General features: G+C 27.6%; 5 protein-coding genes across 10 annotated transcripts in view; 3 read left to right on the top strand and 2 right to left on the bottom strand.

Annotated features, from left to right (window-relative positions):
- Positions 1 to 1,297, bottom strand: part of LOC119681879 (BRCA1-associated protein) — a gene marked incomplete at its 3' end in the record, with an annotated part of 2,518 nt that extends 1,221 nt beyond the window's left edge. Inside the window, 4 exon segments of the mRNA XM_038095178.1 lie at positions 237 to 403; positions 463 to 633; positions 694 to 997; positions 1,063 to 1,297. Coding sequence (XP_037951106.1) covers positions 237 to 403; positions 463 to 633; positions 694 to 997; positions 1,063 to 1,129 — 709 coding nt within the window.
- Positions 1,298 to 8,219: 6,922 nt separating this feature from the next.
- LOC119683031 (45 kDa calcium-binding protein) lies at positions 8,220 to 12,661 on the top strand. Its single transcript, XM_038096628.1, has 4 exons — positions 8,220 to 9,333; positions 11,532 to 11,944; positions 12,005 to 12,276; positions 12,350 to 12,661. The coding sequence occupies exons 1-4, from the start codon at positions 8,888 to 8,890 to the stop codon at positions 12,422 to 12,424; spliced, it is 1,206 nt and encodes a 401-aa protein (XP_037952556.1). The 5' UTR covers positions 8,220 to 8,887; the 3' UTR covers positions 12,425 to 12,661.
- A 5,977-nt stretch (positions 12,662 to 18,638) lies between these two features.
- LOC119685663 lies at positions 18,639 to 21,945 on the top strand. 2 transcript variants are annotated; one of them, XR_005252814.1, is made up of 5 exons: positions 18,639 to 18,830; positions 18,910 to 19,125; positions 19,326 to 19,724; positions 19,774 to 20,157; positions 21,632 to 21,945. XR_005252814.1 is itself a non-coding variant. In XM_038100014.1 (4 exons), exons 1-3 carry the CDS (start codon positions 18,797 to 18,799, stop codon positions 19,721 to 19,723), a joined length of 648 nt encoding a protein of 215 aa, XP_037955942.1. In that variant the 5' UTR covers positions 18,639 to 18,796; the 3' UTR covers position 19,724; positions 19,774 to 20,210. The 2 variants fall into 2 exon arrangements, 1 of the variants encoding a protein (XP_037955942.1); XM_038100014.1 differs by lacking the exon at positions 21,632 to 21,945 and having other exon boundaries at positions 19,774 to 20,210.
- Positions 21,946 to 26,778: 4,833 nt separating this feature from the next.
- On the top strand, positions 26,779 to 31,400 carry LOC119679310 (cryptochrome-1). Its single transcript, XM_038091584.1, has 6 exons — positions 26,779 to 27,098; positions 27,203 to 27,546; positions 27,615 to 27,731; positions 30,123 to 30,174; positions 30,273 to 31,023; positions 31,090 to 31,400. Exons 1-6 carry the CDS (start codon positions 26,963 to 26,965, stop codon positions 31,319 to 31,321), a joined length of 1,632 nt encoding a protein of 543 aa, XP_037947512.1. The 5' UTR covers positions 26,779 to 26,962; the 3' UTR covers positions 31,322 to 31,400.
- Positions 31,401 to 37,177: 5,777 nt separating this feature from the next.
- On the bottom strand, positions 37,178 to 70,918 carry LOC119680600 (phosphatidylinositol transfer protein alpha isoform). 5 transcript variants are annotated; one of them, XM_038093506.1, is made up of 9 exons: positions 70,336 to 70,917; positions 42,152 to 42,182; positions 41,976 to 42,087; positions 41,750 to 41,901; positions 40,439 to 40,516; positions 39,674 to 39,783; positions 39,504 to 39,611; positions 39,270 to 39,341; positions 37,187 to 37,493 (listed from the first exon to the last, which is right to left on the bottom strand). In XM_038093506.1, the coding sequence occupies exons 1-9, from the start codon at positions 70,350 to 70,352 to the stop codon at positions 37,355 to 37,357; spliced, it is 819 nt and encodes a 272-aa protein (XP_037949434.1). In that variant the 5' UTR covers positions 70,353 to 70,917; the 3' UTR covers positions 37,187 to 37,354. The 5 variants fall into 5 exon arrangements, with proteins under 5 accessions (XP_037949436.1, XP_037949434.1, XP_037949435.1 ...); XM_038093507.1 differs by lacking the exon at positions 40,439 to 40,516 and adding an exon at positions 40,111 to 40,188; XM_038093508.1 differs by lacking the exon at positions 39,270 to 39,341 and having other exon boundaries at positions 37,178 to 37,493; positions 39,432 to 39,611; positions 70,336 to 70,918.
- Positions 70,919 to 72,089: the final 1,171 nt, after the last annotated feature.

Genomic DNA, 72,089 nt, shown 5'->3' with positions numbered 1-72,089 from the left:
TTGAAGTTCTATTGTTGTTACATCGGACAATAGATCTTCTGAGTTGTGCTACATGTTTGTAGAATAAAACTATATACATATGATATATAACAATAAGGCATTCTCTAGTTGGACCTACTACTCGCTAAGTTGCTGTAAACTACATAACGTTAAAATAATTAAAAAAAAGAAAAAAAAGATGACAATGTTATCATAACACAAAAAACTTAACTTGCTTATTTCATGCAATTTCTCACCTGGACACGTTGGAAGTTCTGTGTGCCCTAACGGTGGTAAGCCATCATCACCACGTTCAACCGATGATACCCAAACAGCATGACAAACTGAATCTGGTTCCAAAGAATTATAAGGTGCACCATTGAAAGTTTGATAAAAGTCTAAAGCAGATTCATTGGAACGAAATCTGTTAAGAGCAATAAATAAATTTTATATTAATTTTTATTTGTATATGATTAAACTTACTCTAGTAAAACCATAAATTGATTTGGACTGGCATCACGTATAATACGCACGTGTTGAATTTTACTGTGACACGGTGCAATAAAACTTAACAAATCATGGCAAGTTAAAATTGTGGGAACAGCCAAAAGACAAAGTTGATTGGAAGGCGCCTCTTTGATTTCTTTACGCTCACTAATTGAATAAAGTTAATACATTAGTATTTACATAAAAATTAAAAAAATTAGCACGTACTTTTTCTTATAGAGATGTATAATACCATTTGTTACTTCCACACTGGGATTACCAGAAAAATATGCGATCTCTTTCGGAAATTCTGTTGGATTTTGTCCTTCCTCCAATGGTGTGGTTTCACGCGAAGTAGATGTAGGAACTTCATGTCTACGTCGCATAGCACTTATATCTTTTTCTGACTCCAATATAATAAACTGATTTGTAAAGGTTTCAATTATTATTTCACTTGGCTTCCGTAAGCCGTGATCACGTTCACGTTCTTTTAATAGTCTTGGATTAGTTGGATGCTCTGCAGATACTGCTCCTAAAATCGATATGAACAATATTAATTATTCAATAGCAAAAAAAAACACTTTTCCTTTGTTTTACCGTAATCAGAATTTACAGTTGAATCGATTTCGATTTTAATAATACAAATTGAAATTTTGTTTGGCATTTGTTTATTTTATAGTGTGCATCAAATTTTTATTTTAATATATATTTCATAACTAAACTTCACAAATTTCAAAAATAATTTACTCAATGCTGCGAAAATAGTATCGCTTTGTGTCGCAGTTAAAAAAATGAATGCAATTCTTTCTACCAAACAAATGTCAACTCAAGTCAATGCACTGTCATCCATATTTTATTTATGTGCATAACTTGCCAACTAATTTTTTTAGTACAACAAAATTTGTACTAAAAATAATCATTTTAAAATTACAAAATTAATAAAGGATATTAAATTTTCCAGAATAATCTTTAAACAACGTGTTACAATAATTTTATTTAAAATATGAATAAAACTTTTACAATAAAAATATTATGATCAAACTTGTTTAATTGCAGCAAAATGTGTTTTCTTAACCTATGTACAGTACGCATACAAAGAGCGAATTATTGTATTATGACAGTACGAATTGTTTTCAGTTAAAATTTAGTAAAAATAAAAATTTACAAAGCACAAAAACACTTTCAAAAACGAAGTAATAATAAAGTAATAATTAATATTAAAGTATAAGTAGGAAAATAATATCTTTTCTTTTGTGTAACTCTTGGAAGTTATATATTAATTTATATAACTTAATTTTATAATTTAATTTATGTATATTTATTTATATGAAAAAAGTAGTTCTCTTTATTATATTATATTATTAATTCTCTTTATTATATTAAACTCAATTGTTTACTGCGTTTTATTTGTAGAGTACATACATATATGCAGAGTATATGTACAGAACAAATATATACTATAAATATAAACTATAATTATACACTATAAATCTGTCGAATACTAGTAAATTGAATTCTTCAAATATCTAAATAATTTCAACCTTCCTTTATCTTGACTTATTGTAGAACTTGTGGCTTTTTATTGGGTTCTTAGACGATATGAATATAAATCATAGATATAGATTGTAACACGTAGTCTTATATAAAAATCAATATTAGTAATTTTTTACTTACCCTTTTTGCTTAGAAAATCTCGCCCAAATTCATGGAAAGCTGAATCAGGAAACTTATAAAAACGTTTCTATGTCATATAAGAAAACAATTTGGGTATAATATATGAGATATTTAAAAGTGCTTTATATAAAAATGTGGGATATAGTATTAAGCATGAAAGCATAGGACACTAAAAAAAGATTGATCAAACAATCAAATATGTTTCGGCAGACATAATTGCCAATATTCACCGTTAAGTCTTCTGATACTTCTTGTATAACTTACAACTATTTTTTTGTTAATTTCTTTCACTTTAATTCTTTTAAAAATAAATCAATTAAAAAATACATAGTAAACCTAAATATTGGAATGTTTGGTAATAAAATTTGCATACTAATAACGCTATCTTTTCTAAATCCAACGAGAAGTAAATATTTTATTGTAGTTTTTCTGCTGTAATAAACTAAAGATGCTACGTCTTCCTAAACCCTAATTAATTTATAACAACTTCCTTTTAAATTCGACTAACACCGCGTAAATATGCTTTTAACGACTTATAAATAGCACTTTTCGCCGATATACATATGTAATACGTATTAGAAGAACTTAAATATGTACAAATTCTTTTCATCTGTTACCTTACCAATCTTCTATAATTTTTTTTGAAGTACTAGGTTTCGCTGTGTCACTTGAATATATGCCTACACGTTGTCGAAATCTAAAGAGTGAATATCTTGATACCTAATATATCAGACATATTAAACATATTAAAAAATTATATTAAAAAATTGAAAAAGGATATCAGCATTCCTTAACTAATACGAAATCTGTTATCTATTAAGAAATACTTCTTAACAATATTTTTTCGCTACAAGCAAAAGCCAGTACTCTGGTTTTTTTTTCTATCAGTTTGTCGTGTCTGAAAACGTTACTGCACCACTCTATGAAAAAAACTAACATAAACCGTAAATTATTGGCAGGGACTCATTCTAAACATTCTTTTGTCAAGTATTTGAAAAATTCAACTCTTACTATATATTGACAATACTAGAACGCGTTACTTGTTCACTAGAACTTACCCTTGATTGATTGATCATTGAATGTTGACATGAAGCCAAAGTTATGATTACATTGAAGGTCCGAGTAAATTCAAATAAAGTAAATGGATTTTTTGTACTGCACTTATGTAAATATTTATTTATTTATTTATTGCACTTATTTATTATTTTTCTGTTAAAAGTTTACAAATTTATTTATTTATTTTTTAAACATCTTGTAAAATTTTCATAATAATTTTCATAGTAATTCCTAATTTTACTTATTTTTATCTAATTTACCCTACTTGAAATTCTGGTTAATGCCAATATTAGCTGTCATACCGACATAATTTACGTACACAGCCTTAGTTCTACATTGAATGCTATCTCTTTAATAAAATTTGCGAGCCGTTACATGATAATGGAGATCTAAAATGAGCTTAGCTTCTAGCTTGTTTAAAATTAACTAAGCATTTATTATATTTTTTGCTTCTTATTTCTTGGACTAAACCGTATATTATTAACTCATTTTATGAAGTATATTCGTATATATTATTTCGTTTATTATTACATCATGTAATTACTATTGTATCTAATTTCATAATCTACATAAAAATACAAATACAATTCTTTTCATTTTAAATTCCAACGCTAAACCAAAATTAAACAATTCATTCAACTTGCATTTTAAAAATGCTTTCAAAAGAATAACAAAAACAGTAAGAGCAACTTTTTCACCACTACCATTCAGCTTTTCACCATGCTCCTTTTCGCTTATGAGAGCCAAAAGTTGTTACCACAATAACAACAAAACACGTCCGTAGCATTCGCATAACGGGAGCAAAACCATCTTTTGTTTTTTAGTCAATGGCTGATGTTATTACTGTACGCTTAAAGACGGTGCTGTGCGCGGCTTTTGATTCAATGTGTAATAAAATTCACTAATTAATACGTATAATATAGTAATTTAATTATTATATAAATAATAAACAAATATCGAAATTCATAAAACGTGGTGATTAATAAAAAGTATGTTAATTAAAATTAAATCAATTTCGAAAGTAAGTTAACATATCGAGCAACACACATTATTGTGATTGTAAAACAACGTAATAATTTGTTGTTGTTGTTGTTATTATTATACTTGGCCTAAGGCAAGGTGTATTTAATATGTACGTTGACTGAAATAGGTTACATACATAGTGCGAAAAATCAATTTACAGCTTTAAATTTTTATTTAAACATATTACTAAAAATAACATATGATATTTGAATAAAAATCAAATAACTGGAATAACATTTCAAACTCATATATGATCTACGAGTATAACTAAATTTGGTTTAGGGTATGTAACCGCTTGTGTATATTTGTTCGTGTTAAGCCAAAATAACATAATAACATTGGTGTGATAATCACTCTTAGCCGCCCTTTTGACAAAATCAACCCCAATCGCATGTACGCAGTGCCGTTGGGGCAATCCTTATGTTTGTTTATGCACATATACCCGTACGCGTGTACGTGTATGAGTGAATGGCGCGTACACTAAACAACATGTAAGTTAAACCCCAACAAGTTAACACATACAAAGGCTCACCAGTAAACAAATAAACAACAAGCAAGTTAACAAAATAACTGTTATGACGTTTATTTTCATTTTGTGCCTTTTTTGGCGTCTGCTTGTGGTTTGAGCAACGACAATGCCGCTCATTTACACTAACGTTTATTCATTTGTCTTTTGTTGGCGTTGTGTGTAGTTACTTTACGTACACTAAGTGTGTGTGTGTTTGCTCGCTTTTTGACTTTTTGCTCTTTTCATAGTAAATTTGCATCACCTCAATATAACAACAATGCAACAGTACACTACGTAGCATAGAAGCTCAAACAGCAGCAGCAGTAGCAGCAGCAATAACAACAACAAGAAAAAGAACACCAACAACAGTGACAAAAATAAACTCAAAGTTGTCTCTCTTTATTTTTCTATCCGCCCACTACCCACTACTTCCTTTCCGTTTACCTATTATCATGCGTGAGTATGCACTTTCACTTTCTATTAAAACCTGTTAACAGCGCATATGAAGACTACAACAAAAGTGCTGCAGGCAAAAGTGCATTGCAAATAAAATTTCCAACAACAATAACAAAAGCAACAACGACAATAATAACAACAACAACACAGTCTTGCGCCACTTAACTTGGGCAAGTGGTAAAGTTGCTTTGCTTGCTTGCTGCTGACTTGCTGTATATGCAAATGCACTTCACTATTTACTGTTGCTATCATTGTTGGTACTGTTGCTATATGGTATGTGTTTGCATAGTGCGGTGAAGGGTTGGCATATCTTAGCTGGCGTAGGCTTTTTATTATTCTATTTTGCTTTATTCTATTCTCTGTTTAGTTTTGCTGAATTTAGTTTGATTTGGTTCACGTTTGGTGTTTGTTTATTGCACATTAACTGGTTGAGTTGCTTTCGCTTTTTTCTTGCTTTTGTGTGAGTGTTTTTGTTTATATTACTACAAATGCCGTTTATTTTGCTGCCATTACTTGATTAGGATTTGCACAGCGTAATAACAAAACAAGTTTACACAGCAGTAATAATAAATAAATGTTAAATAATCAGTGCACCGTGGAATAAAATTGTAATTCATGTGCTTTAAATTTCCGAAAATTATGTCATTCAATTAAAATCGTTTAAAATCGAAGTTTTTATGTTGATTAATTATTTCTAATGAACTGTTTGTTATACACTTAATTGAACTAACAGCTTGAAGTTAATAGGTGTAGTCATCTAAGTATATAAATTTATCAAATGTATAATTTCATGCGTTTACGTACACAGGAATATGAACGCACTTTTACTAAGTTCAGACAGTCAAATTTTCTTAATTTCGTAAAAATAAAATTAAGTCAATTTCAAAAATATTCATAAAGCCTCAAATTAAGGAAATTATATGTGTTTTGTTAACAAATCGATTGTTAAAAATTACACGCTCCAAACACCATTTGTATCTGGGAAACTTTGAAAGTTGTTATTATAACTGTAAAGGATGACATTTAGTAGTTTTATTAGTTTTAGTGGATTTCAGGTATGTGAATTATTATTTTTCACACTATTTTAAATTGATAACAGTTACAGTACTTTCTCTCTATTCAAATTTAAAAATATTCACTACTTTCAAAATATTTCCCAGTTTTATTAAAATGAACTGTCATTGACATTTACGATTATATGAACGCACTAAGTGAAATATTTGTGTAAATTTATTAATGTGCTGTATAATAACACTATTAATATCAACAATAATTAAGACAGCACAAAATGCAATGCGCAGCAGCGCAATTTTTCAGCCAACATCGATGCAATTTTAAATATTTGTGAAAACTTTATTGATCAGCTGTGTCGCTATCAATAAATTATAAAATAAAATACCTAAATTGAGGGAAAAATTTAAACTAAACAGTATTTACAAGAATACTTTTGTGTAAACTATTTTTCATATAAAATTTGACACTTCATTTTTGTGTTCTAGTTTATATTCTGAGCTTTACAAAATGATTCTAAAAATTCCAAATTTATTAATGAAGAAATATGAAATATGCATAATATATTCCTAAGTTTTTATAGATGTTTGCATTTGTTAAATATCAAGGTACATCCATGATTCATTTAAATTTTTAATTAGGATTAAACTGATGTGATATGATATGGTGAGATAATTTAGTAAATGACGAACAGTGACATCGAAAAGACTTTGGGTCATCTATACCCTGTAACTCGCATAGCTTTTAAAAGGATATGTTTTACATTTGACAACAAATCTTATTAAAAACAGAAACTTAAATTTCTATACTTTTGAGTGAAATCTTCGCAAAATTTCAATGCTTGATAAGCTCACCTTACCAACAAATTAAAGTAAATAGGTTTAAAATTTGTTTAAATAGGACTTACAGATGATTAAACAATTCTGATTTATAGTACTTTAAACTGAATTTGAACTTTTTTCACTTACCTGCGTGATTTCTTATGGACGCCAATTAGATTTATGTGTTATTATGATCAATGATACAGATTTCACGAGAGTTAAAAAACCTTTATAAAAGTTATAGATATATGAAAGTAGAATCTTGTCATGTTTTATAAGTCAGGGATTTTTTCTACTCGATTGATTAACTATCAAATCTAACAATGGTGTTGTAGAGTATTACTAAAAGTAAGGTTTAAGTACGTTTGGATACAGTCTCCTTCTTGGGAGTGAGTGAGGCCTATTTAATATCTTAGCTGTTCTTCACGTTACAACTAATGTATGGACAATACAGCTCCACATCAAATAACCTCTACTGATAATAGTATATTAATAGTATGGTATACCTCTACATTACCTCGATTGGTCAGGACATACGAAACAGTGGGCTTTGACCCTTACGGTACCAGATGTACACCTCCGGTCGAGTCCACAAGTGGCTCACTACCATTTATACTACAAACAGTAACGGGTAAAACCTGCTACTTTAAGAAACTGCCCAATATAAGGTTTTTATTATCAGTTTGAAATTTAACAGCCCAAAATACTTTTTCTTTGTTAACTACTGCTTCATGAGCTGGGGTATGTCTAACCTTTTAGCTTAATTATCTATAACAGAATACTCTGCCATATGAAGACTATAAGACAAGTACGATTATACTAACCAGAGAAATAATTATCTGCAACACAGTGACTTGTTAGTAAAGGCACAACAAGATCAATTTGAAGATAACCTGACTAATTTTAGGAAAATCACTTTTTGTAAAAGACGTATAAATTATTGATTTCTGTAATTAAAGCATTAAAAATGAAAAAATCTGGCAAATAGAATGCATATAACCAAAAAATTATTTATTTTCCAAAAAAATTAATTTGCAGAAAATTAATTTACTTAATACTCTCTAAGAATATTAGAGTGAATCTTAACCTCTACTCGTAATAAAGTTTTTTCTCAAATCTATTAATTTTAGCTTAAAAAAAAATTTTATTGTTCTACTGTAATATCTAATTAAAAGTCACAATCATATTTTTTCTTTTAGCCAAATTAAAAATAAAATATTTTTTACAAATTAAAATATCACAAATAAAAAAATAAAAATTTTATCTGTGCTGTAAATGACGCCACGCTATCGTCTTTGTTGTTAACATTCCACCACTGCAATTGTTTGAGTGACGAAGATGACATCCAACTGGTTTTCGAACAGCATAAAAGTGGCAACAGCTTCAGCAGAACCCAATCGGAATTCATTAAGCAAAGGCAAAAAGCCACAAATCCACTGCCAACAATGAAAAAATTACAATAAAAAATCCACAAAAACAGTCGAAGCTGAAGCAGATACTTTTTTAAAAGCACAAACTAAAGATACAATAAAAGTCAGTCAGTAAGTCAACGAGCGTACAAAATAGAAAAGGGGCCAATATTGTACGTGGTCAAGAGCATGGAAGTTAAATAACGGTAGCAATAATTGCAAAATATATAACAAGAGGTAAAAGGGAAGGAGAAACCAAAACATAAAAGCCAATAATTACATACAAAACATCAATAACCACAAAAAAAGCGAACAATCGAACAAATCTCCAAATACTGCAGCACTAACAACAATAATAATATCTATAACAACAACAACAACATCAACAACATTGGAAAAAGTATAAGTTTTAGTACCCATTACGGTTCCACTTCTACAACACCACTTAAACCTTAAACCTTACAATGTCAGTGGTTAAAAAACTCTCAAAAACGTTTCGCTGGTTACGTTGGTCTACAGTGTGTGCAATATTATTTTATATGTTTTTCATCGGCTTAATACTGCATAGCACCACCTACAAACTACAAAGCACGCTCAGGTCGCAACGTCAGACCGACCAACTTAAACAACAAGACCATAACCACCATCAGCAACTGCAACAACTGCATCAGGAAGCAGAAAAATCCAGTTCAGTTTTAAATGGTAACAATGTATTGCATGCGCCACCAGAAACATCGCATGCCGGAACTCTGCGCTACAAGAACAACAAAAGTCCCCAGGACACGAGAAGGGTGGCAGCTGTATTACATGGTGGTCGACGCCAACAGAGCAAGTCAAGCGAACCGGAAACTGTTATTTTAGCTGCGAGTTCAGGGGATGAGAAGCACATTTTACGTAAAGCTTTCAAGAGGTGAGTAAGAGTTTAGTTGGTTCTTCATAGGTTGTGTGTATGAAAATAGATTTTTATAATTTTGGTGGGAAAGCAAGACGACATAAAATTTTTAGAAATTTTTTTTCTATTTTTAGAAATTATTTTCTATAATATTTTCTAAATATTTTTTAAAATATATATATATCTATATAAAACTGACTTATTGGTCAATAAATATAAAATATATATATTTATATCTATATAAAACAGACTTATTGATCAAAGTTGAAAAACAAACAACTTTTTAAATTAATTTTAAAAAATATATTTTATTTGCTTCGATATTTTGATTATAGTCTATAGTCTTCTTCGGGGATATAGAATAAATTTAAATTTGAAAAGTGTTAAAAAATAACTTTCATCAATGATACCAAATAGGCTTTTTTGATACCAGACGCTTTTTATTTTATTTTCTTATAGATTAAAAATATTTGTCTAAAATTCTTAGTCTGTATATATTTTATAAAGTCAGAAGAGAACACCCCAGTTTTCATTGTTTAATGCTCCTAATAGTTCTTTTTTAATAAGAGTGAATATTCTGTAGTTTATATCACATTTATTTTATAAGTTGATGAAACCTAATAAAGTGAATTATGTCTTCAGGCTGTTTATAATTATAGATGCATATAACATGCTTGTAAGTCTATGTTTAATTGACTTATAAATTAAAAGTCTATAATTTAATCCAAGCAATTTATACTGAATGTTAAAACAAATATCTTTTTATGTGTTTATGAATGAGGGGAAGTTTAAATGACTTTAAATAATCAAAACACATTCGATTTTTTTCATCACTAAGATAATTATTATAACTTGTATCCTATATTTGAAAAGATCCAAGACAAGTTGAGAATTTTGTTGTGTTTTTTAATATTTTTAACCAATTTTCAGTATTGACTTTTTAGACTAAAAATTAGTTAAAAGTCAAAAAAAAAACATTTTGTGAATCCAATATAAAAATAAAATATTCAATGTATATGTAAATCAAATAATGGTGACTACCTCTAAATATTACATATATATATTTCTAACTATTAGTCAAATAATAACTCACAAGCTAAGTCAAGCTCGACATGGCCCACATACTTTAGATCTAGCAATACAAACTTGATCTACAAAATAATATCTTAAAATAATGTCGTTTCTTACAAGATACTGATATATACTGCGCTATGGAGTTAGACTGACCCTACCACTTTGTACCTACTTTCGGTCATGTACGCTGATGTCCGGAAAAAAACACTTGTTCACCTATTATGACACTGATCAGACTTATCTAGATATAAATTCTAGCATATGAGTACGTTATTCTTTAATTCAGTGTACATCATCTAGATCCTAAAAATAAGTTAAATAAGCAAACAAAATTTAAATAAATTTGAATAAAGTTATTTCTTAATTTAAATTTGCCTATCTGAGTTCTTGGATTAGATCGAAAAAACTGTATCTTTAATACTATTTATTTACATATGTACTTAAAAAATTAATATTTATTATTTTTGTTATTATTATAATATTTTTTGTTTTGTAAACTTGATTTCTGATTAATTCTAATTTCACTAATTAAAAGGGTGAAATTAATTAGATTATTATTAAAATCATTAGAAAAAAAATTCAGTAGTCTTTACATAATTCTAGAAAATTATCTATCGAACTTTTATATCTTAAAACTTACACTAAGTTTATGAGAAACCATATTTTAATTATAAATACTTATATATTTTCAAAGTTCCTATTTATATTTAATTATTTCTGAATTTAGAAAGTTCAGCGAACTATTCTGCTCGATATAGAATATTACACAATTTAAACGTATAATAAACTGAATTATTTAGTAATAATTCATTTTTAAAAATCCTTAATTTTCCCTGCTTTTGGTTCAAAGTTTTCATTACAGTCAAATTTTCCTGAAATTTTCTAATTCTAAAGATTAGTATAAGTAGTCATTAATAATATTTTCTCATAAATGATAATACAATACTTGAAAGCCAAAGAAGTATTCTAAATTGCTCTTCGACTTCATCATCAATAAAATTAACTTCAGAAGGCCACAATAGCTACATAGTATAATTTTTTTCAGCAATTAATTTTCTAAAAATTAATTTATCATTAAATCTAATATAATGAAATATATAAATACACTATAATTTACATTCACATATATGATTGTCTTGTAGAGCTGACTTAAATCACAATTCTGAATTAACAATACAAGAATTGGCTTTGCACATAAACAAAAAAATTATTGAACATATTGAAGAGGCCATACAATTGAATCCAAGAGAGTTTCAACGTGTCGATATTTCACCACCTGACGGTGTAGTCACTTGGGATGAATATCATCGGTTCTTTTTAAAAGAACATGGTATGACCGATGCTGACATAGATGAACACAATGAAATTAGACATACAACTTTAAATCGCAAGGCAAGGGAGGATATGATGCGTGATAAAGCACGTTGGTCTGAAGCGGCACGTACAGATCTTTTTAGTTTAACCATAGATGAATATTTATCATTTCGGCATCCAGAATCGAGTATATCAAATTTATTAGAATTAGTTGATGATCTGTTGAGACAATTTGATCAAGGTAAAATATTCGGTAAATATTATCTATATTAACAATAATAATTATTAATTATGTTTTCAGACGGTGATGACCAGTTATCAATTGAAGAATTTTCTGAAGTCAATATGGATGATGATGACGACCTGATACGTAAATCATTAATATCGAAGACAGTTGTAGAAAGACGTGAGGAATTTAAACGTATAATAGATAAAAATAATGATGGTAAGGCAGATCGTGGTGAACTACTAAATTACGTTAATCCAAAAACCCCGAGATATGCATTACAAGAAGCTGCTACACTCTTTGCATTGTGCGATGAAAATAAGGATGGTAAATTAACATTGGATGAGGTGAACATACTATTTTAAAGGACATATAAATATTTATATAAATATTATATTGATATAATATTTTTTATTACAGATCACTGCAAATGCGGAAATATTTCTTACATCAAAAATGATTGACACTGCCAATAGTTTTCATACGGAATTTTAAAGACTTGTACGCCACTGGGACAAATATAAAGAATTTAAATACTCGTGACTACTAGGAATACTTTAGAAAACGCACTATATTCGTAATGGGTTTGATTTAGAATTTCTTTCACCGATCTATTTTGAATGAAATTACTATATACATTAAGCATTTAAACTATCACACATTTCAAGCATCTTGGCGTAACTTTTCACTTAAAGATGAAAAGGAATTGTTTAGTATCACAAAATTAAATGAAAAAAAAATTGAAATTAGTGAATAAATTATTTAGTTACGCTAGTGATATTAATTACTAATTAGTGATATTTATAATATATAAAAATTCGAAATTGTTATTGTTGTTTTAATAGTTTTGAAAAATTATTAAACTTATAATCGTTTAAATTGTACTTAATTAGTTTATAAGCGAAATATGTAAAAATTAATGTAAAAAGTTTAAATTATTCATAGGAATTTTTTATTCAATAATTAAAGAATTTAATTAATATAATTATTTATTGAAATTATTTTTCTAAGGGTATGTTTAATGTATATGTTTACTATTTGTAAATGTTTTAAATTATATATTTGAGGTAGGTTAGTATTATATTATTTATTACTAATTCTTTCATACATTCTTAGTATTATTGTTAAAATAATATAATTTTTTAGTAGTATATTTTACATTTCTATAAATAATTATTTTTCCGTATTCATCTTGAACAGACATAAGTTTTTATATACAAAAACTGCAAAACTGACAATTTTCCGAGACTTTTTTATATTTGTCACTGATTTTAAATCCTATGTCATAATTTTAAATTTTATTTATGTATACAAAACAAAATCTGTGTCACATAATTTTTATTCCGGACACCAAGGCCCACTATCAAATATCTACTACTAGTACGTGTTAGTATTCATGATTACATTGTCGCGTGCCATGTTCTTTACATAATCCATAACTGTCACACGGCACTCTAAGTAATGAAGCCTTTAAAGTTTTCTTATTAAAATGCAAAGTAAATATGTTTATTGTAAAAAGTATGCAATATTGTAAAATATAAGCTCCAATTCTTGCAATTGAGGCATTATATTCCTTTTACTACTGCTTTCGGGTACGATAGCATTATTTAGTGCCAGATATTTTAAAAATAAACGTTCCTTACTCCGCTCTTCTGCCTTTTATGGCGCTAAAGTTTTGTTGAATTTTAATATGGATTTGCCGAATTGCAGTTAATTAAATTTATTTTATATAGTATCGTAGCACAACAGCAATGAAAAACATTTATAGTATCAATTTCGAAACTAGATAGACTTTGTTAGTGATTCCAACAATTCAAATCAACTTTCATTCAGAGAAAGTTTTAATTGAAAAAATATTAACAAAACCCTTTATACCATGTGTTCTTCAAATTCTTGAATAACTTTTAAAGTATAGTTCCAACCAACAGTTAATGCATTATTCAGAAAACTCTATATTTTGATGCATAAGCTGTAAACATAATCTTAATTTAACAAGAACAGCAGCAGTAGATGCATTAATCGGAAAACTTTATTTTTTAATTCATAAGATGTACCCATATTCTTAATTTAACAAGAATATTTGCTAACGATAATAGGAATATTTTTAAATCAAATTTTTTTATATTTTTTTTTTAATTTTATTTTGATTTTTTATTGAATCTTCTAAAAATCAACTTAAAATTAACAATAAGTTTTCGCTGCTAATTGCTGTATTAAAATATTTGAAAAAAGAAAAATAGATAATTAATTGTCCTTATCCAAAGCTTCGTCCAATTTCGTTACCATGTCGGGCGTTTTTTTTTTCTTTCAAATCAAATGAAATCAATATATTTTCTTTTTAAAAATTAGTTTTATTATGGTTTCATTAACATTTCAATTATCATTGATCATTGATGATACAGCTTGGGTGTTCTCACAATGGTTGTCCATTTTTTAAATTATATTTAAACTGTCTTTTTACGGAATTTTCATATGAAAGTCTAAATTTATATTGAACTTCTATAACACATGTATGTATAATTCTGACTCGATGAGTTCAAATTTGGTAAAAATGTTTATCATTCGAAAACCCTGATATATTGTATCAGTAAAGCTTTCCTAATATTTGTTTTAGAAGATGTTACATCTACAGCATTGTTACAGCCACAGCATTGTTTTTAGCCAACAAGAATATATATATATATATATATATATATATATATATATCTTATATATATAATTCTTCTGTACGTGTGTTGACAGTGAACTTCTCCTAAACGGCTGAACCGATTTTGATAAAATTTTTTGTGTGTGTTCAAGTGGATTCAAGGAAGGTTTAGATTCACAATTTGGCCCACTGGATAATGTCTTTTTAATTAATTTTTTATTTTTTGGTATCCATATACATTTATATTAGAAATTTAAAATTTATCCATGCTTACTTTGATTTGTTTAAAAAGTTTAAAATCTCTAAAATGAATCGTAAAATTGCCGTTGCATAGCTTAAGTGCACTTAAATTCCGCAGTATAATTATAGGATAGCCAATTTTTAATCTTAAGTTATTTCAGCGAATTTAAAAATTCAACAGGATAGCTGAAAGATTCATTTTAGAGTTCAAACTTTTTAAACAAATCAAAGTAAGCATGAATAACTTTTAAAGGTCTAATATAAATGTATATGGATACCAAAAAACTGTATAATAATTAAAAAAACGTTATCCAGTGGACCAAATTATGAATCTAAACCATCCTTGAATTGACTTGAACACACACAAAAAAGAAGAATTATATATATAAAGATATAAATAACGTACAAAAAACAATGCCACGTCTTCGTGGACGAGGAGGAAATATTGGTCGACGGACTCGGAATTCACAATTACTCCAGAACCGTCGGGTAAATAGATCGGCAGAAAACAATGAAAATGTAAGAAACCAGGATACAATCACACGTGCTAATGAAAGTCAAGAGCAACACAACGAACGCCTTCCAGCTAATGCATTGATACAAAGACTGGCCCGTCAACGAGTCACCGACACATTCAGAACACGTGAAAAACAGCGTTTGCAAGTGTATCGCGCATTGACACGTGCATCATTTCATCGCCTTGCGTTTGAATATGAGTCGGATATCGACTATTCGTCACATTCACGAATTGTAATCGGTGCTATGAACAAACACTGTCATGCACTCAAATACAAAGGTGAATCGGCCGGTTTCTGCTGCGTATCTGGAAAAGTTGTATTGCCACCATTGAATTCGCCGCTAGAACCATTGAAAGCACTATTGGCTGGAGCTACATCTCAATCTAAATTGTTTTTTCGTAAAATTCGCAAATTCAATTCGTGCTTTCAAATGACATCATTTGGAACAACAAAAATCGTTCAGAATGAGATTGGTCGCAATTTTCAATCAACGCTTAAGATTCAGAGTCAAGTGTATCACCAAATTGGTTCTTTAATGCTGATGCCCAATAATGATCCCAAATTTCTGCAAATCTACTTCATGGGTGATGATAAGCAGCAAATAAACGCACGTTGCCAGTACAACCATATCGAGCAGATGGAGGAGCAAGAAATTGTGGGTATTTTAGAACCGTTTTTAAAAAATCATAACCAGTTGGTCCAGTTGTTCACTACCGTTTCAAACAGACTGCTAAACGACAACTATACAATCGTCATTAAAGTACCATCTGGGCAGCACGCGGGCCGATATAATGCACCGATTATTAATGAAGTTGCAGTTGTTATGGTTGGCGACGCATTTGAACGTCGAGATATACGAATACAACGCAGAGATAACACAGTGCATACGGTTGCAGACAGTCATCGCTCTTACGACGCTTTGCAATATCCATTGATATTTTTTTTTATTTAAAATGTAGTGCTTATAAGGATTTGAAGTAACATGAAAATATTTGTAACATAAGTAATGCATGTGGACTTTTTGTAGTTCAAAAGAAAAAATCAATTTAAAATAATTTTCGCATTAAAATGCTAAAGTTTAAGTTGAATAACAACAAATATTATAACTCAGCTGAGCCAGGAAAATTAATTGCAAGGGGAAACAACGTTCGCCGGGTCAGCTAGTATATATATATATAAACTATAAACTATAAAATAGTGGTAAGTTATACTAATTTTTCAAATATGTTACTATAATGACACTATAAAATAGTAGTAAGTTATACTAATTTTTCAAATACCTGCAGTTTATAAATGAGTAATATAACCACAATACAGTCTATATGACCACGGTATAGTTTATCTAAAATTAATGTTTTAATTATTTTAAATCAATTAGTTGACTATATATATTCTATAATGGCATTATAAAATAGTGGTAAGTAATATTTATTCTTCAAATACCTGCAGTTTATAAATGGGTAATATGACCACGATACAGTCTATCTAAAATTAATATTTTAATTATTTCAAATCAAATAATCAATATACAGAATCAAATTATTTAAAAAAGGTTGCATGTTTAAATAAATAATTTTATTTTTACATAATTTTATTTTTACATAATTTTAAAATTTTTTTCAACATGTCGGTAGTGCATTGCGTTAAAGACCTCTAAATCACCTAAGAATATCCAAAATGAACCAACTATTTAATTTAATTCAACAACCATTCAATACCACTGGAATTACTTTTTTGATGATTTCGTTAGTATTGGAAGTTCGTTAGAATGGTCATAATCGGTATAATCACATTTAAGGACAGACGTAATACATATTCCTTTATATTGTAATACAAGAGGTTTGGAGTCCTCACAAATTTCATATAATTCAGATTCAATTTATAACTTCGTATTGTTTTTGTGTAGTTTCTTTCTCTTTATTTTTACATATACTTAAACTAAAAAATATATAATATATTAAAAACAACTTTGACTTTCAAAACAGCTGTTAATTATAGAGTAAAATTTTAAAGCATTGTTCTTCAAATTAAACAATTATTTTAGACGTTAACACTTTACACACACTACGTATACGACAATATTAAACATCAGTTAGTAACAGAATAGCTGAAAAATAATACTTGAAGCAGTTTAAAAGAAACAAGAGGGCGTGGGAGTATCAGATTTGGGTTGAAAAGCGGAATAATCAGGGCAGGAAAATAAAGACAGGATATTTCTCTATTAAGCGGAACTTAACCTTATGTAAGTTGTGTTTGGGGTACACATAACCAATTAATTAGTAGATTTTTTGTTAACGCTCTGGAACTTTTATTGTAATATCGTTAGTCGAAATAGAGAAAAATATGGTTATATTCTTCTCTCGTTCTATAAACTGTAATGTTGTTGGCGGCTTCATATGCATACGATTTTTATTATAGTTTCAATTGCTAAATAATCACACTATCAAAAAACATCTGTCATCGTATATATATCGTATGTATTGAATCTTTGCAATGAAGAACTGACTCTTTAGCTTTTTCCAGTAAAAATTGAAAATTTTTTCCACCACCTTTATATTTGCAAATTTTGTCATCCTCCGTTCATTTACCTTATTTATAAAATTTTTAATAGGAAAACAAATAATATTGTTTGTAAAATTTTATCTGTCAATCTATTAAAAGAAACAATCTATATGTAAAAAATTTTTCTAGCTAATTAAAATTTTTTAAAACTAAAGTAAACTATTTTCCTTTGTTGTTGTTGTTGTTATTAATTTTATTATTGTTGTTGTTGTTTCTTGAGTTAGTGCTATTGCGCACTTTTGCTCTTTTGTGGCTGGAGGGCATATCCCTGTCCCACACTAAGCTTTAACTATACTGGAATTCATATTGTTAATTATCGTTTAACTGAGGAGGGTCCTGGGTGAACTTAAGCTTTGTTAGGGCTGGGTTGGAAGCGTATCAAGTTTTGTGGATAATTTTAGTGCTCAGTCCCTGACATATTTTTTCACTGAGTCGATCCTTAGATCTCTGTGCATGTCTGTTGTTCTAATATACCATGCAATCTTAAATAATCTTATAGCCAGGTTTTGTGCTATCTGTAATTGCTTTATGGGAGTATTAGAGGCTTACTGTATGTAACATATCCGTACAGTAGTGCTGGCCTAATTATTTGAGTATACAGTAATTTTCTATTTTTGAGATTAAAGTGACCTGACTATAATTTGTTTCACACTGAAATACTGAAACCTTATTTTAATCAAGTTTTCATATAAAACAATTTTGAATTTTAAAATTAAACTAAATAGTGAAAAAAAACGTATCTATAATTTTTTTTTTATGTTAAACTATTAACGAAAATCTGAAAAAGTATGCAGTTCTTATTTTGGGCTTTAGATAATTGGTAACTATTATATATTTTCCAAATTCAAAATTCCAAACTCCACTAATAATAATAATTCCGTCACTCCGCATACTTATAAAATGTCAAAAATGAGTTTGGAAGATTCCGATACCGGTAAATTGTTTACATATATCACTTCTTTTTTAATTATTGCGAGGTAGTAACAAATCGTTCTGATTATTATTTCACTTAGAAGGAGCATGTGCTAGTAATTTTAAAAAAAGTTCATCTGATAATATATTTCATACACAATCAACATACCTAAAACTCCCAAGTAGGGTTGATTTTAAATCAGAAAGTTCATCATCTGAATCTGATTTAGATGTTCGTAAAGCGTGCCGAAGGTTACCAGTTCTAACTACACCGAGCAACAAAACTCTTGAGTCCGAATCCAGTCATTCGAAATCAGGTAATAAAAAAATAATCCATATTTTACATTTAAAAATACGAATTTGTTAGACTTTGAAGATGACTATTTCCCTCCATATGAGCTTCGAGAAAGTGTTTGTAAAACAAATTCGATGCATATGGAGTTATATAGTACACCACCCGCACAAGTAGCAATCGTTATTAATCATTCTATATCTGAACGTATTGAAATTTTGAAAGCTGACAAATGTGAAGCGGCTATCTGTCAACTGCCTTGTGTTCAGTACAAATATAATAGAGGCGTTTTACAAGATACCGATAAGACACAAAGCACCTCACAGGAAAAACTACTTACAGCAATAAGTGAATCGTACAACACTGAGAATAGTGATAAGGTGAATCCATTCAATTCAAATCCAAAAAAGTTAATGGAACACTCACAACTAGAATTGAAACGGTTGCAAATTAAAAAAGAATTAAAACAGATAGAACTACTAGACGTGATGCTCACACGCGAAAAAGAAAGAAGTATACGTGATAATTACAGATTCGAGAAGGAAATGTTACTGCTCAAGACGGAAATAACTAAAACATTAAATAAGTCTGTGATTACAAATTCAACAAATACTTCTCAATAAGGTTAGTAATTCTAATCAGTTCTAATAGTTAAATTATTTTTGGTTTTCAGATTAACAAACTGAAGCAACAATATCGGACAACAAAAAAAAAGAATTTCTTAGACAAAACTCATCCTTGATAACATTTCAAGAAATTATATAAAAAGATCAATGCAAAAGTTAGAAAACAGTGAGAGGAAAAATCTGAACACCTTGAGTAATACCTACAAATACTTGAAGGAATGAGAAGCAGAAAACTTGCAAATTATGCACAGTGCCATCTGAAAGAAAGAAAATGAATAAAAAATTTCTAGTGATAATTGAGGAAATTATAAACAAAATACAAAAAATAGACGACATTATTACCTAAAAAGAAAAAAATATTTCATTAGTCAGATGGAATCTTGTTTCTAGAACATCCATACTAACAATTTAAGGAATTACCAACAAAGAAAGTAAGCAAATAGTGGAAATCGAGTAAAATATATCAACTAAATTTAAAAATATCAAAAATTTTTTTATCATAATAAGAAAAAGTAAAACTATATTACGATTAATATAAAAAATTGATAACAATTAAAATTAATATGCCATTGATTGCTTTTAAATGCTATTAAATACTCGTACAGATTGGCACATTTGAACTACAACTCTTTAGAACGCTTTATTATTTTTTGAATTGAAATAGAATTTTGTTGTACCAGCAAAAAACAAACCATTTAAAAACAATCACACTTTTATATGTCATATCGTATATGTGGTATGGCCGCGTTTAACGCAAAACCATATCTGGTATTCGACTAACAAAAGCTCCACAACTGCAGAGTCTTGATCCATTTACGGAGAAAGCGTCTCTTGAGTATATTAAAACTGCACCAATTTTTAATACTGACCTTGGTCTGCAAAATGGTTTATATCGTAAAGTATATTGTAAGCATAAAGAAGAATGGAACATTGGCTCTTAATCATTATTAGTTGATGTCTACTATGTGCCATAGCACAGAATTTCGTTGAAACGTAAACTCTTACAAATTGTTTGTTTACCCACGATTTCAGAACACCTTCAAAACTTTTTCGCAGTCAATATTCGGTACACAAATATCGATCATCTACCATTATGTGTACCCAAAAAAATATCACAGTGATGCTTGAATTCATGTAGAGGATACTGAGACACTAATCCCTCAGCATGTTTATAAACCATCAACAAAAAAAAGGTTTCATATCATTTACCTGTTGACACAGCAGACTATAATAAGCATCTGTTTTTTTTTTTTCAGTTATTGTATTAATCTTGAGGTCGAGATGGAGACTAACATTCCTGATATACCATAATGCATCTTAGAACTTTACTTCGAAAGATTTGAATAACTTGAATGCATTTTTTGCTGACGCAACTGCACATTTGCACACCATAATTCCTCAATTGATTCTTCATAACTCTTACCCAATCTTATGTTCTTGCTCTTTTTAGTTTTTTCATTATCATTTAGGATTCTATAAATGCTTCCGTGTTTTATGGATTTCAAAACATTTCAATCGCATACACTTTCTGTACGTAATCAAAGTTTTGTTCTTTGTTCATGCTTTGGAAACCCTTTCAAAGTCACGTCAAATGATTGACGTCCAAATTAAATGATTTATATGGAATGCGAAAGATTCCCACTTTTTTGTACAATGGCTAAAACTCTTAAACTGTGTAGGCGTATTAAAGTAACATCACTAGAAAATTCAACAGAAATAACGCATATGACGAAACATATAAAAGAGTAATTAAAAGTTAAATTTCAAATTCAGAACTAAGCACCTAGTATATATGTATGTAGTGTATTTTATATATATTGTATATATAGACAATACTCGTTCATATTAAATAATATTTGTTAAATGAAATAATATTAAATGAAAATATTGAATAAATAAATTAAGGGTATACACTCTGGAGCGATTTACTCGATACTGTTCCATAATTTTTATGTCAAAGGTGCATTATATTCTGGCCGATCACTCACTAAAAAAACCAATGAAATTCTGCAACTGGTAGAGCAAGACCATCACGCAAGTTGTCAAGAGATTGCAGGGGTACTAAACATCAACCAGGTAACTGTTTAGAATTTAATTTAAAAGAGCAGGCCATGCAAAGACACTCGATAACTCGATAATATCCAATAAAAGCGATTATGGTGAAAAGTCACTAACCCTCCACAAACGACTTCAAAGCCTAAGTAGACGCTAAACTATTCTTTTAATAAATTCTAATATATAAGCTATAAATTGTCATTCTTATAAGCAGCTTATAAAAGAAAACATGGTCATAACCGTTTAACCAATCCAATTGCTATCCTAAGTAAGAGTAGAGAATAGGAAATTGCTTACTTATGACGTTTTCGATTCGTAAATATGAATTCAATCTAGATTTACTCTCGTTCTGTCAAATTTTGTTGCTCAATCGAACATTTTTAGAGTAATCTAACATTTTTGTAGACATTTATAACTTTCATAAATACATAAATCGAATCAAATCACACTTTAACTGTCGAATCACATAAAACAGCTGTTAATTTCAAAGTAATCTTGCTGCACTAACATTTAGAGTGTTACGTATATATATATATATATATATATATTAATATATATATATCTTTACCATTTGAAAATAAAATTGCTCTAGAAGTGCTATAAGAGAGCATCTCGATTAAAAAAATTACGCCAGATTACCAATCGAAAACACCATTAGAATCATATTTAAAATTCTGAAATTAACATTTCCTTTACCCAAAAAAACTAAAATCTGAGATGATTTTCAACTAAGTGCATATTCTTTTTAAGAACTATATTCCAATTTTTAGAGATTTTTATTCACGAAATGTAAAGCAATCGAAAGTCAGTGTGGGACTTCAACCCATTAAAATCACCTCGATCCTTTCTAAGAACTAAGAACTATATTCCAATTTTTGGAGGTTATATTTGTTAATACAATATATATCTATATGTAAATACAATACACTTATTTATCTGCTGTTAATAATTAAGTATATTTAAGCCTCCATCCTACACAAATATGAAAACAGTTATAAGATGAAATATCTAGGTAAGTATGTAAAGCAAATTCCTTAAACTGTTTTATCTTGATACGTCTGATCCAACCACTCTATAGTGGTAACCTTTCAGGGTTTCTTTAATGCAAATAACATAAAGAAACCACTTCGCACAACTGTGATAATATTATTATATCATTTTCACCCTTACTATAAATTTGTAAGGCACTTACGTATTGCACTTACTTAAAATTCATGTCGTTATCCATTCAACAGATTTCCGCTGTGGCGGTCAGTAGTGGGAGGGCTTGTTAACCACTCATCATCAACGTCAAGTTATTTACTCAAGCGCAAACACCATAAAACGTAGTTAAATTGCATTTGTAATAAATTTTTAAAATACATACAGTGAAGTATGTATATACGCTAGAGTGTGTGCTTTGTATACAATTTCATAGTCGAACTTTTCATGAAACATTGACATACAATCTATCAACAGCAGAAGTTCAGATTTCAAAATGAATAGAATAGCAACGGCGTCGGCAACGGCAACAGCAACAGCTGAGAACTTTTTATTGCAATTTTGTAGCTTTTAAAGTGACGACACGTGTGTTTAAATTTTAAAAATAAAAAATGTATAAAATTGTTTACGAATAAGTTTGCGAGAGAAATGAAAAATAATATACATATATTATGTCATACATACACAATATTTACAATGCACAATATAACCTAATAGCACATAAATACTTGTACGTAAAGATAGTAGATACCGATATACATACATATGCAAGAGTAGTAGTATGAGATACATTTGCAATATGATGATACGTTGATTTGAGTGAATAAATCGGGTGGTCGATATATTGAATATATATATATATATATATATATTAATATATATATATATATATATATATATATATATATATATATACAGACATTTAGATAAATACATACATAAGTTTAGCAAATTTTTTTATTTATATTATTATATTTTAATTTTAGTTAAAATTAAACTTTTCAGCATTTTTAATGAATATTTAAATTTATTTTTTAAATAATTATTTTTCATATACCTTAAAGCTTAATAAGAGAAAGATATATTACTACTGAAAGCAACTTTAAATATATTCAGATTGAAATGATACACGTGTATGTTCTAATTTATTTGTGTGAAAATATAAACTTTTGCGAACAAGAAATTCTCTCTGAAAGCGTTAAGAACAATAAAATATAAAAAACAGACTACATAAATTACCAATATTAATTACTATAGACATAAAAATGGTATATTATCTACATATGGCAATAAGATACGTCCATAAAGATGATCTGTTACTGATAGAGGCTTATACCTGGCACATGTTTAGTATGTTTAGTATGTGACGGTTGAGGGGCTGCAGATCTAAAGAACTAGGAAAAGTAGGAAAAGTTGATAGAGTTCAAGTAGTACGCAAAATATGACGTCAAAGAAAAATATGGTTTAAAATATAATATATAATAATTTTAAAACCAAAGATAATTGAAAGAAAATTATATAATATATAATGATAAAATTCTCTTTAATTACTGTCAACAAAAAAGCAGTATTGGAGTAAAGTGGGATATAAAAATATATGCGCACACACACACACACATATATATATATATATATATTCTAATTATTACAAGTAAATGACTTTTTTATTATTAAGAAGAAAAAAATGTTGCTTTAATTCGAAATTTGAAATAAAATCTTGCAATGTAAATTAATTTTAATATATAAATAAATGTAATTTGATAAACAAAAAGTTAGATTTAGGAACTTCAATAAATTAGTATTATCTTTATGATGGGATATCGTGATGAAGTTTATTATATTAAAAACTATATTACAAAATATTTTCGAAATCGCTTAAATAAAGCAATTATTCCAGTTCTTTACCAAAAAAATAATTCCTGCCCTTTGTACTTGTTGTTTCTGCTTTCGAGAATAATCTCCGCTGAAATTCAGACGCTCAAATAGTAGCAAACACTTATTAAAGAATAAGAAATGTGTTTTTTTTTGCTAAGAAATGATATACACAAACATTACCAATGTAATAAAATATTACAGTTTTTTGAAGCAGTATTTCACACTGACGAATTCATTAATTGGTATTGATATCAAACCACAAACATCGATATGGGTAGCATCGTTTCGAAAGATTGGTATCGAACACCAAAGTACCCTGTATTAAATGAAAAATATCGATTTTGGTATCATTTTAATAGTTTCATTAACATTACTAGATACAAGGTGTAAAAAAAAGGCTAGATGAGACTAATCTGGCTTGTCGTAACCATGCATAGACCTATTGGTCTGTAGCGATATCAGATTGTACTTCTATGTAGATTTTACAGTAAGCATGTTTGCGAATTTAAAAAGTGCTTAAAGATCTATTCACAGCCTTCAAGCAATTCGCGTCATAGCCCTATTGTCAAACGTTAGTAGTTAGTTGATGATAGATACAACATTCTATTAGAATATTAAAATAAGAAAATGAAATTGACGTTATTTTACAAAATCTTCCAAAGTCCAGTCGATTAATTTACGTTCATGCGACAATTTAGTATCCGAAATTCGTTACTGCGCAATCGCATCAGTTTTAACATCCTTCGTCCCATGTATGGCTTTAAGCCAATATAGTTGTAACGTAGAAAAGGATATGTTGAAGATTATATAAACAAAATATATTTTTTTACACTAATTGCTCTGTTTCGCGTCTGAGATCACATCACATGATATATATTTTTGTGAGGAGCAGCAACGCTATAGAAGTTTAATAATATACTGCAAAAACACTACCAACAAAATATTTTTTAATACATTCTTCATTCAATAATGATAGGGCCAAAACCTTTCTGTGCTCTAGGCAAAGCAACAGTATCCATTCTTATGAACGGCGCTGAGGAAAAAGAAAGAGAGCTCTATTGCGAAAGGCTACCAAGACTATCACAGTCTAAAATGCTTTCAGGGATTTACAACCTAAAACGCTTCAAAGATCCCATAGAACAATTAAAAAATAACCTAAGAATTATTACGGAATTATTAACTGATCACTGTAGATTAAATAATCACCTAACGAACTTAGAAATTCAATTCCACTCAGACTGCCGATACTGTAGAGATGAGAGAGAGAAAGAGAGAAACTGCATACCATGTGCATAGGGCGTGCCCGACACTGATGCACAACCGGAAGAGAAACACTTTAATTCGTTTAAAGGGCACAATAGATCTTTCAGGTTATTTTTTTCACAATAATAATAGCAATAATAATCTGTTTTGCCACGGTAATCGGATTTAACATGCTATGCAATAGAAAACAAGAATAAAAATAAATCTATGTATATATGTATGTTTTTCAATAACGTTTATTTAGAATAATCTCTCTGATTGCTGAGAAATCACTCTCTCACTCTCTCTCTCTCTATCTCTATCTCTCTCTCTCTCTCTCTCTCTCTCTGATTATAGAAATAATACAGATATGTTAGATTTCAAGCCATTAATGATTAATATTCTATTATTCTAGTTTACTTTTATTAAAAACTGGATCAATTAAAAATTTATCTCAAAGTTGTTGTCAAAACAGGAATATTTCCATATAAAAGATGATAAGAAAATTTTAAATAGTAAATCTGTTTTTATAAATATAAAAATCCTGAGCTAAACATTTTCATAACTCCATAAAATAGAAAAAATTTTTAAATCAACATTTACGACTCAATTTAAAAAATTCTAGTCACAATGGATTTAAAAATTTGCTGTGCTTTCAGGGTTCTAATGTTACCGAGGTGGAAATGTAGAAAATTTCCACATTCATTGCAAAAGCTCTCACACTCCATTTTATTTTTATTTACACTCATATATACATATTTGTTTTTTTTGTTTTGTAAAGTAATCAACGTTTACACTTACAAATATTGAGTGACGAATGCATTCGTTTAGTGTGTAGTGTGTAGTGTGTAGAAAGAGGTTGACGCTAGCTGTAGAGGAGGGTGTAGAGAACACATGGCTGATTGTATGTGCATTGAATAGCCAGTTGTAAAGCTAAATTGACTTAAGAATTATTGCATTCGCATTTTAGTTGTGATAGTGTAAAGGTCGTGTGTTCGCTTCTTAATTAGTAAACAAAAATTTTAAAAAAATTAAAATATTTTTTATATATTTTTGCAAGTTTATTGGCAAATTAATTAAAATATGACCAGAGCTAATATCATTTGGTTTCGACACGGGCTACGTTTACACGATAATCCAGCTTTATTAGCCGCTATCGCTGATAAAAACGATGAAGTGGCTTTACTTCCCGTATTCATATTTGATGGAGAGAGCGCTGGTAAGTAAATGTACTCGTATGGTACATGGACCAGTTTTCTCTATTTATAACATTATTCTATATTTTAAAATTATAATTTTTAATTAAAATTTAATTATCAATAGGTACAAAATGTGTTGGCTACAATCGTATGCGTTTTTTATTAGACTCTTTACAAGATATAAATGAGCAATTGCAAGCGACTAGCGGTGGAATAGGTAGACTTTTTATCTTTCAGGGTAATCCAGTGAGCATTTTTCGCCGCTTAAACGATTTTGTCAATATACAGAAAATATGTTTTGAGCAAGATTGTGAGCCTATATGGAATGAACGTGATAATTCTGTAAAAGATATGTGTCAAGAGTTAAATATTGAGTGGGAAGAAAAGGTCTCTCATACACTTTGGGATCCACGCACTGTGATTGATACAAATGGTGGTATACCCCCTTTAACCTATCAGATGTTCTTGGTATGATAAATAAATAAAAATATTTATACACAATTTTTTTCTTATAATTATCACATATGCTTTTCCAGCACACTGTACAAATTATTGGACTACCACCTCGACCTGTTGAGGATCCAGATTGGCAGGGAGTTCCATTTCTCGAGTTACCTAATGAGCTAATGAATGAATTGCATTGTTTCCGTAAGGTAAAAATATGATGAAATGATATTTAAACAGAATAAATGATACATTATTCTGTTTTATGAATGGTTCTAATATTTTTATTTATTATGTTATTTATTACAACAAAAGTAATACACTTGTAACAGTACTATATGTTATATATTATAATTGACAGAAAGAGATGCTTTAAACATAAGATAATTTAGTAGGTCTAATTAGTTTGTGTAAAATCTAGTTGGTTTATATATAACAGACATAAAACTATATGTTTCTTTTTTTATACTGAGTTGAAACAAAAACTATGAACTTTTTTGAAAATGAGTGATACATCAACTTATGATTTTAACTTAATGACATTTTAAACCCATTGAAAACTGTATTTGTGCGAATAATATTAATTAAACGAATATTGTAGATATTTCTAATCCTAAAAATCAATTCAATAAGTCCACTATTTAATTTAAATATATATTATAAACTGTCTTTCTACTCCTTATACATATACACCAGACAAAAAAAATTATGTGTGTTAATTATGACGTAGATTATCAACAATCATTTGATAATCGTAAATAAATTAATAAATAACTTAAAATTCAATTAGATCAAAAATACTGTAACCTGTAGATGTAAAACTTAGATGTAAAATACTGTAAATTTAGACATTTTTTTGGGAGTGCGCTCTAGTAAAAAAGAAAGAAAAGGTCTCTATGTATAAAAAACATATAAGATTACACTGGTCAACAGAGATTTTGTCCTAGAGACGTTGTTGAGTGATCCTAACGTATTTTTCGTGCTGATTCCGAATTTGTTTTTAGATTCTTTCTATCACGTTTAGATTCTTTAGGACAATTGAATGTATGTATTTGCTATAACGAAAGTAATAATTTATTTCATTTATATATGATATATATAATATATATTATTTTCGTGAGTCCCTTCTGAGAGAGTGTTCTAAATTTTATTTTGACTGTCCGTTGTGTGACCAGGATAAAGGAGGTGCGCCTCATGTGATGTGCAGCATCTGTGTAAGGCTCACTGCTTGGACTGAGGAAAAACTTCATATGAAATTTGCCGTCCCCAAAATTTGGCGTGAAAATATGGATCATTTTTCTAACTGTTATTTTTGTTTAACAAAAATTAAAGGAATTACACCGAAATCAAAACACACAGTAAAATATCCAAACCTGCAATCAGCGATATGACCAATCGCTCACTCTGAATATTAACCATTACCGAAACCACCGGAAAATGTTAATCCTTGCGAAGATTCTCAAAGTAATGAAGAATGTGAGAATGAACGATGCCCAAACACAAAGGACCCTAATTTCGGACCCAGTACATCTGATGGTCCATATCTTATAACGCATGACGATTTGAACTTTCTAGTGTGCGATTTAAAATTGTCCAAAAAGAAGAGTGAAATCTTAGGGTCACGATTAAAGGATTAGAAGTTTTTGGATCCAAAAACGAAAATTTCTATGTATCGATCTCGCCATGACAAATTTAAGTTATTGTCAAGAAAACAACCTAATTTTTTGCAATGGTGTTCTTTCTCTTAATTTTATATACAACGATAATGATTGGCGTTTGTTCATTGATTTTTCCAAGGTCAGTTTAAAGGCTGTTCTCTTACATAATGAAATCCCCGCAATACCGTTAGCCCATGGAACTGACATGAAAGAAACTTAACAGAATATGCAGTTACTCTTAAAAAATATTCATTACGAAAGATATAAGTGGAAAATTTGTGGTGACTTAAAAGTTATTGCAATTTTACTAGGCTTACAACTTGGATACACGAAATATTGTTGCTTCATCTGTGAGTGGGATAGCAGAGATAGAAAATTAATATGTCTTTAAAACTTCACTTCCTTAACTCTCACCTGGACTTTTTTCCACCAAATCTTGGCGCCGTTAGTGATGAACATTGTGAGCGTTTTCACCAGGATATATTACACATGTAATAACGCTACCAAGGAAATTTCACCAACATGTTAGCAGATTACTGCTGGACATTAAAATGGGACTTGCCGGATGCTTAATATGCGAGAAAATACTAAGTACGTTCCATTTTTTAAATTCACGATTTCTTTGCTAAAACCTCCATACATCACCCGTTAATCCCGTTGTCTTAATAAAACTAGACGTGATAGAAAAAATCATTTCCAGATTTCCAGATTTGGAATCAGTACGAAAAATACCTCTAGTATCACCCAACAACATATCCGGGACAGAAAAAAAAATATTTTTTGTTGGCCTGTGTTATCATAATTTTTACCAACTATGTATTAAAACTATTGAAGTAACTAATGCAATACATTTAATTGTTATTTATTTTGTAATTGAAAGGAAACTGTTTAAAATCAAACAAAGAGTTATGTTTAAAGAGAATATCTCTATTCCTTTTTCAGACACCTGTACCTGAAGATTTTAATATTTATCCCGATAATGTGGGATACATGGGTAAGCATTTCAGAATATTTCTTTATATATATATGGTATAATATATAACCAGATAATGTATGCTATATAAATAATATTGTTTTCTATAAATCTTACAGTAAAAGTAAACTGGATTGGTGGTGAGAAACAAGCATTGGTACACTTAGAAGCGCGGTTAAAGGTTGAAGAAAATGCCTTCAAGTGTGGTTTTTATCTACCAAATCAAGCAAATCCCAATATTTTAGAATCGCCCAAATCGATGAGTGCACACTTACGTTTCGGGTGTTTATCTGTACGCAGATTTTATTGGGATGTACATGATCTCTTCAATAAAATACAACAACAAGCTTTAAATTCTGGCTATCATATGGCAGGTGGAGCACATATTACTGGTCAACTCATATGGCGTGAATATTTTTATACCATGTCTGTTAATAATCCCAATTATGATCGCATGGACGGCAATGAAATTTGTTTAAATATACCATGGGCACAAAAGTCCACCGAACAATTGCAACGTTGGGAAATGGGACAAACCGGTTTTCCAATAATTGATGCAGCAATGAGACAGTTATTAGCAGAAGGTTGGCTACATCACACTTTACGTAATACTGTAGCTACATTTTTAACACGTGGTGGACTTTGGCAAAACTGGGAACACGGTTTACAACATTTTCTAAAATATTTATTAGATGCTGATTGGTCAGTTTGTGCTGGTAATTGGATGTGGGTATCCTCATCAGCATTTGAACGCTTATTAGATTCATCTATGGTCACATGTCCTGTAGCTTTAGCTAAGCGTTTGGACCCTAATTGTGAATATATCAAGCAGTACGTGCCCGAGTTGCAGAATGTACCAAAAGAATATATGTAAGTTATTTTGAAAAATTTAAGTATTTTTTTTATTTAATTTATTATTTCATAATGCATATAAAGACATGAACCCTGGCGTATGCCAATGGAGCTACAAGAAAATGTCGAATGTGTCATTGGAGTACATTATCCGGAACGTATGATAGACTTATCATTAGCTTCAAAACGGAATATGTTGGCTATGAGAACTTTAAGAGATGCTTTAATTGCAGAAGGTGCACCAAATGATGGACCACCACATTGTCGTCCATCCAATGAGGAAGAAGTTCGGCAATTTTTCTGGTTAGCAGCTTAATACTTTGGGGCTTACTTAATGTACAATGTAATATTATTCCAAATATATATTAAATATAAATGAATAAATGTGAAATATATGTGTGTATAAAAATTATTTTCATTTTATAATATAGTAATATATTAATTTATTTCAAATATGTGTATAGATAAAAATAGTGGTACCCCGTCTCATGAAAGATAAACTTACTTAGGCTTCAAATAGCTCTTTTGTGATACCACAGTGACTGTATAAATTGCACTCTACCAATAATATGTTTAATGGCATATTGAATATACAACATTCTGGCGAGTACATGAAGTGACAGAGCAGATGAGTGACAATTTCCTGTTCTTCCTTTGAGCAACAGCTTCGATAAAAGTCATTGAAAGAAATATCTTTCCGATCGACATGCCAACCTGTTGCGTATAATGTTTTACAGTAAAAAGTAGTGAAAAGCAATCAGTGGGATTATATACGGGTCATATAATACTTAATATGTGTGTTCTTCATGTCATCTTTGCTTCACCATTTTAAAATGTTTGGTTCCAGACTTTAGTTATAGAGTTAAACTCGATAACTCCATAACTCGAAGCAACATTTTGAAAAGAAAAGTTTCGACCTATGGAGACTTCCTGTTAAACAATTAAACAATTAAACTCGATAACTCCATAACTCGAAGCAATATTTTGAAAAGAAAAGTTTCGACTTATGGAGACTTCGAGTTAAACAATTATGTATGTAATTTGCTTTTTTGGAGTGAACTACCTCTTAAAATTCGCTAATGATATGAACATTTTAAGTAATGTGTGCCTTTTAACTGCTTTTAGGGAGCCTAGTCTAGTAATGCTAAGAACCTGTCAGATCTACGCTTAGTGTAAGGCAACCTGTACTAACTACCCCACTGCCAGAAGTTTGTAAAAAAAAATACCAGAGAAACTTTTTATTTACAACTAAATATGTGTCAAAAATATAAAATTTCTATGAAATATAATAAAAACAAAAACTCTTTTTTGATGATGTTAATTGAAATATAAAAATAAAATGTAAAACGTCACCTAGTAACCATCCATCGTGTATGGATTTCAATTTCTAAAAATCTTAAATGAAATAACATTGTACTTAGTTTAATATATATATTTTATTAATACATATTTCTTCTCCTTTCATTTTTTTATATTTAATTTATTTTCAATAAATCATTTCAGATACATGTTTTAAAATATTTTTCTTTGTTTCTTTGTATTAATAATTTTAATTCATTAAATTAATTTTTTATATTATTTACTAAATTGTGTTATTATATATATACTTGCTTTATTAGTTAAAAATTATGCATAGTTTTTTTTTATTAAAGTTAATTGTATTTAAAGTGTATGAATATTAATTAATTATTAAATTGCAATTAATTACAAATAATTAGATATAATTAAATATAACTCGTAATTATTATATATAAAATGAACGCAAACTTTATTTTATTAATAAAATCTCTTTTTTTATTTATATTTATTTTTTCTTTTTGTTGCATTTATAACAATATTAAACCTACTTTAAAATTCATTGTTTCAAATTCAATTTTAAATTAAAATTATTTATTCTTTTAGTTATTAACTAAGAAACACTTTTTGTCTTTTTTTTTTATTAATTTTTAATTTTTAAACTAAATTCAAATCACACAAATTTTAATAACTCCACTCAAATTTTAAATTACTGAGTACTGAAATTAATAGACAACAGCATGTAATATACAACATTTTTCTTAAACTCATGTAATAAACAAATAAAAATATAAGTATATAAAAATTATTTAATTTATTTATTTTGTATGCAAATTAGTTTGGTTTATTTTATGCACGTGACCAGCGCGTTTGTAGTGTAATTGTTTTATTTATTTATCCATTTATTTTTATTATTGTAAAATTATATGTTTAAATTAAATTAAGTTTAAATGAAATAATTATTACAGCATTTAAAATATTTAGAAGCTTTCCAAAGCGAACCCTCGACATTTTAATGTTCATTAAAAATTTATAATTGCTATTAGTATTTTATTTAATTGAATTGATTGAAAATGAAAAATAAGTTAATAATTGAAGGAAATAAAGCATAGGAGATTTTGTTATTGTAATTCTAAACAAACATAACCTAAATTGGACTTAGAGAAACACTCTCATTTCACAAGGGGGATTTAATAGATCTTAGGGGTTACAGCGTAAGATCCCCAAGCATAATAATAATAATAATATAGTAAAACTCACTACAGGTGAACAACAGGCTTCCCTACTGGCAATACTGACTATACTATAATGACTATATTAGATAAGATAAAACTTCTTAGAAAAAAGTGTTGATGAACTAATTAGAAAACTTCTTGAAAAAAAAAAACGATCGGCTTTGTAGTAAGTTTAAAATATCAAGTCCATATACAAAATAGTTCAGAGATTTGAATTACATTTTGAAGGCTATTCAAAATGTATACAATATAAGGAATAAATATTATTTTACTTTGTAGAACTGAGTACTTTTCCAAAAAAATATTAAATGAACAGTAAAAGAATCTCCCTTTTGTACTATTTAAGTTTAAGATCAAAAGTTAAGATGTATCTTTTCAATTTATAAATATAGTTTTTAGATTTGAATTATATTTGGAAATCTAGTATACAAATATATATATACATAAGGAATGAACACTGATTTATTTTATTGAACTGAGTACTTTTCTAAACAGAAATTTATTAATCCGTAAGACAATTTCTCTATTGTACTATTTAAGTTTAATATTTAAATTTTAAATATATCTTATCAAATAATTTGATGTCATCAATTTTCGTGAAAAGAAAAAGTTTCATAGTCCATAATTTTTTTTCTCTAAAAATTATTGTTCTAAACCGTCATCTAAAAATATCTAAACATTGAAAGAAACACTAAAAATATCTCATTGATATATTATAAAAAATGTGAAGTAACATAGATATAGTTCCTTTGGTTTTAATTGAATTGTATTGATAATGATTACATATCTTTCTTCTCCAACCAGAGGAGCATAGCATCTCAAGACAAATTCTGAAAGGCATGTTGCCTTATATACATATTATAATCATTAGGACTAAGAAACTCTTGTCTAAATAGTGATATTCTGATATAAGGTGTAATATATATAAGTGCGAATAAACTAAATACACTTACACTTTTTTTTGAAACCTATTAAAGCTTACTAAATACATTTAAATCACCTAAGTAATAAGTGTTATTAGAATAAGAATGAGTAATATTATTAATATTAAATCGATAAAACTTGATAAAAGCTAAACAATCAAATATTAAATCGCAAATAATGATAAAGAGTTTTGCAATAAACTGAGCTAGAAATATACTGATAACTAAAACTTCCAATACATAACCATTTGAAAACAAAGATTGTAAACTGCAAATTTTTGACAGTGAATTGGAAGATTTGTGTCGAACTAAATTAGATCAAACTAGAGGCAATAGAAATTGAAAGTATTCTGTACATAAAATCTGCACATAAAATATGTGCGAGAATCTTTTCTGAATATTTTGTAAATTATCTTAATAATCAAAAATTATTAAGATGTTATTCTAATTGAAAAAAGTAAGATTTCTGGAATTTTACTGGATTAGATGTACTAGTAACAGGAAAGAAACATAATATAGCTTTTATGATATAATAAAATAATGGTGTCAAAGAAAGAAAAGAACATGTACTGATAATTGACAATAAGTCGTTTTAAAATATATTTGCTGAAAAATTATAAAATTGGGAATGATAACAGAAAAATATATATTTCCAGATAAACGTTTCAGAATATCAACAATATTAATAGGACTTACAACATAAAACGCTTCAAGGATTGCATAGAACAACAAAGAATAACCTAAAAATTACTATGGGATTACTAACCGGTCACTGTAGATTAAATAACCACCTAATAAAGTTTGAATCCAATCCAACTCAGACTTAAGATACTGTAGAGAAGAGAGGAAACCTGCATATCATAAGCTTGGGGAGTGCCCGGTACTGATACACAAGCAGTAGAAACATCTTGGAACGTATTTCATGAAATATAAGGATTCAAGACTAGAAAAGATAGGCCCTATACAGTCTTTCATTAATAAAATCGGACTTGGAGAAACATTTTAATCCAACTAAGGGGCGCAATAGATCTTTTAGGTCGCAGTGTACTATCCCTGTTTCATAATAATCAGCAATGTCAAATATCGTCACTCGATTATATATATCATATCCTTTTCTTAACTATTATCAAGTTAAACTTAAAACGAGTTAAATCAAAATATTAATTTAAAAATATACATTCGTATTAATAGGGAAGATAAATATATATATAATAATAATCTGACTTTCGATTTATTTTTAAAAATCACTAGTTTAAGTTAGTGAATATCCTTTTTAGAAACTATTGCTAAGCTTCAAAACTTTAAAAAAAATTTTAAGTATTTTGTAATATAAAAAAGGGCATTATAACAATTTATCAGGATTTTCACAAAATGAGAATACAGGTATTTATTAATTTTATAGTAGAATAAGTCAAAAAAGAAAGTATTGAATTCTAATTTTTTTCAAATTTCGCTAAAATTTGTACGTCACTATTACTTGTTAGCACTTAAGAATTAAAAAAATATACTCTTATATATTATTCAACATGATGTTATCAGTGCAACTAAGTTTATTGCTTTATATAAACTCTTTGTAATTAAATTACTTTAATAAGTAATATATAAGAAAAACATTAACAGATGTTTTACATTTGCAAATTTTTTAAAAATCAATACAACATCTGCTTTAATTTTAAAAGAACTAGACTACCTCAAAAACTATTTGAAAAAAGAAAGACAACTAGTTCATAAAAGAGTTTATTAAAAATAGCCAGACAAATCTTTATTAATTATTATTAGTTGATATATATCGCTGTAACAACCGACTTAATTATAAAATCAATACTAAAAACAAAATATATTTAAATGAAACGAACAAATAAATAAAATTTAAATTAAAAAACACGTATTCTAGAAAAATATCTGTCTCCAATCTAAATGTGTGTTTTTATATTTTATATATGTGTATTTCTATATAATAATCGTAGTGCCCGTTAATATGCCTAAAATGCTGCACTTGTATTTACTTACTATTAAATTATCACCATAATTAATGCATACTTTATACAAAAAAATAACATTAATCAGAAATAAAATGAATTAATTTGGAATATTTTATGCTTAAGCAACATTTATACATATGTATATATATATATATTTATTTATTTTTAAAACCAAAGGTAAATAGTTTCTAAAAATTTCTTTTATGTTTTACATATTTTTGTCTTTTTTTACTAATTCATATAAATAACTGGCATGACTAAATTTGCTTCTTTGTATATATGTAATAATAATACACTATTTATGTATATGCAATTACATTAAAAATAATTTTTATTTATACTTTTCATTTTTAAAATTTATATATATATATATATATTATAGAGAATAAAATTAAATAACACTTTTAAATTATCATTTTGTTGCATTATTATTTTGTTGTATCATTACTTTGTTTTCAGTTTATTTCTTATATTTATTTAATATAAACACATTGTAATATTCTTTGCTTAGTTCATACGTACATAATTCTATGTTATCATATTTTTAAACATAATAATTTCACTTTAACTATTGCAGCTTTTTTTATATCGTTTTATACATATGCATTAATTGTATATATTATATTTGTTTTTTTTTTCTTTAAATTGAATTTTGTTGTTTTTAACTAATCTAAAAATTCTTCAATAATTCAGTAAAACTATCAATTAATTAATTAATTTATTTATTTTTTATTGTAAATGTGGTGTTGACGTAAGTTAAAGTATTTGTTGTTTTTATGTTGTTATTATATTATAATTTGCTAATAAGTATTGAACCAAAAATGAGGAGAAGTGAATTTACATTGGTTTTAAGTTTCAACTCAATTAGATACTTGTGTAGTTGGTGTTTTTTGTTTTCTATATTTGCATAAATTTAATCACTGTCCGCTCGCATGCCTCTAACTTCACCAAATTGACGTTGTCGATCTAATTCTTCTTTGACTTCTTCCTCAATTGCTCGTATATCCTCCATTGTTAGACCGTGCCAGCGATCAATCCAACAGAATACTTGGCTAAAAGAAGAAACAAATTGTATATTAGTTTGATATTTCTGAATAATATCAATATAATACTTCAATATGGTAATTTCCGCTTTTATCTTTAAACGACGTTAATTTATTTTCAAATTAACTTGTAAACAGTAAACAAAAATAAACAGTACAGTATTGTAGTGTATTGCTCATATCCGAAACACATCAAACAATTTTAAGAGTTTGTGTTCACGAACACAATCACAAACAGTACACTAAAAATGAAAGCGACATATCCGAAACACTAAAATAGTGTCCTGAGATCTCTCCGACTTCTCTTTTAAAATTTTTATTGCTCGAAGGTAATGAATTTTCGATCTTTTCAGTAAGGTAGTGAATTTTTTAACAATATTTTCACTAAAGTAGTCAACTTTTTAGCAATCATTTTTCGAAGGTAGTGTGTTTTTAGTCATCTTTTAGTGTCCGTCGAAACTATTAAAAAATGTTTTTAATGTGCATTTAATGTACATTAAAATTTTACATTAAAATTTTAGAGCTTGTGTTCGCGAATTTTTAGTGTCCTCTTCGTTTAGAATTTTTTAATAATAACACAATACTGTACAATGCTTGTAAATACTGTTCTTTAAATAAAGTAAATGGAGTAAAAATGATCGCAGATCATTGCAATCCCTTTTTAAAAAAAAAAAAAATTTTTATATGCAGTAAATTTCAGTACATATGTATATAAAAGTAATCCTTTTATCTTTCTTATCGGATAATATTTTTACTTGTAAATCCCAAAAATCAATATTACGTTTTTGTTGTTGTAATTAGATATTAAGCTGCAGGCTATATAAAGGACTAACATTTTAGTGAAGCAAGAAGTGGTGCAGGGAGGAATGATAGGAACTCTAAAGATAATAAGAATGAAAATTTCTTTTCGCTTGAAAAAAGCTGGTAAAAAAGATAATTGAATCTACTCTAATTCAAAGTTCAGAAATTTTGCTAAACAGTAACACCAATTGCAGAAATCAATCAACAAATCAGTCCATAAATTGAAAAGTTGGATACCATACAGAGTATAACTGCAGCGAAAATGCACATCGGAAATGGAAATAAATAAATGCTGCCTTAGGAATACGTATATAATATTAAAGTCTTAACAAAATTTTCAATAGTATAAAATAATGCTTTAAAATGTTCGAATAGTATGATATTCAACCAGCTCTATTTAAAACAGCTTATCTACTAAATGCTTCATTTTTTTTAATAGAAATTTTTGAACATCATTTAATAGTCTGTTTTATGGTATATTTTATTTAAGTTTTGTTTTATATAAATACGTACAACTTGAAATACTCGAACACAAAATGGTATTTGAATATTGCAAGCACCGGCGAACATCAATGTTCGAAATTTTGAACACAACTTATATATCTGAACAATAATAACTTCTATATTTCAAGTTATACTCCATAAACAAAACCCGATGAAATGAATGTGTTTAAAATACTACATACGCTTTACTTTTAGATTAAATTGGATAAAAAAATAATAAATTAACCGTAGCTTCATATATTTGCTTACATTAATTTGACACTAAGTTATCAAGTTCTTCAATGTGATTCTGTTATTTGTGATATACAAAACTTTTTTTTTATATAGAAACTAATTTCTATATAAAAAACTTTTAAATAGTAATTGTTACAAAAATATGTTTATAATTAATTATTTAAATTTTATGTCTAACCATATGACTGTATATATACTGTAATAAAACTTATTGAGGATAAAAAAAAGCTTTATATAAATACGTACCGATGGAAGTTTGTAAATAATCGTCTTTCAGATTTTTGTATAAAATTCTCTATCCTCGATTGCAAACCAAACCATTTGAACTCACATGTTACTAACTTATAACATGTCATAACAGGATTTACTTTTATTGAGGATAAAAAAAAGCTTTATATAAATACGTACCGATGGAAGTTTGTAAATAATCGTCTTTCAGATTTTTGTATAAAATTCTCTATCCTCGATTGCAAACCAAACCATTTGAACTCACATGTTACTAACTTATAACATGTCATAACAGGATTTACTTTTTTCTTCCAATCTGCTCCTACCAGTGGACCACGACCTGTTTTCTCTGATTTAAACCTATTGTTAAAAAATATATAAATAAATAAATTAAAATAAGATTATGTTTTTAAAAAACCTACTTTGTTGGATCCTCATCTACTTTGTAATCTGCAGGAGTGACAGGATCGTTAGCAATATCAATCATTACAACTTCGCGTGCTTTAAGCTTCTCTGGTGGCAGTTCATGCACCTTAATTTCAAATTATTATATACATGAAAATCAATTGTATCAATTGTACCATTTTTTAAAAATAATATATTATATTAACTATTGTTGTGTTTTAACTATTTAACTAATGTTAAATCAAAGCAACTAAAAATTATATGAAGTAAGTGAAAAATGTTTGAAAGCAAAGCAACAAAGAATATTAATAATATATATTGTATAATGATATTAATATTATATTCGTATTATTGAAAATAATACATGTTATAAGATTAAAATCAATATACATAAGAGTTTAATGAATTTAAATTTCATACACAAATAGTACACAAGACAATGAAATAAACTCACATTAAGCTGGTCTCCATCATCAGCAATATGAAGCGATTCAATACAAATTATAAAATTTTCTTTCATATAACCAGGATTCTGTTAGTTTTAATAGTTCAACATACAACAGTTTAAAGACGCACACAATTTTAATTATTAATTATAGTAGATTTTTTACATTAGTTATGAATAAGCCATTGATGAAAAATTAATTTTTTTTTATTTTATTATTAAAAACCATATGAATCCAACACCATTTACGACGCAAAAATGATTGTTTAATAGGCATGTGAAAGATATAAAGAATAAAAAAGCGTATTAGTAAATTCTTAAAAACTTATAGACTCACATTTTCTTCTTCACCGCAATTACTCAAATGCAAAGAATCTATTATAACTTTAAAGTTATCTTTCATAAATTTAGGATTCTAAAAATTGGATAAAGGTTATTAAATATATAAAACAACAATATTTTAAATGAGGTTATCATATAGAATTCGTTATAGTTAGTCAATCTATTACTACTTTAATAAACCACAAAATTTTAAAATAGTTTGTGGTTTTTGAATGAAGAGATAATTATTAAAGAAGAAAGTATTTTATCGAAATATTGTATGAAAAAAACAAGTTTTATTCTATAAATTTGAACTCACAGCACCTACTCAATGTTAACTAGCCATCTGACCCAAAGCCGTACATGACTTGTATTGTTCTAACTTAGAATTTATTCCTAATTTGTTATGAAAATTCGTTAACAAATTCACTTGCTGTTTTAGATTAGAACCAAATCACTAATCAGCTATAGAATAATTTAATTAATTAATTATAATTTTAAGTTTCAGTAGTATTCCTTTTATATACGCATTATTTGTTACTTGTTTTTACATTGTTAAACTATAACTCAACTGTATCTAAACTAATCATCACAACTATTTCAGATTTATCAAAGAGCATTTTATGATAAATTATATCAATGTGTGCGAATACAAATTTTTTTTAATTTAGTTCCTATTTTTAAAAAACATATATATAGAAAATATGTACCTTATGCTTGAAATCAATGAAACTAATATAGTTTTGAAAATTCAAGAAAAATCTATATAGATCATTAGATAGAGTTCTCATTCAGTATATTAATACATATTAAATGACACAAGACACTTATAACACTTAGTATACTTTTAAATATTAATTCAAAATATCTGTAACTTTCTATCTAGGCTTACGTAGATACAACATCTATATACTATAGGCTTTATTAGAAACATTATATAGACCGTTGTCATATCACATATTTACATATTTATGCTAGGATACAATGTTTCATGGAATATAAATACTCATGTTTTCAATAACATTTTTGTAAATATGTTTTTTAGGATTTTATGTAAATCTATCTTCAGATTAAATTATGACTTCAAAATGGAAGGGCTCTACCGATATCATTATGTTACAGAAACGTATTTAACGTTTCATATATACTGTATGTAAATATAATTTGACTACGAAATAGATTAAAAAAAATTTAATTTTTAAAATTAAATTTAAATATTAAAATTAAAATTTATTATAATAGACTGTTCTGCTTTAAATATACCAAAATTAAGGAATACTGTTTACCTAACATAAATGATTTATTCATATTTTTCATTAATAATTACCGTAATAACTGTTCTACAATAAGGGTAAGCATTCCATGCCTCTTCGTGTATTTCTAGTGAACCTTTTGGTGCCAACAGTCTTATAAATGCTGGAACTTTTGATGCTAAATGATATATTTTATATGTATACTGTCCGGCATTGTATTTACCACCTAAAACAAACAATAAATAATAAAATTTAAAAAAATATACTATACAAAATTTTTCTTTGTAATAAAGAAATTACCTAAAAGAGGAAAATTTTCGAAAGGTTCATTTTTGAGAACTTCAATACCTTCGCCACCACCAGTTTCATTTTTGGATGCTTCAGCAACTGAATAAAGTTGGGCAACTTGATACTACATTAAGATTAAGATATTTAGATACTACATTTAAAATAATAATAACATATTAATTACAAACCTCCTCCACAGTTAAAGGTAAGGTAACTCGGCTGTAATGAAAAAGAAAAATTATTATTATTTAATAAGTTAATAATATATAATTTAGTTACAGTGTTTAATTCTAGTTCAATCAACACCTTAAAAACATTTTATAATTAAATATCTAATCAAATAAATCAAAATAATTTTATCAACTTTATGGTTATGACGAACACCTTTTGTGCTTACAAAGTAACAAGTTATTTAATAGTTTTAACCAACTTATGGTTGCCTTTGTTTGCAGACTACAGGCTTCATCACTATTGAACTGCACGAGGATAAAGCACACGCTTGATTGCAACTATCCTTTGTTCACAACAACAATAATTGAAACCTTGAAAATAATATAATTCATCGTAATAGTTTAATAGATGAGAGCTCACGTTGCAGGAACATAAAAACAGCTTCACTATGGCGAGGTTGGCTATATTGACAGTGTTATTAAGGCCCATAATAGCATATTGAGTGCAAAAGAAAACCTCTAACAACGCGTATTTAAATAAAGTAGAAAAAAGGTTAATTGAAAAATAATGAAAGAAATTGATTATTGCGAATGTATCCGGATGCTCTTTAGATCAATTAAAAAGCAAACGATTTTTACTATTTCTAGTATTGAATATTAATTAAAGTTTAAATGGAAAAATTATTTATAATGAAAACCAATTTAATTTCATTTTAAATGTTAATTAAAAATTTTGCAGTTTTTATTAAATTTATTTAAAATACATAATGTATATATACCCGTACGTATATTTAATAATAAATATTAATTATATACTTAAAAAAAAGTTTATAACAAAAAAATGCGAGTCTGGCATAGATGACGAAACAGAATTTAATAAATTAAAAATGTGTTACTTCAGAAAAGCATAAATTATGATAATTTTGTATATGTACTTATTATAAATAAATTCACTTATTATAAATAAAATACGAAATAATAACGACAACGTAACAGAGTGAAAGGTATTCAAAAAATAAATATAAGATATTATCCAGTATGTAAACTATCTAACGGGTTATCATGGGCTATATATATGATCATTTCATGATCATATACATGATTTTTTATTTTTGTAATTAATAACAACACATAAATTTACATATTTATTATGGGTACAAAGTGCTTACAAGACTGATCTCTTTAAATTAAAAAGCAATCAGACACATTTACTTAGATAAATATCTCATATAATATCATTCATTCATATTAACTGATAAAACTAATAATTAATTATCGAAACGTATTTTAATATATCTTCTAAATTATGTATTAAAACTAATCATAGTCCACTGGAAATATTATATTTCTTAAGATTTTACTGTTTATTTATTAGCTGGATATAGTTCACTTTTATTTCAATAAAATTAAAATTCCTTTATTGCTGTTTTATTAAAAAATTCTATATTTCGACTCTCTTTGAGAGTTATCATCAGGAGTATGGTCTAATAAAAAATAATTTCAATTAAAAATAATAACAATTACTAATATCACATTCCGTTATAGTTTTTCAGTTGTCTATTGTCCATATTGCATATTTATTAAAATATTCACCTTTTTTAATTTATTTAATATGTTCCAAATTCTTTTGCGAAAGGTGTGCTGAGAGTATCGATGTGATTTATGATTCAATAACTCCATAATAAACTATGAATTTAACTCTGCTATACACATACTTTCTATATAGTTTATATGGCATTAGTGGAAAATATTTCAATAATATATATACAGAACTTAAAACAAATTTTATATTGTCTTAAAAACCCTAATAGAAGCAAAACACTTTAAACATACTTATATGTATACTTTTTGAAGTTTAAAATATTTTATACCGCAATTTTACATTTTTATAAATAAAAAGAAAAATAAATAATAAAAAGAGCTAAGCAATGAAAGCATTTAAAGATTAAAAAGGTAAGGTAGTTTGTTTAAGGTATGTTTTAAAATTGAGCCTCACTCAATTTTTTCGATATTATATCATAATTTGCTGCTATTTTTGCTTCAGTTTATAGAATTTCCAATGGAGATAGTCTCTCTTGGATCATCATACTTTTCTAGTACGTCTTAAACAATTTTAACTTTGCTTCTTTCTTTTCGTCGAAGCTATACTGACTGGAACTGTGAACATGAATCTGATTACTATATAAACATTCGGGAATACTTCGAATATGGTTAATGCCATTATCAAACCAAATTGTTCAAAATATTTATTAAGTGCTTAGAATCCACAGTCGGTAAATTTTTGCGAGGCCCCTGCGGGCGCTAGGCCGTCAGCAGTCCCCGAAATCGCTGACGCCTAGCGACGCCACTCGTAAACATTAATCTATACTACAATACTACTTAAAAAGACACCACAGTTATTCTCAAATGTGATTGTTTTTCCATACTATTTCATCTTAACAAAGACTTAAAAATTTTGATATCAATGTTATTTTATTATAGATAATAGCATAATAAATTATTACGTATATGTAATCAAATCAAACTTACTGAGGTCATCTATATTTTTGATATACTATCAATTCCGCATACTAACTAAGGGTAAAATAAATTTAAGAAATATTTATAATAAATTAATTATTATTGACTATAAGTCTAGCTTAATACTTTTATAAAGCATAAATGGAGTCATTTATACTCAGTTGATAATTTAGGTAAGTAAGTTGCTGTAGAGACTTACTCAACATAAATAAAATTCAATTTAAAATTCATAATTAAACAAGTCAACCGCAAAATACGTTTAACAAAAATGAGTCACAAAGTTTTTGCATTTTTATAGCTTTTATTACAAGAGCACACGTGTCTAACTTCGTAATTCTGTTGAAATTTATTTTGAATTCCGGTAGAAAGAAAAAAAATTATCAATATTTAGTAACATATACAGACATTCATACCTACATCCTACAAGCATGAAGATACAAAAAGTAAATGTTAAAATATCTACGAGAATTTTATGTTAATATTGTAGTAAGAAACGTAGATACTCAAATATTTACTAGAAAAATATATTTCGATATAAACAAAACTAGTAAAAAATTAATTTTTTTTAAATAAAATGTAACTTTTCATATGCTTATTTTTTATATTTTTTATTTAAATAACAGTAAGCAGCTTTTTTGAAATCTCAATTTAAGGTACTTATTGAGTTGGGGGCGTTTTTTTTATTCACTTGATTTTAAGCTCTCATACTTTTGAAGCGGATAGTTCCTTCTATTACTTTTTATTTTTTTGTTTTACCAGGACTGATTAGTTGATTGGTGGCATTGGTTGAAGTTTCAAAAAATTTTCAGTATGTTTTATAATTTTAATACGAGAAATAAAAGAATGCGACTTATATAACGAAAGTTGTCAATCACATCAACTGCCTAAAATGGTTCGCTTACTTTCGTTCTGAAAATTTGAATATGAGAGATGATCTTGAATCTGATCGACTTATCGCTAACAAAATCAATGAATCAAAGATAAGAATCTATATAAGTTTTAAAAAAACCAAAATGTGAACACTATTTTGCTAAAAAGTTTAAGAAAGACTACAAAACAATCTCAAACCATTTCCATAAAACTGGTTATAAATAGCTTAATGTTTGGGTGCTATATTAATTAGGTGATCAAAGATTAATAAACTTAATATCCATAAGCAGTTTTCACCGTTAAAATAGAATATATTCAAATCATTTAATAAGTATAATAACAGAGGCAATGGAAACGGTACCACATACGATAATGTTGTACCTTTGCAAACGGTGGAAATTCTGATTGATAACAAAAAAGTGATGCTATATATTGCAAGAGACTACATATAGTCCATTATAAACTATTACTATTCGAATCACTACTTTTAGTTATTAAAATGATTGAAACAAGAAATATAAAGTCGAAATCGATTAAGATGAAAGTTGTTATGTTTCATTCTGACAACACTACTCCATTTTTAAGTATAGTATAGTACTTCCAATATAAAGATCATGGTTGGAATGCTTTGAAGAATCACATATTTTTGGAGTTCTATAAGAAAGACAATATCATTTTAGCCGAAAATTTAAAAAGGCAATTAACCATAATGCGCAATATTTGTTTTATTTATTACTCTTATAAGAATAAAACATAATAGCGGTATTCACAATATCGAGTAAAGAACTATATACTAAGAATATAAGAATATAAAACTCTAAAGTGCCAATAACAATAAAACCACACGAAATGTATTTTGCTGTTGGCATTTTGCAATATTACTATGTTATTCAGTTATCAAGCTCGTTACCCGGGATTGTGAATGAATACCACCACTCAAATAAATTTCAAAATTTAGCTTATTGAAACTAAGAGAAAAGCTATGAAAGATATAAAACTCGAAAGAAGTAAAAACGAAAGCAAAGAAAGAGTATATGAAGCAAAAAAAAGTGGAAATAATACAAAGTGGTACAAAGTATATGAAGAAAGTGTTGGAACAAACATATGGAACAAACAAAGATAGTGAAAGAATAAATTGTAGAGATAGTGAAGAGTAAAAAGTAGAGATAGGGAAAAATACAGAGCAATAAAAAATAGATTAAAACGGAAGCATAAACAACTCTGAAAAAACGAAGCAAAACAGACTCGAGAACGTAAACAGAAAAAAAACGGAAATAGAAATATAAAGTAGGTACGGAAGTAATGGTAAACAAAGATAGTTAAGAAGATAATAGTAAAATAAAATACAAGAAGCTATCTTTAACATAAACTTTAAATTTTACACTATTAGAATTTTATAAAAAATAATTAGCGGTACATAAAATTTTTCGTTTACAATTGTTTCCTCTTCCGTAATGGAAGAACTTGAAATAAGAAAATCATAACTAAGTTTTCTAAGCCTGGTTTTTATCATAATTAATTAAGAAAGCATTCTATTTTCTTTTCAAAGGTGGTTAGGAGAGTATGAAAATTATTTGATTTGAAGATTTTAATCTTTAATAATTGATGACTTTAATTTAAAAGGAGTTAAATATACATTAAGATGTATATTTGAATGTGATATGTCAAAAAGATTTTTTTAAGGATTTTCACCAACATTTAAAATTTATCTAGTAACGATAAGAATTATTATTTTATTTCCATTATATTATTACTACAATAATACCATCGGTTTACAGAAAGTATGGAAAATTAATATACATAAACGTAAAATCTTAAAATTATTTAAAACTAACATACACAATTGCGTTTAATTTTACTTTCTTATGACAGATATTCACTACTGTAGGTAGAAATTTGAAAAAAAAAAAAAAAAAAAAAAATAAAATTACCGATGTCTCAGCTTGTTTACATCCTAAATTCATCTAAAAATTGAATTGAATTTATCAAACAATGTTAGTTCAACTAAATAAAATAGTGCTTTAAAAACTATAGTTACGAGTATATGTGAAAACTTCCTTTTCTAGTTTTTTCAAGTCAATTCAGTTTGCAATTTCAATCTCAAAGTAATTCAGTTTCCTAGCAATTATGCCAACTACAGCAGTGGCAGTTGCAGCAGCAGTTGCAACAGCAGTTACTGGAATCTCTAACAAGTATGAATTTCAATGAGTTTTTCATTTATAAGTTTTATGCACATTTTATGTATTTTTAAAGTTCTGCATCCAAGTAACCTCAAAGTACTTACTTACTATGGTAAAATATTGCTTCTGTGGTGAGGTAATTTTTTGTCGATTCTTTTTCATTCCACTTGTGCCAAATGAATGCACTTCATATTTATATTTGTCACCTTACCCGCAATTCATAGAGGAAGTAATAAATTGCAGTTGTCAGCTCTATTGGCAGCAATTTAATATAGTCACCTAAATTTAGATTGTTCCAATTTTAGCACATAAATTATAATTGAAAGCTTAAATTTAAACCAACAAAATGATATTGTCTTTAAACAAAAAATTTGTTTGATCATGGTTTACATTGATTATGTACAGAGTGGACTAAAATAAATATATCTATTCAATTTATTTAAAAAAAAATTTTGATTTTAAAAAAATTATCGAAAACTGAAAATATAGAAAACACATGCTTCATCCTCTTATGTTCCACAGCATAACACATTATAATCGCAGTCTGTATTTTAAGGTTCTAATGACAACACTACTAGTTTTGGAGAGAATTTCTAACCTATTTGTAGACCATCGTAATTTCAATAAACTACGAATTTAATTAATGCTTTTTTATATTAAGTTGTATTTTCTTTCTTGAAACAAAAACAACATGAATTAAAAGCAATTAATTTTTCGAGTTCATTCCGAACTTTCGATATAAAATCTGCATTTTCGCTCACCAGTCATCATCATCAGCGTTACAGTTTGGGGGGAGCTTTAGCTGCATCAACCAACTTCCTTCATTCTGCGCTGCGTGTTATTTTAGATCTCCAATTTTAGATACCCATTTTTCTGAGGTCATCGATCACGCTGTCGAGCCATCTAATACGTGGGCTACCTCTGCTGCGATCGTTGAGCGGCGTGAATATGTTTTTTTAATAACTTACAACATTAAAGCATATTCAGATTAACCTTTATATAATGGTACAAACACACCAACGGACTGCGATCATCGACCGTCACTGCCCCTCAAAGCATTACCAACCGTCGAACTTGATTTTTGACCCCGATTATTTTGTTTGTTTACAAATTGATTAAATAGGATATTTTTCTCGTCAAAACAATAATAATTGAATTGAAGCAATTCGGGTAAGTGCGCTATTAATCCCAATTTTTTTTTTTTTTAAACAACAAAACTTCGCAAGCTTTACTTTGGAATCGCTTTTAAGAGCTCTTTGCAAGGTTGCTATCGATATATTCAGCAGAATAGCCTCTTTTGTGATATCACATTCGACTTAATTTTTAAGATCTAAGTAAGTCTATTTTGGGACTGATATATCGAACACCTACACAGCGATTACAAGTTTATTTATTCTTTATTCTTATTTATTCTTTAAGAACTGAGACCTATGGTATTTCTTCATAAATAAATAAAAAGATTTGATAAGACTTCATTCATAAACTGGTTAGAAATTATTATTAACTGTGTTTTAAAAAATCACCACTCAAATATTGGGAAGACGCCCAAATCAAAAACTACTTGATAAACTGTAAAAACGCAAAGGCAAACCAAGAGATTTATTAACCCATTTACGACAGCCTCTATAAGGCTTCTTTCGCTTCACAACGGGCACTGTAGGCTAAGTTACTATGTTTATAAAATAGGTCTTTCCGAAATCAGTATCTACTCTCTACTTTTGTAAAATGGATGTTGAAACGTATGAAAACATTCTGTGTGAATACCTTAAGCTTAGCAATAGCAGATTTATCCTTCTGTGGCTTAGACTTATTGCTTTTCTTAATGTATGGAATAATATAAAACCGTCAAAAGTGCTCAAGTTCATTAATACCCTAATGATCGGTTGAAACTACTGCGGTTAGCACAATAAAACATTTGATTCGCGGTGTAAATTATATATATATTGTATTAAATTTTTTATACAATATTTCTCACAAGATTATTAGTTTACAAATTTTAATATATATTTTATAATATTTTAGCTTATCACAAAACGTAGCAACACAGAGTGGATTATACCACATTTCCCGTTCCCATGACGCATAAAATGAGTTACGATATTTTTATTTCTAAAATTTTGCTAGACGACGTCTGTATACAATACGAAATAAAAATATTAAGCGGATGATCGTAGAAATAATAAAATGGCAAAGAAAAAACTGGAATAATGTTGTTGTTCATTGTAATTGTTATTTTTAAATGTATTAAATCATATTTCACATTATTTCACATTATTTTAAAGAAAAGATATTTACATTCTGAGATTTTTAATTTTTTTCAATGTCTTTAAAACGAATATTGAACCGAACTGGGCATTTTCGTCCACAATTTTATATGTAAATATTTAGCTATAAAACAAAAAAGAGATGTTTGCATTATATATTTTAGTTCTCACATTTAAAAGTAAACAATTCATATTTTATACTGTTTATTTTATCGTGTTTTTAACTGCAATAATATTAATTAGATTGGATGTGAATGTAAAACATAGTCTAATAAACATTAATTTAACTATATTTTATTACAATATAAATATGGAATGCTGTCGTTCTAGGAGAAAATAACTTTTAAACGAAATTCTTGGAATTTTTTTCAATTATTTTACATAAAATTCGAATTAAATAAATTAAAAATATAACAAAAATTTAATTTGTAATTTTGTACTTTGTTTAATGAGATTGGGCAAAAAGTTTTCAGCGTTTTTCTGTTCGCTTGCCTCTAAAGCAAACTAAGTTTGAGCAATTACTTATTCTACCAAATTGGTTTTTTTTTTGACATATAAAAATAGATACATTTTATAATGAGATTGGAGCTAATATTAAAAGATTAATGACATTAAGATATTAAAAAATGTTGAAACCTGAAAAGTATAGGTTTTTCATTTATTTAAACCTTAAGCTAAAGCATTATTTCATTTTTTTTTTTTTGTACTAAAGGTCTAAAGGTACTAAAGGTATCAATGATAATTTTCCAACTTCTTCATGGTTTGAAAAAATCTAATAATTTGAAAAAAATTTAATATATTTTAGAATTTGGTTATGATAAAGGGAAACATTCGATATAGACATGAAAAAATATTTGTACTATTTATGGTGAAAATTATCTATCATAATTAATAGCCGAAATATATGTAGTTCTTTTACTTTCTGGAAATTTGGATATAAAAAAGACCCCTCATTCTAGTTGACCTTTTACTAAAAAACTTGATAAATTTATAGATTAGGATAAAGAATATCGGCATATGGCTAGTCACAACATAGCTAAAAAAAACTGGATCAACTGTTGATAAATTTATGGATTAGGATCAAGAATATTGGTATGTGGCTAGTCGCAACATAGCTAAAAACTGAATCAATCCTGCTTTAAACTATTTTCATAATGGTAAAATTAAAAACTAATTTTGATATTTTCATACCTTACGAATTAATCGAATATAAAATGGACTAAATTTTTATGTTATTCAGTGCAGAAACAAAAAAAAATCGCACAACAATCAGTAATAAAATGTAGGGTAACAGGTAATGTAAAACAGATCATATATGATTATGCATGTTGCACAAAAGTGGTTTTGACGAAGATGAAGCTATTAAAACAATGGCACAAGTCGGGGTTTACAACGTAAACAATGATCCCATATTGTCAAAATATAATTTTATTGTTTAATGTAATGCTACACTTATGAAGCGAGCAAGCTATAAATATTATTATAAGTAAAAAGTGCTCCTAAATATTTTTCAGTATTGATATATACCTTAGGATATAATTTGAATAAAAATTGTTGAAATAAGATTTTAAACTACATTTTTTGGTTGCAAACGAAGCATAATAAAGAAAAGCATCACTTAATATAATAGATTACATTTCGTATTTAAACATGAACGATATTCGTCATTTTTGCCTGAAGGATTGCCCATAACCTTAACATCTCTCATCAGTCTGTTAGCTTAATAAATACTTTTATTGACGGCAAAATCTGTTGCAAAAACAAAACCTCTAATCAAAAGACTCATAGTTAATCAGGATATCATAAAATTGCGTTTGTAACCTTCTTAGACTTCGCGATTCAGTTAATATGGACATAACCAAAGAATCTAGAGTACAAAAAAGCGCCACGCTTATACAAACGAAATACCCACTTTATTTTGGTGGTGGATTTATAATAAATCCTCATGCAACAATGTTCGATCGAGTCACAACTGGTATGATGTTCTCAAGATTCTCGAGATACTCTAGATTCTTTGGTATAACTAATTTATCCAGTTGTTATTAAATTATTACAAAACCTTTCCCCAAGTTAACGTAATATGTATTCGTCGAAATATATTTCAATAAAGAATATATACATTTCTTAAACATAGATAATTATTCATTCATATTATATTTTATTCTATTCCGGAAAAACTAACAAAACGAAGTCATTAATCACTTATATATTACTCATAAGTAAGTTGGAATCATTCTATTATGATTACTTTTAAAGCAATATAAAATGTTATTTTGTAATAAATATTAAACATACATTTTTCACAATTATTTTTAATTTGGAAATGCTGATGGGAGTTCTCAGAACTAGTCAATTAACACTTAACTTTATACTTATTTTCATTTTTATGTTTCTTTTAATTATAATTTTTAATATATCAGGTTTCTTTAATTATGCTGTATTTAAAAATTTATGCAAAATTTATTTAAATAAAACCGATACGTAAATCTTTGCACCATTGAGCAAGTTTATAGTTTCGACGAGAAACTTTAAAGATTGTCTGATATCTCTTTATTTTATTGATTTTGATTAGACTGATTTCAGTTAGATTTAAAAAATCAACAATACATTCTACGAGTATGTTAGATACAATAAATAATAATTACTACAAATAATACATTATGGCAAATATGTTTAATAATAAATATACAAAACCTATCATTGCGTAGTTCAAAATGATTTCTCTTTAAAAATAAGCTAAGAAAGACAATAAAAATTAAAATTAACTCAGTTTTGGATTTGCTGAATATTGCATACTTTTTACAAAATCTTAGAATTTAAAACAAAAAAAAAAAACAGATTTTAAAGCTGATCAAGAAATTCAAGCTGATCGTTAAAATTTTTGGTATTTTACTTAGTTTGAAATTAGTTTTTCACTAAAAAAATCTGACACAAATATGTTAATATTACTTGTTATTGTAGAACCTGTATCTGAACAATCTATATTTTAATCTGTGAATGAATTTTTTTAAATACCGAATTGAAAAAAAAACACGCTTGGAATACGAGATTTTCACACTACAAATAAAAATAGACATTTCCATTTAAATATATTTTTGGTATTAATTAATATTAATAATATAAGAGTATAGAATAAAACACCATTATTGTAAAAGATATGAAAACATCAAAGAATTTTAGAAATCACATTAAGAGATTTTTTAATTTTTTTTGTATTTTTTTATTTACTTACAATCGACTTCATCAGAAAACATTTACTAAATTGCATCTTATATAGAAAACCAATAATAGTATTATATACGCTTATATACTATTTTTTACAATTGTAACTTATTCTGCGTACTTAATCGATTTTAATTTATATTTGACTGCCTTTTTATTTAATTTTTAATAAACAATATTGTATGTCTGGGTCGTACATATATAGCGGTGGTCCATAATAACGAACGGTATAATGTTTTAATCATACCTTATTTCAACTTTTTTTTTCAAAAATACATTTTATAAAATATTTTATTATATTTGTTTATTTTTATGAATAAGCACAATAATAGATTAGGCGCATTTATAGTATTTATTAGATTATAAAAAAAAACAGAATATATTATTACTCATTATGGTGCCGTTTTACTTTAGACTTAAGACGTATTTACTTCAAATTTTATTTAGCTTAATTAATGTACTACTGAAAAACATCAGTGTATCTTAGTTTTTAAATATCTACTTTAATACCGCTTGCCTTTCACGTGTTTTAAGGTTCTAAGTATTGAGCCACGTTCTTGTAAAAGATCAGTATCTTTCATTTCAACCATTTCTTACCAGTTCCAGAAAACGGTTCAAATTCAGAAGGTTCGAATTTCGAACGCAGATGAAAAATAAGATATGTTATGTCGACCATGCCTTATATGGACCACAACTCCAGTTTCATTGAATAAACTAATGATAACCTTTCCTTTTCTATATTTTTATAAATATCAGATTAGCATCTGGTATTTATCAACAAATTATTTAAGAGACATTATCATGTTACATGTAATAAATACTGACTTAACACAAACGTTTTAATTACAACCTACATCTACCATATGCGTGACCTATAACTGACTGGTTTGTCAGTTTGGAGTTCTTGCTAACAGATACAAGTCAGTTAACATTAAGGATAATCAAAGTTTTCTATTGATTTCTTACAAAATTTCGAAGCTAAATGTTGATGCTCCATTAAGTTGCTGTATTCCATATAGCATATTTCCCACATAAATTTAATACTAAATTTTTTGTTATAAACAAAATTACTTGTATTAACTAATTAAATATATTAAAAAAGCATCATTCAATATAATTACCTAAAGGATTATAATGAATTACCTAAAAGATAGCTCGTGATCAGCCTGTTAGTTTGATTTGAAATTTGCAATAAAAATGCTATTTTTTGTATGTGCTTAATCGCGTCAATTCTAATCCAACAATCATAGAACTTATAGAACTACTACTAAGTAGTCCTCGTCACTACTAATGCGTACTAATGAGTAGAAAATATACTCTGATATGAAATCAATACTTATCACAATTTAGAACAAAAAACAAGAAGAAACTGAAATAAAACTTCGAAGTTGCTTATGAATGAAAGTTAAACTTTTTGTTTTACTTAATATAATATCATTATTTTATCATTAATAATAATAATTATTATTAATTAGAGACAAATTTGATCAATATATATAAAACGAATTCTAAGATATATATATATACTTTCTAGAACCTTAAAATATCTTATTCGTTGAAAATATTTTAAAAATTGAATTTTTTTATACGCGTACTTCAAACTTTTGAATAAAATTAATTATAACGAATTTTATAATTAATTAAATTAAATACCAATAATTAAATTTTTATATTTTTTATTAAAAAAAAAAAATAAGTATCTATTTTATAGTAACATCAAATACTACCTCATTTTTACATTAATAACATTTACAATAGTCACTCTATAATTTATAAATACAAAAGTACATTACTTGTAGGATGATAATGTTTAAAATAATAATCTTAATCTTAATAATCTAATTGCATCCCCTTGTGTCGTGTATACATAACGAAGGAGCCACTGTAAACCCAACTTCTTTCTAAAAGCCATTAAGAAACTTTTACGATTTTAACAAAACACATTAAAACTAATTTAAACTTTAAAATATAATCTAATTATTTGGCACATTAAACACTTAAATAAATATAATAATTAATAACCATGGTAAATGTGCATTAAAATATTGTAGATATTAATTTGAACAACCCAAATTTATTGTTGGCTCAATACTCGAATTACAATCTAACTTCATGAAAATTATATTTTTCAGCATTAAACGCAATCAAGTCGTTAAAACCATAAAATTGTGTGAACAAAATGACCCAAAAATATGAAAAAATAATTAATTATTAAACAATATTGATTTATTATGTTTGATAAAATACAGATTTATTTTGTGTGCACAAAATATTTGAACATTTGAACATATGTTTGAATATTAGATTGTATCAGATGTAAAATAGAATAAATAGAATAGAATAAAATTGAACAAAGTAATGTACAGCCAAAAAGGTGTGCAGAACTAGTTGACAAAAATTAGCCTGTTTCGGGGTTTTTTACGTAGGATTAGATTAAGTAAATCATTATTAATCTCACAATAATGCTATAATGATTTGTGTTCTTCCAACTCAAACAGAAAAGTTTATTGATTTTAGCATTAATGTTTATAGTTTTGCATATCCCATAAAGAAAATTTAAATGCATATTAAAGTTTTTATTGCATAAATAAACTTAAACTCTAACATCCTTAAGGAAGTTGAGTAGTTAATGAACATTAACTTGCGTAGTGTGAATAGGTTATAAGCACATTAAAAGAGATGTCAAAAACAACAAACACATAAAACAACAACAACTTTAAAAAAGTAAAGAAGTTCATAAACATTAACTCACTCGCGCCATTTGAAGTGCTTTTTATACAGTATTATAACATCATAATTACATTGGAAATGTCTATTCTTCAAGGATGTGGCCCAATCACACTGCAAGCAACTTCAAACTGCTAAAATGATCAAGTCGATGGGGACACTGCATCAACATTTATAGTTTAAAAGCGTGCAGAAACATATACGTCTCCAACGTCATAGTGTGATAGCGCTATATTTGTAAAAAAAACTGCAAGTGGATATTGTTAAAGCCTTTGAACATTTCAATGTGAATTCATCCTTCTCGAATAAATCTCAATAGATTTATAACACATTATAACGAAACAGACAAACGCTTTGAAGGGGATTGTAGAACAACTGATTTAGATATAGAATTGATACGGTAAGTGTAGGAAGAAAGCCACGCCGCAGTTGAAAGCAAGTTGCTACTTAGTTCGATATATTCAATTACCACCAGACAACGCATACTACAAAGCAAACTTGATGTAAAGGATAAGAAGTTCCAAAAGAAAAGGATTTTATCGATATTAAAAAAAAAATAACTATAGTCAATAGAACTTTTGCCCGATACCTCATATGATGAGAACGGTTATCCAATTTAGCAGTTCGTTAACAAATAGAAAAAATAGTCACTAACGGTGAAATTAATATCAACATTATTATAGTTGAATCATTCAATATATGATATTTACACCGTTCTTACACCAAAGATTTAAAGTTTTTACAAGTTTACATACATGCAGTTTGTGATTTGTTAGTTTAGTAGTCCCCCAAGACTAGAACGAAACTTCGAAATGAATTTAAAAAATTTAATTTGTTTTTTTACATTATTTTCTGCTATTTCACTAAATTTCAATATTAAATAAAAAATTCTAAAAAGTTACAGGTCAATTGGACTATTCTGTATTAACAGTGGTACAATTTTATTAGAATCTACGAATTTGTGTTTATAATTGTAGTTATTTATTACTGATTTTTTTTTTTAAAAAGAAAAACTTAATATTTATTTAGGATCACTTTGCAATCTAAGGCTTAAGTGATCTTTATTTATAATAGACTGATATTGGTATCTACAATTTACTACATATATTTACCAGAGAATAAAAACTATCAAAAGAATGCTTTGTTGTTACTGGAAGTGCATTCAGGAAGGTAAAGATATTGCCTGCAGATTAGATTATAAAAACTGTTTAAAACTGATTATAAAAATTAATTTATAAAAATTAAAATTTAAACAATAAATTTAGAATTTTATTGTAACCTTTTAGGTGAGTTAGATGTATAAATTCATGCAAACATATTTGCTTTATATAGGAAAAATATAATTTTTGATAAACATGCTATACTTAAGTGTTTTATAAACATTAAAATTAAACAATCATATACCAATTGTTAGAACATCTGCATATTTATAACATATTTATAACATATTTATATTGCTGTATAAGATAACATAATAGATAAACTAGTAATCCGTGCAAAAAACAATCTGATCTCTTTGCCGAGTTCGAAAGAAAAATCATGGTTATTGTAGAAAATAATTATAATAAAGTTAATGTTGTTTCCAATGTGAGGCAGAATGATTCCAGAGATCCTATAACAACGAATTGTACGCGAAAGTTTTTTCTTTATATTAAAGCTATATAAACATATGGAATTATAAGTGTTATTTTTTTTTGTTACGTTAGGTTGTACCTGACCTTAAAATAAGGTCAGATATAAAGACTTTAACAAGAAAAAAACAAATAGAATAGGTAATAATCATAGAAGAGGAACGGATAGAGTGTCAAAACAATTGATAATAATTAAGATAGTATGTGATATTATGCAATGAATGAGAAAAGAGAAAAGAGAAATACAATATATCATAGATAAAGTTCAGGAACTCGTTACTTCAATGAGCTGAAATTATAAATAAGTTAGGTTTATATGTCTTTATATAAGAAAAAAAAAACAGAGGAGATAAACAAAGTAGTATAAATCTACATTTTAAGAGATAATTAAAATAAATAAGTTGGTCTTATATATCTTTGTACAAAAAAATAACGGAAGAGATGCACAAAGCAGTATAAATTTCCTTTATTAGAGATAATTAGAGCACAGATTATGAATTCAAGATTACAACACACTTGGTTATACTCTGACCAATTTCGATAAATACAGTAGAGTACAGTCAAGCGTAATATAATAAAAGTATTATATACTCCCTCGAAACATACAGTATAGAGAACCAGAACCTATTTATTGCTTAACCAATATGTCAACTAAATATAGTAGTCTCTACTCTATTACTTAGTCAATGAACACAATACATTGGGGTTCTTAAAAGTCTTAAAACCCCTTATACAACCTAACCAAAATTCAAACAGTTATAAAAGCATAAATGTGGAAAAAAATACAATATGCATAACATATTCAAATTAATGATACATATCTACATATATTCACGCACATATATTTATATGTGCGACGATGTAAAACTATTGACAAAATAACAGAACACACATTTCGATAAAATTGTATCTAGATTTGTGATATACGAGTTCCAACTGAAATTTTGCAGTTCATGCCAAATATACGCTACAAAAACAATGTTATTTATGTTTATAAACAAAAATGTTATTAAAACCATTAGTGTTCCGAAAATATTAGTGAAGAAGGGTCAACAATCATCAAAAGCAATGTCATATCAATTAAATTTTGATTTTTGTAATTTCCGCTTCATAAGCTTAGCAAATAACTGCTTCAATAATTGACAGATAAACAAATAAATAAAAAATATGAAAGCATAAAATATTTTTAACAAGAAAAAATATTGCAGTAAACATTATTAAATTTGTACATAGAAAAGATAAAATTAAAAATGATAGTGGATTAGTTGATTTGAAATTATTACTGTCCTGTTGATTAGGATATAAGTACTAAACTTATAAATAAACTTATTTGGACATCAATTATGTCAATGATCTTTGATTTAAAAAAATTTAATTAATCACTTTATTTTGTACTTTATATTGCATTACGTTTATTTCCTGGTAGTGAAATATAAATAATTAAATATATAAATTTATATAAATGGATAAATATATAATAGATATTGGAGTTCATTACTACAAACATTTAAAATGCACTATTTTGCATAATAAGTATCCAATCTCAGAGATCGAATTCACTTAATAAAAATTTATTATTATAATAAATTATTTTCTACTTAATAATTTTATTTTTTTATTTTTATTAACATAACATAAATATGTTTTTTTTTTATTTTTTCCATTTTTTACAGCATTTAATTGTTATATGTTAGATTACTGGAAATATAATCATGTCCAATATACCATGGATTTATAATAGCTACGTTTGATTCGTTAAATATAAACAGGTTTGTGAATAACTTTTAAGTTAACTAGCATCATTGTATTTTTGAAAACTACTTATCTGTATTGATAGTAACTCACTTTCAACCCTTCTAAAATTCTCACAGCCTCTTGTCCAACTTCTTAAAAATACGCCTTCAACAATATTATCCATCATTATTATCATTATTATTCATTCGTGCAACGTATCAATTTTATAAAATTTTGCTACACATTTTGTGTTTTTACTTCTGATTTAGATAAAGGAACTAAAATCATCGCAATATTTATCAAAAATTTTTATACATCTATTTGATTTTATAGACCACCCATGTACACAGAATCAGGATTACAATTCCATTAATATCTGGTCTATGCTTTATAAGTCTTTGCTTGGTGTGTTTTGCTTCAGGAATAGAGTTTCAAGCATTACTTCAATTTAAAAAAATCTCTTCTACAAAATCTACTAAAAGATTTAACTCTGTCTAGTATTGTTAAAGAAAATGAGTAGATAGGCAGCTATACTATAGTTTTTATAGAACAATTAGATTATATTTTTAACAATTAACTCAATTTTTAAACTAATAATAAAAGAAGTATGTTCTGGTCAAGGTGCATGTTGTTGATACAAATACACATTTCCTTGACTTAATTAGCTGCCTATGCAGACCTAGAACGTCACGGTTGTTACTGCGTCAATGACAACACAATGTTAATGTTGCAACCCGTATTTTTGTAATGACAGTCATTTAATAGCTTAAACGCATTATAAAATTTAATTTTATTGCCAAACTAAAATTTTTAATTTTATTAAAAAAAAATGTTGAGAACATCCTCTTATACAATTTCTTTCGTGTCTTGCGCGGGGGAACTATTTCCAACATTTGAGACCAAATAAGTTGAAAACCTCCTGCATATATACAGATATTACTGTTCCTAAACATTTAAATACTGCTTTCGTTTACCAATAGTTTTTATTCTTTAATTTCAATAAATAATTTCAAGTGTTTTTTTCTTCAAAACTAAGAATATCGAAACACATAGCATGTATATAAGGTGTTTGCTCAGTCAGAACACCTGTGTTTTCAGTTATTTTGTATGTTTTACTTTAGTTATCATCTGTATCGCATATAAAAATATCTATATACATATCTTTTGTATTGATTTATAATTTTATACACTATAAAGTTAGTTTCTTTTTTTATTATGAATTTTTTGAATCATATAGCGTAATCTCTAAATACAATATTTTTTTTGATATTGTATTTATTGCTAACTAAAATATTTGATTTCTAAATTGAATTTGATTTTGTTAACTAAGCAACTTAGTGAACTAATCAACTAAAACTGAATATGTGATTTGTGTCGCCGATAAGGTCTATTTAAAATAAATTAGTTACTAGACAGTCTAAATTTCAAATAAAGTCTATATTTATACCTCTATAATATTTCAGGTAATTTTATAAGATTTTAAGTAAAAAATGTTTGATTTTTGTTAAACATATTATTTATTAAACTTAAGTATACATGATACAAGTATATATGATATCAGTGGCGGAGCTAGACCAACTCGGCACGACGGCGACATCAGAATTGCGAAGCCCCCTTTATAACCCAGTTGTAAAAGTAAATAAGTTACATTCACTAATACGACAAAGCATGATTGAAAGTTTTATTGCTAATCAAATTAAAATAATCACAAATTAAAATAAGTGAATTTTCCTACTTTTAGCCTCACTCAATTTTTTTTTAAATTATATCATAATTTGCGCCAGCTGCTATTTTTGCTTCAGTTTATAAAATTTCCAATGGAGATAATCTCTCTTCGATCATCATACTTTTCTAGTACGTCTTAATCAATTTTAACTTTGAGAAGGTTCTTTCCGTCGAAGCTATACTAACTGAGACTGTGAACATGAATCTGGTTACTATATAAACATTCGGGAATATTTCGAATATAGTTAATGCCATTATTAAACCAAATTGTTCAAAATATTTATTAAATGCTTAGAATCCACAGTCGGTAACTTTTTACGAGGCCCCTGTGGGTGCGAGGCCATCGACGGTCACCGACATCGCTGACGCCTAGCGACGCCATTGTATGATATAATTATATTATAGTTATGAATATATATATAAATATATAAAATCAGTTATTAAAGTAATAAGGTCAAAATAAATGGTTTTAAGTTAGAAAAAAAAAAAAATAACCATTCTGTTGAAAAATAAGCTTAAGTAAACAAAAATAATTTATTAATGTAAAATCTGGCACAATATCCACTATAATAGAACTATGGATAAATGGTTCTATAAGAAAGGCAAACAAATGTTAGAAAAGCATTGGAATCAAAAATCGGTTTCTTTTGATAAATAATGTCAATTTTTGCAAACAAAACAACGTTTTTAAGTAATTAATCTCTACACTTATTGAGTCATGTATTATATAATTTATAGCTTATAAAATGTATTTCTGCCATTACTAATTTCAATACAATCTAAAAAAAATAATCTAAAAAATCTCGGTTTTGAAGAAGAGGCAAAAGCTGTGCATAAGCGTTAGTCATACACGCGGATCAAATCACCCCATAAACTAACCAACCTAATAATAAACCCTAATCACACTAGATTACAATTTGTGCCTTGATTTTGGTAAATTTACTATTTTTTACAGAGTATGATGTATAAATTCTACTGTTAAATATTTAAGAATTATCAGAATTTATGTATGGATTGTTTTCATTACCAAACCGCAAACCACAAACCAGAAAAAGAGCGAAGAAGAAGAAGTAGAAGAAGAAGAAGAAGTAGAAGAAGAAGAAGTAGAAGAAGAAGAAGAAGAAGAAAAGAAGAAATCTGCAGAATTGTTTTAGCATTTTTAGACATATTTTTAAGACATTTTTAATGTGACTATGTTTTGTTTGATTCAATAGTTTCACAGATATCGTTAGTTATATTTTGGGGCTATCATGATCAAAATGATACACAAGAGTATATTAATAAATGATTGAAATTTTAATGTTATGTTTTTTACGAGTCACACCCACAAAATACATCCTTATAAAAATACCAATTTAACGTTTAAATTGAAGATCTGTAGCTTACTTTTCCGAGACATAACTATTAAAACCCGAATTTTACAAAAATATATTAACCTACTTTTAGCATTATTTTATTTCTACCCTTAGTTGTAATTATACTACCAAAACACGTGAACGAACATATCAGTTTTTGTCATTATATATAGTGAGTAACTATTCAATCTTTCAGTATTACTAAATATACTTTGCTTTTGTTTTTGTTATTGATATGAGGTGTGATGATGTTGATTATTTTATTAACTTATGTACTCCGTTCTGTATAGGTATCTATTTGTCTGCATGAGAAGAATCACATGTGATTTATATAGTTAAAATTTTGTAGAAGTTCTTAGTAGTTCCAGTGAATTCTTCTTTTTACGCATGAGAGGATCTTTTATAAAACATTACCTAATATGATACGAAAAACTGTTGTCAAAGAGGGACAGACTTGGCGGACAATTACTTTCGATGACAAAATGCATAAGTTTGGCACACTTTAGCAAATGTATGGAACAAAACTTACAATCATAACAGAATTTCCAAACTCCCTGTAGTCAGGATGGCACACTAACCCGTCCTGATGAAATAAAACTAACGCTAACTCTTAACCTACCTTTGTAAGTTGTAAAATAACACATTAATAAAAATTGCATAATTTTTTATATTAATTATAAATTTCCTTAACCTTATAGAATAAAATACAAAAGATATTAGGGGTATTCAGGCAACTGATTAGTTGCTTAGTTGATTCAAAAACTTCATATAAAAAAAATTTAGCATTTTGATGTTAATCAGTTGCTTGAACGACCCAAAATGCGTAATCTGATTAGTTTGTTGTGTGTAAATGTCTTGGCAGCACTCGCATCAACAGCAAAAGTGAAACATACTTGTGTTTGCAAAATTGTTTACACATAATTCAAACAGCTGAGAGAGACAGCTAACAAATTTCTATACTAAAGTTCATTTGAAGTTATTATTACGACACTTGGTACTGACAGCACTATTAATCACATTTGTACTAATCTGAGAATCACCGAAATAGTTGATTCTCTGCTTAGTTTCATTTTTGTGTGCAAATTTTTGTTGTAATCAACTACTAAGCAACTAATCAGTTGCCTGAATACCCCTATTGTAAATTTCATTCGAAAAGTAATAACTAAAAGCATTGTAAAGTTGGTTTCAAATATTTCTTAAGTATATAATTTTTTGTTGTTCTGTAGCCTTTCTTTATGAAATGAGGTATAACAAGATTCTGAGCTCTCAGTAGACACTGTAATTGGCTCCAAGCGAAAAGAATATATTGAGCATTTTGATTGAATGCTCTCTGTTTTTCCTCTTTAAATTTCCTAATATCAGATGCCGTGATAAGCCCTATATTCTCTTGCTAAGTCAGATCAAAGCAAGAAACTAAAAAAGAATATGATGAGAAGTTTCATAACACGATGTTATTCTGCGATATTATTCTGTCTTTAAATTATATAATAGGTTTTATATTATACGTCACATACAGTAAAACCACGGCTTCAAACTGGAATTTTTCCGTTCCGGTTCAAAAGAAAGAAATATATCGGTTCGATTTCGGTTTTCATTCCTGCAAAAACATCGGTTTTTTTCGGTTTTCGATTCTGTTCTTTTCCATTCTATTTAGTTGGAGTTATAGAAAATTCGAATTATAGAATTTCGAGTTATGGAAGTTACGACTAATATACTACTATATTTCTATAACCTTAAAACTTTTATGTAATTAATTGTTAATTTTTAATTCATTCTTTTATTGTTATACTATCTATTGTAAAAAAATTAATGACTATCAACAATTTATATTATGCTATTAAGATACACATATATACTATATATGTGGTGTTCAAATTTATGTTTTTTATTTATTTACAATTTATAGCAATCATATAAGGTTACGAATGTAAATAATGTGTGTGTAAAAATAAAATAAATCATCTAGTTGTAGTTTAAAGGTTTAAGGTAATCTTCTGTAATTAACTAATAAAAAATGAATTGTTTGAATTTAATTATTCATATAAAAAACAATAAAAATTACTTGCAATCATAAAGTTTTGTTATTCATTTTCATGCATTATAATGAAAGCAAAAAAGTACAGTACAAAAGTCTATCTATTCGCAATGTAATTGAAGAAGTTTTTCATTTTATATTAAAAATTCAAAGGAAAGAAAGAAGAACGAAGTCATCTTGATAGACATTTTGCACATGTTGGATCTACATAAAATTCAGCAATAAATTTTTAAATTAAAGAATAGAAGAGAATCCTAAATGACAATCATATTACCGATGACATGACTTTAATGAATCTCAAGTTTGAAGGTCGCAATAAAGTAAACGCATTTAACATTACGGGTTTGTTTGCGTGGGACGTAATCCAGTCAGTTTAATTTTATCCTTTAAAAGCGAAACTCTTGCGTGGTCAATGTAGAAAAGGCAAAGGGAATAATGAACAGAAAAGTTAGACAAACGCCCAAACCAACTAATCGAGAAACTTTTTCATGATGACAAGACAATGATAATCACTTTTCATGCCGTTGATATGTACTACTTAAATCCTGCAGATAATTCAATAGGGTACACAATCGAGAGTAGAACTAATGACAGTGAAAAATTTATTATCAAGAATAATTACTCAAAATGCATCTGCATAGTAATTATTTCAAGCAATTGCAGCAATCAAAACTAATTGATAATCAGTAATTCTTATAAAAAATTAAAATGCTTTATTCATTATACAAAAACTTAATTAAATAATTTCAATTATAAAAGGAAAAAAAACGACTGTCATTAAACCATCAAGTTTTTCTTTGGCTCCACGCTGTCCATGTTACAAAATCTCACAACAAAAAATTTAGTGCTAAATTATGTTTATGCTTTAGATACAAAAAAAATAGATATAAAAAATGAAATTCACACAAAATTAAACAAAGTCTGTGTTGTTAACCTACTTAACCTCTACGTAGAAATACAAAATGTTCTATTGGTTTTAATAGCATTAAGACTTCGACGACTGCCATTTAGCATAAACGGCGACACATTGACTGTACCATACACAACTTTTTCTTATCTCATACTTAAGATTTTGCAAAGTGTGAGGAAAAATGAATTTTTTAGCATTTTCAAATATGACAGTAAACAATGTTCGAAATTAAATGTATTTATTAAACTTTCTATTTTATATACTAAGAAAAAAAACAAAAAGAAATACGAGTATAAGAAATCGACTTTAATAAGTTTAACCTTCAATATGTTCATTACAATAAATACCTGTCATTATGACATGAATTGTGAAAAACGCAATGCAAATATTTATTGAAATAAGTGCTCCAAAATGTTCTTGAATCCCCGAACATTCGAATCGAACACTTTAAATATTCGTGCTAATCGGTGATGTTCGTACTACTTAATGAATGCGAGATACTCTATGATGTTCGAGCTACTTGATGATGTTGGAGTTACTTAATAAAATTCGAGCTACTCGATGATGTTCAAGCTACTTGATAATTTCAAGATACTCGATGGTACTCGATGGAGTTACTTGTAATGTTCGAACAAGTTTATGATGTTCGAGCAACTCGACCAACTGATTTGTGCAATGTTTATCATATTAGTTAGGATTTTTGAAAAGTATACAGAACAACAACAAAATTTTATTTTTAATTAATTAAATTTTTGGCTGACCATACAGCTGTTTCGAGGTGTATCATCTTATACCCATCAACACTGGTCTTTTTTAAATATTACTTATATTTAATTATTCGTAAATAATTATTACGAGTATATCTATTAAGACATTAGTTTGTATTAAGAAAATAAAATTGACTTTAAATTGACTTTAAAAATCATTTTGTTTACTAGATATAGGTTGAAGAGCATTTATATAAAAGGACGTAAGTATGCACAAACATGCTCGAAAATCAATATTTTGGAAACTTCTATAAATTCAAATAATACTTAAAGCACTAATTCCGATTTTGCATTGTAAGAATTGAAAAAGATAATCCGCATAAATTCTCTATTGGTTTATGAGACTTCCAATTGATTTCTGTCAGACCTAATTGGTTTGTATTTACATTAAAATTAAAAATAACAAAACCAAAATAAACATTTAATTTACTATAATACAACGAAATGACTCACTGAAATAACATTTTTGAAAAATAATCATATTGACTTTATTGTAATAACTTCTATTACAAGCCTTAAACTTCGAAACTTAAAGACAAGAATTTTTTGTACAGATGTTACTGTCTGTTGTTGGTGTCCTTTTGCTTTATGCTAAAATACAAAAACGCCACGGATATAAAATTAGTGGGTTTTTATATTATTTGACTTATTTGTAACATATAACTTAACACTGCATTACATCTGTTAATTACTTCTATAAATAGTAATTGTCTAATTATTGTCAATTATTAAACAAATACATATAATATATTTTAAATTCCTAACTGGACTTATTTTTTTTTTAAATACCCTGAACATTGTTTCATTGTAATGATAATTAGGGCACCAAATTTGATTAATTCGCAACAAATAATGTACTATGTTTCTGCTACACTAGACAACATTCTTATTGTTGCAAATTTGTTTTTTATAGATTTTATTGCATTTAAGTTATTGTTGCTTCTCAACACAACCACTTATCAACTGAAATCAAATCTATTAATTAAATTAAAAATGATACAATTCCAAGTGCAACATGGACAATGACAACAACAAAATAACAATTGTACAATATCCTGTAAAGGGACTTAATGCGGTTCTGCTTTTAGGATTGCCAAAAGAGTTACAATAATAACTCCTTGGGATCGCCGGTAATAACCTAACCACCTAACCTACAATTTTATATTTTTTTTATTTTTGAAAGAAACTAGAATTACATCTTAAGATATTAATATTATTATATATTGGAATTAAATACAGCACAGAAATTATAGTGAAATGAAACATTCAGAAATTAGGGTTTGGGATTTTAATTTTTATTGTTATTTTCAGTAAAAACAAAATTCCAATTTATTCTAAGTCTTATAGGGATCATTAGTTGTAGTATCATTCGTTTTAAAATAAAAATCCAGAATATGGAATGAGTCTTTTACTTCATTCTTGGAAAGCTAATGTACAGATTCATCTACCGAACCGTCATCATCACTTTCCGTTGTGCTTAGAACCGGATTCACTAATATAGAGCTATAATGCTCGATAATATCGTCATCTGTAGGAAAACTTGATGTACAAATTTCATTGTCAAGCTCAATATAATCGTTAAGAGTAGCGTTTTAAGTTGTGTTATTTACATTAAACTACACTGCCAGCGACTGGCTTTTGCACAAAGAAGTAACATAAGAAAACAAAATTAAACATTTGGTATGAAATGGAACTTCCCCTAACACCCAAAATGGATTCATACTAAAAACAAAAATTTGACTTATAGAATGTACTTTCTCACATTCCTATTGGCATGTAACAATATTTTTATTTGAGTTATAGAGAAATTCGAGTTATAGAAGTTTGAATAATGGAAGCAGAATTGTATGTAATTTGCTTTCTAAAACCCTGTTGCACTCTTTTTAGATCGAGTTATACAAAATTCGAGTTATAGAAGTCCGAGTAATGGAAGCAGAATTCTATGTAATTTGCTTTCTAAAACCCTGTTGCACTATTTTTAGTTCGAGTTATATAGAAGTTCAAGTTATGGAAGTTTGACTATATTTTACAGATTAATAACGTCATAACTTGTAAGATTTAGTCACATTTTATTTTTTTTTGCTTTCGCCTTAGCACTGGAAACTAATGGATTCATAACTTGTAAGATTTATTCACATTTTATCTTTTTTTGCTTGCGATCTAGCACTGGAAACTAATAGATTCAGTTTTTTGTCACTATCCAATTATTCAAAATATAGGTCGATGATGTAGTAAACGATTCTCACATAAAGTGTGTAAATCAGATCTCGAAAAATGGAATGTATACCAGTTATAAAAGCAAAGGTCCATTAAAAACAAAAAGAAATAATAAACTGATATGAATCGCTAGTGTCATACTTAAAAATTACTATTTTGTAAAAGAAACATTTTATTGCAACTTAGAAACCGCTTAATCGCAGAAATTTTTAAGTACACCCTAATCCATTATTTACCTGCGCAATACACAGTTTACTCAGCTAGACAACAGTCAATTAATAATTTTAATGTTTGTGTATATAAATCCTAAGCACGTTTATACATTGTGACCGAAAAGCTTTCGGAAATTCTCATTTAAAATTCGCGCGCTGTATATTTTTCGATATTTTAAGTTTATGTAGTTTGGCAGCACTGTCCTTAATTACTATGCCAAAAATGAGCGCGATCTGTCAGACAGTTCGTTTACGGCAGCTGTTGAAACCAGTTCACCTAAGTAGTGCGTTGCGAAAAAAACAATGGAAAAAAATATTGAACAAAGAGTTTGCATCAAATTTTGTTTTTCGAACGAAATTTCGTGTGCAGAATCGTTGCGAATGCTACAAAAGGCTTATGGGGAATCAGTTTTATCGAAAACTCAAGTTTATGAGTGGTACAAAGCCTTTCAGGACTGTCGTACGACCGTCGAAGACATGCCGCGTTCTGGACGACCTTCGACCTCTACCACCGACGAAAACATTGAAAAGGCAAAGGAAATCGTGTTCAAAAATCCTCATGTGAGTGTTAGAGAGATAGCACGAGAGCTAGGCATCGGTCGTGAGATGGCTCGTTTGATTTTGGTGGACAATTTGTGTATGCGACGTGTCAACGCCCGGCTTGTTCCGATTCACCTCAATTTGTTCAACATTATCAACGATTTTAAGGCCAAACATTCAATAAATACCATCGAACAGCCACCGTATTCACCTGATCTTGCACCGTGTGACTTTTTCCTGTTTCCCAACCTCAAATTACCACTCAGAGGAACGCGTTTTGAATCCATAGAAGACGTAAAACAGAATTCGCAGAGGGAACTCAAAGCCATACCGGAAAGCGCCTATAAAAAATGTTTTGATGATTGGAAGAAACGTTGGCATTTGTGTATCGCTTCTAATGGAGCATATTTTGAAGGAGATAAAATAAATATTGATGAAGATTAAGAATTTTGCGTTTTATTTAAAATTTTCCGGAAACTTTTCGGTCACAATGTATAAGCTCCTTAATTGATCAAATATATTTTTTTATTGATTTTTAGTACTCATTTACAAACATAAAATTTTTATAAATGTCTGTACAATAAATTAAGAAATAAAAAAATTTTTTCCTTATCAAGCAACAAACATTAAAGATAAGAAACGCAATATAACTATTTTTTATGTTTTTTTTCATGCCTTTTGCTAATAGAAAAATTTGAAAAGGTTTATAAAATATTACACATTTCTTTGCAGTATTTTAACAACAAAATAAGAATTTTTATGATAATATTAAAAAACACTTAAATGTTTATTGCTTTTCTATAGAATTATTTCGTCAATATTATATACATGAATTTTAAAAAACTGTTTAAATTATTTAAACTATTTAGTAAAAATACTGAAAATGTTTTTCATTTTTTTTATTTATAATTGACATATAAGCCGCCTACGCACCACAATGAAAAATACCCAAGGCTTAAAAGAGAAAGCGTTACTTTTCTAACAGTTGGCAACACCATTCAAAGAAATGCTACGTCGACGACGTTGGCAGAGAATTTGGCGACGTCAAAAACTTATGTTAGTTGTTGTTGCATTCCCGCCAACAATACAATAACGGAAAAACAACTTTCTGAGAATGACGTACCGAAAATCGATTTGTTGCAATTTTTAAATCTGTACAAATTCAAAACTAATAAATAACTTATAAAACATATGGCTTTAGCATATGCAATAATTTTTTTAAGCAAATTCAATTATGAATTTATATATAAAAACTTATTATAAATCAATTAATTTTTATTAAATAATACTCACAATTCTTTAATCAGCATTTTAAAATTTTTGGTAAACTTTAGTTAAGTTGATTAATTAGATCTTTATACCTTTTTTTACACAAACAAATTTTAAAGCGAGGGAGTGGAGGGGGATGCGTTGATTGCGGATGACAAACCAAGGATATAATTTCTAATATTAACAGAAAGCTGTTTTTCAGAACTGAACCGTAATTCTTTTTACACTATTTATTAATTTTGAATGTAACGACGAACTCAGTTTCCCAAATATTAACAACCACGAAACGTTTTTAGAAATCAAATAGAAAAATACATATATTCGGCAAAATAAAAATTCACCGAGTGTGATTGTTGGGTAGCTTATGCAAGTTGAACAACATTAAGTTTAACGCCACTTATATTACATTTGTTATTTGAAACAAATATATATTTTTCTTTAATCGCGACACGTGATTATTTAATGATTATTGTTTAAGTTACGTTTTGCTCAACTTGATTTCGGTACCACAATCCGTCCCAGCTGAGTTCGCAAAAAATACTGTGCCAAAGTTACTGCAAACGTTGCCAATTGTATAAACTTTATATCGCTTTTGTGTAAGACATATTCGTCCCGCTTTAACACATGCAACTTTGTGTATTTTAAATGTGAAAAAGTTTTATATTTGTATTGTGAAAAGAAACAAATTTAAGGGAAATTACAGAGTTGCATTAAATAGGTTCAATTACAAATCGTCATAAATTTATAAATTTAATATTTTGAAAACAATTAACAAAGCTCAACAAGTAAAGAGCTAGAAATATTTCTAATCGGTTAAAATTCGTCAATTCATTCTGCTCTCTCATAACACATCTCTTTTCGCTTTCAATTATTTTAATCAGATTCATATATGTATTCAATTTCTTTTCTATTATTTTAATGTTCTTATTTTCGCCTATACAAACCTTTCGATATGTATGTAATAAAGATTGGACGTGAAATTGGGCAACAGCCGGTACTGTGGTCAGAAGAGTCCTATTGTTCCAAAATTCAATAAAGATACAACAACAACCATTAGAAATCATCAATTTTAACACTATACTTTATTATTCTATCCATCTTTTTTTATATACAATAACAATTGTAATTAGAGGAATCAACATCACAATCTTCTGGTATATGATATTGATAAAAAAAAAATATTATTTATATTACTAGTATAGAGAATTAAAGCTGAGCTTAACAATTGGAAAAAATGTATCGCTTTCATAAACATTTTCTATGTACGTCTGAACATCTGATTTACCTGATACATCTTCTATATATCAGGTAAAATACGCGGTTTGTGTAATTATATCATATAAGAAAAACAAAGCTGATTTTTATAAAAACTGATATCTTAATGATATTTTATTAAAGAATAGAATTCTTATTCATATAAACATTTCTGTAGCTATAGGCGATCCCAAAGGATTCCCTTGGGACTATATGCCCTTTATTTTACCGTATAAATTGTGTGGCTATAAATTATTTTAAAATTTAGTCTAAAATATCCACTCCATTTATCAATTTATATATCAATAGCATCATCATATATGGATCTGCCATCAGTAACTAATCGTCTCTTACACAAGGGTTTGTCATATAGCTCTATTATTTAATATTATTATATAATTATCATTTCACTATTAATTTTAATATATCTATGATTGTCTTTGAATTCCATAGTTGATTCCCATTTTTTCTATTTACTCTTCTATACTCTGCCTACATCTGTTAAGATGCCTACATAAGATAAA

Source organism: Teleopsis dalmanni, chromosome 2 (genome assembly GCF_002237135.1).
Source record: "Teleopsis dalmanni isolate 2A chromosome 2, ASM223713v2, whole genome shotgun sequence".
In the NCBI taxonomy this organism is placed as follows: Eukaryota; Metazoa; Arthropoda; class Insecta; order Diptera; family Diopsidae; genus Teleopsis; species Teleopsis dalmanni.
The sequence above is the reverse complement of the archived record's forward strand: the minus strand, read 5'-3'. Positions and strand labels throughout refer to the sequence as shown.

What these genes read in the sequence shown, in the direction of transcription:
- LOC119685663 (XM_038100014.1), top strand. Translation starts at nt 18,797, where the DNA reads ATGTCAAAAATGAGTTTGGAAGATTCCGATACCG. An exon ending in TTTGGAAGATTCCGATACCG is followed by an intron (nt 18,831 to 18,909) that starts GTAAATTGTTTA and finishes TATTTCACTTAG; the next exon opens with AAGGAGCATGTGCTAGTAAT. An exon ending in ATCCAGTCATTCGAAATCAG is followed by an intron (nt 19,126 to 19,325) that starts GTAATAAAAAAA and finishes AAATTTTGAAAG; the next exon opens with CTGACAAATGTGAAGCGGCT.
- LOC119679310 (XM_038091584.1), top strand. Translation starts at nt 26,963, where the DNA reads ATGACCAGAGCTAATATCATTTGGTTTCGACACGGGCTACGTTTACAC. An exon ending in TAACCTATCAGATGTTCTTG is followed by an intron (nt 27,547 to 27,614) that starts GTATGATAAATA and finishes ATGCTTTTCCAG; the next exon opens with CACACTGTACAAATTATTGG. An exon ending in AATGTACCAAAAGAATATAT is followed by an intron (nt 31,024 to 31,089) that starts GTAAGTTATTTT and finishes ATGCATATAAAG; the next exon opens with ACATGAACCCTGGCGTATGC.
- LOC119683031 (XM_038096628.1), top strand. Translation starts at nt 8,888, where the DNA reads ATGTCAGTGGTTAAAAAACTCTCAAAAACGTTTCGCTGGTTACGTTGG. An exon ending in GTTGAGACAATTTGATCAAG is followed by an intron (nt 11,945 to 12,004) that starts GTAAAATATTCG and finishes TTATGTTTTCAG; the next exon opens with ACGGTGATGACCAGTTATCA. An exon ending in GTAAATTAACATTGGATGAG is followed by an intron (nt 12,277 to 12,349) that starts GTGAACATACTA and finishes TTTTTATTACAG; the next exon opens with ATCACTGCAAATGCGGAAAT.
- LOC119680600 (XM_038093508.1), bottom strand. An exon ending in ATTGCGGTGAAGAAGAAAAT is followed by an intron (nt 39,784 to 40,438) that starts GTGAGTCTATAA and finishes TTTGAAATTAAG; the next exon opens with GTGCATGAACTGCCACCAGA. An exon ending in GTAGATGAGGATCCAACAAA is followed by an intron (nt 39,612 to 39,673) that starts GTAGGTTTTTTA and finishes TTTTAACAATAG; the next exon opens with GTTTAAATCAGAGAAAACAG.